Source organism: Cajanus cajan, chromosome 5, assembly GCF_000230855.2.
Source record: "Cajanus cajan strain Asha chromosome 5, NIPB_CcT2T_4, whole genome shotgun sequence".
Taxonomy (NCBI): Eukaryota; Viridiplantae; Streptophyta; class Magnoliopsida; order Fabales; family Fabaceae; genus Cajanus; species Cajanus cajan.
Window position 1 is genome coordinate 5,476,921 of NC_138521.1, and position 72,089 is coordinate 5,549,009.

At 29.2% G+C, this 72,089-nt stretch overlaps 4 protein-coding genes, 1 long non-coding RNA gene and 1 pseudogene across 5 annotated transcripts; all 6 read left to right on the forward strand.

Annotated features, from left to right (window-relative positions):
• The first annotated feature begins 6,072 nt into the window (after nt 1-6,072).
• LOC109802394 (transcription factor MYB1) lies at nt 6,073-7,989 on the forward strand. Its single transcript, XM_020363749.3, has 3 exons — nt 6,073-6,337; nt 6,613-6,742; nt 7,125-7,989. Exons 1-3 carry the CDS (start codon nt 6,208-6,210, stop codon nt 7,666-7,668), a joined length of 804 nt encoding a protein of 267 aa, XP_020219338.1. The 5' UTR covers nt 6,073-6,207; the 3' UTR covers nt 7,669-7,989.
• Nucleotides 7,990-19,503: 11,514 nt separating this feature from the next.
• On the forward strand, nt 19,504-20,977 carry LOC109802474 (transcription factor MYB1). Its single transcript, XM_020363859.3, has 3 exons — nt 19,504-19,801; nt 20,001-20,130; nt 20,358-20,977. Exons 1-3 carry the CDS (start codon nt 19,669-19,671, stop codon nt 20,938-20,940), a joined length of 846 nt encoding a protein of 281 aa, XP_020219448.1. The 5' UTR covers nt 19,504-19,668; the 3' UTR covers nt 20,941-20,977.
• Nucleotides 20,978-22,109: 1,132 nt separating this feature from the next.
• LOC145957792 (autophagy-related protein 18a pseudogene) lies at nt 22,110-25,021 on the forward strand (annotated as a pseudogene).
• Nucleotides 25,022-25,097: 76 nt separating this feature from the next.
• Nucleotides 25,098-26,561, forward strand: LOC145957713 (uncharacterized). Its single transcript, XR_014433722.1, has 4 exons — nt 25,098-25,866; nt 25,975-26,018; nt 26,098-26,356; nt 26,503-26,561. It is a non-coding gene; the product is annotated as an uncharacterized LOC145957713 (long non-coding RNA).
• Nucleotides 26,562-33,572: 7,011 nt separating this feature from the next.
• On the forward strand, nt 33,573-39,376 carry LOC109801747 (ubiquitin-like protein ATG12). Its single transcript, XM_020362865.3, has 5 exons — nt 33,573-33,712; nt 33,787-33,845; nt 36,643-36,711; nt 36,791-36,853; nt 38,949-39,376. Exons 1-5 carry the CDS (start codon nt 33,679-33,681, stop codon nt 39,006-39,008), a joined length of 285 nt encoding a protein of 94 aa, XP_020218454.1. The 5' UTR covers nt 33,573-33,678; the 3' UTR covers nt 39,009-39,376.
• A 2,486-nt stretch (nt 39,377-41,862) lies between these two features.
• On the forward strand, nt 41,863-45,896 carry LOC109802963 (Integrase-type DNA-binding superfamily protein). Its single transcript, XM_020364397.3, has 9 exons — nt 41,863-42,538; nt 42,844-43,402; nt 43,515-43,597; nt 43,829-43,837; nt 44,030-44,118; nt 44,324-44,397; nt 44,521-44,571; nt 44,709-44,785; nt 45,022-45,896. Exons 1-9 carry the CDS (start codon nt 42,346-42,348, stop codon nt 45,603-45,605), a joined length of 1,719 nt encoding a protein of 572 aa, XP_020219986.1. The 5' UTR covers nt 41,863-42,345; the 3' UTR covers nt 45,606-45,896.
• Nucleotides 45,897-72,089: the final 26,193 nt, after the last annotated feature.

The following is a 72,089-nucleotide window of genomic DNA, read 5'->3' on the forward strand; positions in this document are numbered from 1 at the left end:
ATGGTGGGTGACCCATTTAAAGTGAATCTAGATGGCTCTGATACCATCTTAGAATTGTGGATTTCAGCCTAAATCAACCCTACAAAACTGACTTGTAAGATGAGGGTTGCTTTCCACTTATATATTATTTAATTGTCTAATCTCTAGTCGATATGGGACTTGGATTTTTCTCACTACACCTCTCACGTCCAACACTATTTGACTTGATACGTGGATAAATGGTAGGTGACCCTTTTGAATGATCTAAGATATGCGGCCCATTTTAAGGATCTAGGATAACTTTGATACCATCAGAGAATAGTAGATTTAAGCATAACTCAACCTTACAAAAATGGCTTATAAGGTGAGGGTTATTTTTCACTTATATACTATTTAATTGCCTAATCTCTAGTCGATGTAAGACTTGGATTTTTCCCAATACACCCCCTCACGTCCAGCACTATTGGGTTTGGTACGTGGATAAATGGTGGGTGACCCTTTTTTAATGATCTAAGATTATGGGACTTGAGTTTTTCCCAATAGATATAATTAAAAAAATATTTAAAGTTACATTGATACTGTAAAATGACAATCAAATTGAAACAAAGAAAAATCGTTAAAATATCAAATAAAATAGAATGGAGAAAGTAACATTAATCACTCTTTCTTTTCTTTTCCATTTAGCTCTACATTCATTTATCTTAGTGTATTAGTGTATCTATATTAAAATATTGTAATGACCCATCAAGTTACTACACTTAACATAACACAAAAATAACGTAGCAAAAATCTTAAAGAATATACTATTCTAAGGTTATCATGCGACAGTACCTTGACATCCATGTAATAGATATATGTATAAGGTGCAAAAAACATGAAATAGCCCATTTAAATTTTAACTTTAAAATATAAATTCCCTTATGAGGTTACAATAAAAATCCTATACATATATACAAATATACATCTAGTATAGAATACTAAAACCATAACCCCAAGCGTCAGTCAAACGTTCCTACACAACTATTATATTTGAACAGTACAACAAAGACATAAAAACCATTTCCAACATGACTATCCACCAAGCATACATGTCAACCTAATCCTGTAACACTCTACCCCGCATATCATAACACATAAATGATATCTAAGTAAAATACTCATGTGAGATAATAAGCTCAAAATCCATATACGTAAAGAGAATCACATTGTTAATGTAAACTAAACTTGACAAAAATAACAAAATTACAAATAAATTAAAATCAAATTGCTCAAATTAAATAACATGAATTAAATTCTAACTAGTCCTAACTACATCCTGATATCACATGTTCTATCAGAACATAACTCATAACTAAGGACCAAGTTTTATCACCAACATCTTCAACACCATGTTGATGATCACTTACAAAAAACACAAGAGCAACAACACAAAAGAAAGGCAATGAGAAACATCTCACATTGGCTCATGGTGCAAGAATGCAAACCAATTAGTCTAACACAAACAAGACATACAACAAGATATAACATACAGAGATAATAATTATCATCATGGTTATTCAGTCATAACATAATAAGTAATAACAGATACATTATAAAAAATTATGCAATGGACACCGAATTACATGTTAACATGCATGTGACACCAGTAAAAATATCACATGATGTATTGTCGCCAACAACACACATAAAGTAGTCTAAGAGTATATGTCGGGTCACACACCCTCTACACACTCTCACTGGGAAGATATACTATCAAGGTCTAGTTGGGATAGTTGAGTTGCACAAGATACATCCCATGCAATTAATGGGCAATATTAGGACTTACAAAGCAAGTTATCCCCAAGAATTAATTTCCAATCTTTTGCAAAAGGGTGTCTTCCTTGGCAGTGTATTCAACATTGTACCCTTAAAACATTTATGCATATGATGCATGTATATCAAGACTTTATGCATTACCATATCACATTATCATGTCTCATTATCAAATGACCTCATCATGTCATTTTAACTATATCAACTTATCTCATATCACATAATCATCAACTATCTCAATATAACAATCAACAACGCAACTGTATTCATTAAAGGTTAACATTGAATAGCACAAGAAATAACATCACTACCATTTATAGATCACAAGAGAGAAGTAACATAAGATTCACATCATACCAGTAGAATTCATTAAACAAAAATGGAAGAGAACACAATTGGGCAACTGACAGTTAGCGTCAAGCTAGGCGTTTAGTGCAAAGCTTCCATATAGTAACCTTGACTTATTGCTCACAAACAACACTTCTAGCTCTCTGCCACCATGATGCTCAATGCTAGAAATGATTATCAACATGGTTTTTGTGATCAGAAACTCTGTAATATGCAATTTTTGTATTTTCATCCCAAATCATCAATCTATTTATACAATCGGTGAAAGTGTTTTAAATCACCAAATAAACATTCTAAATAGTACAATTTATTCATGCAGTTACATCTTTAAACAATCTTCTCATACAACTACCAATTCATTCCCTTAGGATTTCCCATAAGAATCCATAGGAACACCAAAATATGCAATTACAAGCAAAACTTAAACATTACCCACACATACATACTAATTATATCAATCAGGACATAAAAGGAGAAACATAAAAGATAAAGACACATTTGAAAAAATCCCTCAAACATAGACATACAACAGAGACAAGATTGGGGGTTAATTAATCTCGGTATCCAACATACAATCTCACACCCAAAGTGAAGGTTCTCACTTTCCTTTTACCTTGGTAAGCAAAAGAAGACGGATGCATATATCCGAGGTGATTTCCTTCTTTTTTCTGTTCTTCAAGCTTTGAAGTGCATATGTAAAACAAAAGCATAAAATGGTATAATTAGAAAACTACTCATTTAAAAATCTTAACCTTTCTTTAATCTTCTAGTTAAAACACTTAACTTTAGTTACTAATTTTCTTCCATTTTAATTTAATTAATAAAAATATTTAAATAAAACCAAGAATAATACACCTTATATTATATTTCAAAACATACCAAATAGTTAAATAAATACCAAAAAACTCCTATTAATAAAAATAAAATATCAAAATTATTAATAAAATATTTAATTTTAAGAAAAATAGGATGTTACAAATCTTGTCTTACTATTGTACCAAGTATGATCATTACAATCTAACAACATGAAAAATAAGGGTAAACTTATGAAATAAAATAACATATCAACAAATTAACACAACTACGACTGAAAGCCTAACATCATACAACTTAAGCAACTTATGACAATAGGCGACTTGCAACATTAGACAACTTAAATCATCATCATATATATCATTATATATCAATATATAATGAACTATATTCAATCTTCATCAGGGCTACCAACAACTAGATCGAAGCTACCAAAAAACATGCATACATCAAGAAAAGAACAACAACTCAAGCATTCAACTTAACAACTCCAATTCTTCTCATCCCACGCCAGAATTTTTGCATGCAACTTCGAAATCTTCCAATTATAACAAGACACAACTCATGAATTGAAGAAAATGAGACAAGCAACATCAATACACTAGCCAAATCGTCGAATCTTTCCTTTTTCACCAAGAACAAAAAACACAAATGTTCCACCTTAAAAATTCAATTTCAATGTTTACCAAATCATGAATCAATTTGAGAAAACACCATACACGACTTTAGAAATCAAACAACAAGCTTCTTTTATCTCGAATCTTCCAAAGAAGAAGAAGAAAGGAAGAGAACCCAAAAAACCTAAAACTCTCATATGACGACTTCTCTCTAAGATTCACAACTTCTCAGCTTCTACCACACCAACTAGTAACCAGGGGAACAAAAGGGATCTTCTGATGAAATTGGATTGAAGATCAGACTCTATTAGTCCTGGAGCACTTATCTCTAATTTCTCTATAAGATTCTAGAATTATGAACATATGAAGTTTATTTCTTAGAATTTGCCTTATATAGCTTAACCCTCCACAAGCCAACTTTCATACACTTAAGTTATATCATTTATAACTTAAGCTTAGAGTTATTATCTAAATTCTAACTTTCGTCCCACAAGGTTAAAAACAACCAAACAACACAAAATATATATCTTAATTACATATATTACAAATGTACAAAATTAAGAAAAAAAATGGTGTTACAAATATCCTTATTAATTTAATATTCAACTTGTCTTATTTCATTTTTCATTAAAAATATTATGCGCATCTAAAAAAAATAATTGATTATACCAATTTTCATGATAAAATAATTTTGTTTGACTAAAATATTTTTATTCTATATAAATGATTAACTATATTGTACCATTACAATTAATATTTATTAATGTATTTATTTCTTAAAGATATTATTCAAAAAAAGTTAATAATTTATTGATATTTCAAAATGACAAATAATTTGAGACAAATATGTATATATGCATTAAAAAAATTGTCTTATACTGATTCAATACTTATTACTAAAAATTACTTTTACATATATTATAATGCAATATATGTTGGTATCTTATATTATTAATAAATGCGGGTATGAGTTGTAGTGACACATATATATGTTGTTGAATAACATTCAAAATTATCATTAAAATTATGTATAAATATATGTCAAATAAATTTATACATACACATATTATATTTGTAGTGTGTCATTATATGTAATATTTCTTGTAATGATAACTCTTTTAATATATATATATATATATATATATATATATATATATATATATATATATATGAGAGTTATAATTACACGGGTGTAATTTTTATTAAGTATTACACCGCTCAATAACTTTATATTAAAAGTGAATTTTGTAAATTCAACCGTTAGATTGAAAGTTTATATCACTTTATACGTGTATATCAAATTTTGTTAAAATTGAACAATAACTTGAAGGTAATCAAAGTGTTCATATTTTAGTATATTTTTAAATGAATATATTACGTCAATTTTGTTTTATAAAAATGAAGTATCAAATCATCTTGGATTAATATAAAATTTTGTATATATGATCTAAGAGATATGAACTTTCAATCTAACGGTTGGATTTACAAAATTCACATTTAATATAAAGTTATTGAGCGGTGTAATACTTAGTAAAAGTTACACCGGTGTTATTATAACTTTCATCTATATATATGTATATATATATATATATATATATATATATATATATATAAGAGTTTCGTTTACTCTAAGAATAGATCTACCTATATTTACTCCATTCAATATAACTCATGTTTTATATCAAATTTAAATGATCAAACTGTTGAATTTAAAATTTTTAATAAATATATCAAGTCTGCAAATTTATAAAAAATTTGAAAACCATTTGATACTTCATTTCATTAATTCAAATCAACGTATAAAATGATTTTATAATTATCTGTCAATTTGAATTAATGAAATGAAATATAAATAATTTTCAATTTTTTTTAATTTATAGATTTTATTTATGTATTAATAATTTTAAATTCAACGATTGGAACGTTAAAGTTTGATGTCAAATATAAGTTATTAAGTGGAGTAAATCTAACTAGACTAATTCCTAGAGTAAATGAATCTTTCCTCATATATATATATATATATATATATAGAGGAGGGTTCAAACGACACCGGTGTAACTTTTACTAAGTGTTACACCGCTTAATAACTTTATATTAAATGTGAATTTTGAAAATCCAACCGTTAGATTGAAAGTTCATATCTTTTAGATCATATATGTCAAATTTTATATTAATCTAAGATGATTTGATACTTCATTTTCATATAAAAAAATTGACGTAATATATACATTTCAAAATATACTAAAATATGAACACTTTGATTACCTTCAAGTTGTTGTTCAATTTTAACAAAATTTAACATATATGATCTAATATATATGAACTTTCAATCTAACGGTTGGATTTTCAAAATTCACATTTAATATAAAGTTATTGAGCGGTGTAACACTTAGTAAAAGTTACACCGGTGTCGTTTGAACCCTCCTCATATATATATATATATATATATATATATATATATTTATAAAATTTGAATAGATACGGAATGAAAGTACAACATTTCCTAAGATACCGATGACATTTGTAACAATACAGAACCATATTTTGTGCGTGCCAGTGGCAGTGGCACTGAACTAGTTAGGTGTTAATTTGAGTACGATATATATCAGAATTGAAGAAGCATTAGTAAAGAAGATCAATGGGTAGACGTCCCTGCTGTCCCAAAGAGATAAACAAAGGTGCATGGTCTCGTGAAGAAGATCAAACCCTCTCCAAATATGTTGCCATTCATGGAGAAGGCAAATGGCAGAAGGTTGCACAAAATGCAGGTTTAAAATATTTTCATTTTCTCTATTATAATTACATGCATTAATTCATGTCCCACTCATATGTATACACACATTAATTTAGTGTAAGTACAAGAGTCTAGGAGGCACTTGAGTTGAGTGGGTGGAAATTTCTTGGTGAATGAATTTCCTTCATTCTTTTTTGTATTGGAGCGTGTTCCCTTTTCCTTCATTTCTATACCATTTCAGTTTCATTATTATTGTTTCTTAACTAGGCTTTGGCTTTTTTGTTTGTGTACAATAATTAATGTCTCTAGGTTTAAAGCGATGTGGAAAAAGTTGCAGACAAAGATGGTTGAATTATCTCAAGCCTGGTATAAAAAGAGGTGACATCTCCGTGGATGAAGAGGATTTGATTATAAGACTTCATCCTCTTCTTGGTAACAGGTAATAATTTTTATGTCTTCATTTCACTTTTCAACTTTTACATATATAATATTCTACTCAACAAATTATCCTAGTTCAAAAGACTTCCTGTGAGAGAGAGTAATTAAGATGAGAAGAGATGTGTCTTTGATCTTTTAGTAAAAAAAAAAATTACGATAGAAGTAATCAAACTTAATCTTTATGTATTTATCCTAACCCCTCAATTAGTAGGTCAGTCCTAATGGTTAAAAAAAAAAAAAAAAAGAGACAGGTGTGATATAAAAATAAGTGTATATAAAGTATTTTAGAAATTTTAATTGGAAGCATTACTATGTATAAACCATAGTATGTATGACTTGTGGTCAACAGTTAAGATTATGTATGATTTATGATGTTTATATAGATGGGCATTGATAGCAAAGAGGCTACCTGGACGAACAGACAATGAAATCAAGAACTATTGGAACACTAATCTGTCAAAGAAGTTACAGAAGCAGCCAACATCATCATATGTTTCATCTCTTCAGCGCAAACATCATGAAGAAGAGACCAAACAAGTGCACGTGGCACCCGAAGCTCCACGTCCTAGGAGAGTTAAGGCAGTTCAACATAGTAAAATGTTGGATAATGGAGTGTGTGAGAATTGTACTCCCTCAAATAAAGTAGAGGGTAGTAGTGATGAAGCTTCTTTTACTGATTTCCTCATTGATATTGATCAAAGCCATTTGTTGAATATTGGTGATGATTCCAACTCAAAGGTGCTGCCACAAATGGAAGAAGAAGACCATAACAACATTAACAATGTAGGCTTAACCAACAGTCCTAGCTCATCACCACCTTCTGATCATTGTCACCATCTCTTGCCAGAGAAATTTGACTCTCTGGAAACCCTTTTGGATGTGGAGCTTAAGAGGATGGCTTCCTTTCTGGGACTTGAAAATGATTGATCAATCAAGGGGTTTTCTTTATTGCAGTAAGATGAAAAAGGTCGAGGGCTTAGGGAGTGTTATATTTATATAAATTCCATCTATATATGGAAAGCCTAACTAAGCATCTAGCTAGCTAGATTTATAAATCCAGGGTTTCTTCTATGTTTCTCTCTCTCTTTTTTCTTTTTCTTTTTCCCTCTCACGTACCAATCCTTATGTTCATCCAAAATCAATAACATTATTTCAGCCAGATAGTGCAATCTACTTTTAACAAAAATGTTGGATTCTTTACTACAATTTCCGTTTAGCAATTACTTTTGCTTCCCTTTGATGTGTCACGTTCGGGTCTATCATTGTATTTGAGTGTTATTTTTGTTGCATAAAATTTAGGGAGATCGAAAGAATGAGAATGACGCCATAGACTAAGGTATAGGAAAAACTTTTGAGTTTAAAATATATACTTAAAAAAAACTTATATCTATCTTTTATATTTGAGTATAAATGTATGCTTATATATATAAGAAAAAAAAAATCATGCACATGTGCAACAACCAGAGGGTGTAACCACTACACATCATCAACTCATGCATCCAGCTCCAGGACCTTCACACATCCATCATCATCATCATCAGTATATATACATATGTTCTATTCCGAATGAGAATAGTCTAATGTTTAATTCAATAACTAATAAAACAAAGTCTGTTATATTAATTGAGGCCATAGATTTATTTTCAAGGAAAAGTACCATTTGTACTTATAATATTATGATCACTAACACAGTTGTAAGTGCACCAGAATTGGGAGTACTCACAGTCACAGTGTTCTCTTTTATCTATGGCCAAAATTAATGTGCAACATATAATTGAAGAAGAGTTTTGAATCTGCAACAACATTAGTACTAATGCACCTGTTTCCTACACTTCTCTCCTAACATTCTAATAGAATCAGAAAGTTTGTTGGTACAGTAGCTAGGTTAAAGGCTAGACAATAGTATTACTTACGTACCAGGTTCTATAATCTTAGTTGTGGCATAGCTGTGTGTAGTACTAATTAAATGTCATAAATATCAGCTATGGGGTCACTGAATTTCACCAATACGTCGCTACCAAAGCAATTTTCTAAAGCCATGATTGCTGTCATGGATCAGCTCAGTAACGATGCATGTGAAAGCAAATATAGCCAAAAGAGAAGATAGTTTTAATACTCATTGGTGCTCATTGATTAAAACAGTGTCCCTACCACTGCCTATGCAATTAATTAATAATTAGTTCTTTTGTTCTAATGCCATACCAGGCTTTACTTTCCAATCCATCTATTCTACGTACCATTAGAATTCAATTCCATTTGCATATACATCTCACACAATAAGGAAACATTTTCTTTCTCTCGTAATTACACTTTCACCAACCAATATAATTTCAATCGAGACCTTTAGGTTCGAGTATTTAATACTATTCAATTTTTTAAAAAAATTCATACTTTTTTTTCTTCCCATAATATTAGTGAGAGTATCTTACTATTTCATCGAAATTAGTACCCCTTGAAACTTGGATTATATTAAAATTGTCCTTATCAATATTGTTTTTTGTTTTTATCTAATCTAAAACTCAAATTTGAGACATTAAGAATCCGTGTGCTTAAACTTTGAAACAAATAATTTTATAAATATATAAAAAATATTCTTAATCTTTATAAAAATATAAACTATATTTGTATATTATTATTGTAACAACTTTTTTTTAATAAGTTAGCGAAATAATAATATATTTTCAAAATCTTGAACCAAAACCATAAATTTTTTTGTTAAAAGACTTTAAAATGCATTTAAAATATTATCTTTTGATATTTTTTTCTAAACAAAGTTTTTATAAGTGGTTTTTTTTTATAAAATTATTTGTTCATGAAAAATGAACCAACGGGCTTTTTATTTATTTTGAATCAAAGGGCTCTAAGTATATATACTAATTAAAAGAACTCTATCAAAAGATAGATCAATATATTAATGAGAACTGAATAGTTAATATATAAATTTTAGGGTCATCTCTTTAACGAGTGTTTCAAATATATTAGTTAAAGAAATATTAAATATATTCTATTACTACTCTTCCATTTTTATTTTAAATTTTAAATTTTCAGAATTTTATTTATCTATCATTTAAAAAGTTGAAGACAACACTAATTATTATTTTTTCAATTACTCATTTTTGTTCTTTATTATAAACAAAATAATTAATTTTACGTATATTAAGAAAGTTGTTATTTACATTAAATTTTACTATTTCTATAAGATTCTTCCTAAATTATTCTTATTATAAATGTTAAAAGAAGTAGTGTAATAAAAATTCATGCATTAAAAAATAAATATTTTAGAGAAAATATCATTAAATGATACAAAAATAATTAAATTTGCTTATATATATTTAAGAAAAAAAATGTATATTTTTTTTGTTTGTAATAGAGAACATAGGAAGTATACTTTTATCTTAACCTAATTTTAAATATTTTACATATTTATTAAGAAATGGAAAGAGAGATGTGAATAATAATAAATTACGGACAAATTAATCAATAAGATAAGTAAAATTAACATATAAATAAAATGGGAAGCATACTTTTCAAAAAAATAAGTGTTAAATGGCTACTATATTTTTAATACAATAAATGCTTACTTTTTAATTAAATTTATTTTCTTCATATATAAGTGTTTTTAAAGACATTAACATTTTACTTATTAATTAAAACTTATCCAATTTCTGGTGAAAGTTGTCTCAAATTCGAAGAGGAATAGAATGGGAAGATTTAATTCTAGTAAATTGGATAAGTTTAAAGCATTATAAGTTTCTCACTCTCTCTCTTCCGTAAAAGAATCATGTTTTTAAAATAATCGCTTTTTTTTTTTTTTTTTAGTTTTTCATTCATTTGTTTATGCTTTTATAAATAATCAAAAATTGAAAAGAGTACTTCTTTATAGTTATATTATTATTATTATAAAATATCTACTGACTTTATTAATAATTAATTTTTATTAAAAAATTTGACAGACAATCTTTAATGATGTCTCATTCCTTTTAAACTATATATATATTTTTTTATCTAAAGACTCGATTAAAATAAGAACCAAATTTAAATGACTTTTCATAACACTAGTTGTTTATTATTTCTCTTTTAAAATAAGTTTTTTAATTATAAATAAACATAAATTAACTTTTACTTTATTTTAAATTTCTTAAAAATAATCAATCAATTACTTTATGTAAGAACATTTATATTAATGTATATAACAAACTATCATGACATTATTGCATTAAGAAATGTTCTTCAGATAATTCAATTGAGAGGTTTCGTAAATCTTTTGGGGTTTGGACAAGATTTGAAATTCATAAAATTTAAAATATTTTGATTTAAAATCTTCTTCATTTGCTAAATTTTTTGTTTAGAGCCAACTTGATACTCTTAGGTTGATTATTGTTGCTGTTAAAATAAAGTTTCATTAGTAGAAGTCATGTCATATCCCACCAGCAATATTAGTTTTTGAGGGTCAACTTTGAAACATTGTGTAAATCATGTTTATGAACTAAAAAAAAAATTTCTTTGTTTGGTTAAAATTTTTTAAAAGTTCTTAAATTTTAAATTCTTAATTTGGATAATAAAATTTTAATTTTCACCATTTGTGTAACAATTCACTAGATCTTTACACTTTCAATTCAACACTTGAATAGACATGCAATTATATTTTCTCTCACTTGAATAGATTAATTTTCTTTCACTTGATTAAATCCCAAATTTTCTCTCACTTGATTAATCTAAGGGTTATATTTCCACCTTCTTACCTTCTCACAATAAAAACTTCTCACTTGATACGCTCCATATATATATATATATATATAAAGGAGGGGATCTATTTACTTAAGAGTAAGTATACCTAAATTTACTTCATTCAATAACTCACATTTTACATCAAATTTTAACGATTTAACCATTAAATTTAAAGTTTTTAATGATAAATCAAGTCTGCAAATTTAAAAATAATTTAATATTTTGTTTCATTAATTCAAATTAAATTTATCATATTTATTCATAAATTAAATTTGAAAATAATTTGATCTAACCGTTGGATTATTTTCAGGGATTTCTTTTCAATGAGAGATTTTTAATTATATTTTAGTTTCTTGTCTATTTCAACTTATATTTACGATATTTATTCATAAATTAAATTTTAATATTTAAAAATAAATGATCAATAATTAAAAATAATTTTATGTCACAATATAAATTATCTATCATAAATTTAAAATATAATTTATAATTTTAAAATTATTTATTTATAAAATTTTTTAATGAAATTTATATATATTTAAATATAGTATTTTTTTGCATATATAACTTTTATAAATTTTAGTTTTATATAATTAACATTAAATCTATGCACTTTATGTGTTAGAATAGTGGATTAAGCCTAACTCAACCCTACAAAACCAGTTTGTAAGGTGAGGGTTGCTTTCCACTTATATATTATTCAATTGCCTAATCTCTAGTCGATGTGGGACTTGGGTTTTTCCCAATATACCCCCTCACGTCCAGTATTATTGGGCTTGATACGTGGATAAATGGTGGGTGACCCTTTTTAATGATCTAGGATTGGTGGGACTTGGGTTTTTCCCAATATACCCCCTCACGTCCAGTATTATTGGGCTTGGTACGTGGATAAATGGTGGGTGACCCTTTTTAAGGGTCTAGGATTGGCGGGACTTGAATTTTTCCCAATACACCCCCTCATGCCTATGAGGCATGCATCAATGGTGGGTGGCCCATTTTTAAAGTGGATCTAAATGGCTCTGATAACATGTTAGAATAGTGGATTTAAGCCTAACTCAACCCTACAAAACCGGCTTATAAGGTGAGGGTTGTTTTCCACTTATATACTATTCAATTGCCTAATCTCTAGTCGATGTGGGACTTGGGTTTTTACCAATATTATGAGTTAAAATACTAGTTCAGTTCAAAATGAATTACAATCTTAAAATTTCCTATCAAGATGAGGAATTTTAAAATTTAAAGAATTTAAAATATTTAAAATTTAAATAATTTTGATTTAAAATTTTTAAAGTATTTTGTTTAAATAAATAAATTTAAATGTTTTAAAGTTGAAATTTTTAGTTTGGAGAAAATAATTTATTTTTCACACATGCTAAATTATATATATTGTTTTTGGTAGATTTAAGTTACTTATTTTAAATTTTAATACAATTTATTTAAAGAAAATAATTTTATGATATTAGCGTGAAATAAATAACCTCTTTTCATTCTATATTTCGTAAATATTTGATTTATATTTTGATGTTTTTTCTTCTTCAAATGATAAAGAAGGAAAATTTGAATGGAGCAAAGTAAGGAGAATAAAAAGCACAACTCAAAGTGTATGAGAATAGAACAAGTGAAAGTATTGAGTCTTTCTCTTCATATTGGATATTGAGATTTGAGCCCACATGTAAAAAAGTTCTGAGAAGCACGCTTTGGACCACCTTACTGGTTACTTTGAAGTTTTAAATACTCATATTTATTTTATCTCTACTTTCTATATATAGATTCATTGAAGTTTTAAATACTCATATTTATACTCGTTACTTTGTATTTTACTGATTTACTTAAATATAAAATTCAGAAATCAATAAAATGTAAATTTAAGAAATTACTACAACTTAAAGAGAGATTTTTAAATCAATCAGTTATTAGGAACAAAAATAATTATTTAGTGTAATTATTTTAACTTTAATGTTTTAAGTTTTAAATAAAGAAGATTTAATCTAGAAAAAATTCCATTAACCCCTACTTGAAGTTTTTCTCAATAACGTCATACATGTATCTCTTCTCAAATTTTTAAGTGAGTATTAATTTTCTTATTTATTTATTTAAGTGACACATACAACTACTTATATAAGATAATATTGTTTATATACTATTAAGAGAAAATAATTTATTAATACAAATATTAATAATTAAATGAGATTTGATCTCTTATTTCATTATTTCAACTTTTTTGAAATTTATTTTAAATATCATGCACACTGTGATTTAAAAAAATATATTAAATTTAAGTAATAATTTTAAAAATGAATTGAAGAAAATCTTATTTTCAAAATTGAAGATCAATGAAAGTTTTCATCAAAATGACATAGTATTGGATGTAATTTAGAAATAAATGATAGATACATATATATGATTTGCAGAACATAATTTAACTTTTTCCCCCTTATTTAATTAATAACGTTATTTTCAAAGAGATGAGTGATTTTTAAAAATTAAAGAAAAGATGTGTTATTCTTAAATTTGAACGTCATGTGTTGGTATTTTTCAAGATAAGTAACAAAAAACACATTTACGCTAATTAGTTTATAATTTATAATAACCTAAACATATAATTATATATAGGTAATATAAGTCATACCTCACACACTTTGATTTATATTTATCTTATTTATATTTTGAAAACACCCATATAATAATGAAAATATTATATAGTGCATTGTTGTGTGTATTGATGCGATTAGGATTGGTTGCATTTGAAAAATAATTGGCTTAAATTTTATTTAATAATTTCAGACGTGGGAAACTCCGTCAGAAATTTCAGATGGATTTTAATCCGTGGGAAACTTCGTCAAAAATTTTAGACGGATTTAAATCCGTGGGAAATTCCGTCGTAAATTTCAGACGGATATAAATCCGTGGAAAATTCCGTCAGAAATTTCCTGTAACAGCCCAATTTTCAATGGGCCGTAGGCCCAATTCGTTGCCCAGAACGGGCTGTTTCAAAAGTGAAACGGGCCGTTCTGGAATAAGTTAAAGGCCCAAAATTTGAGAATCAGAATGGGCCGTTCTGGAGGGAGAACGGGCCGTTCCGGTTTGGAGAACGGGCCGTTCCAGAGGGAGAACGGGTCGTTCTGGTTTGGAGAACGGGTCGTTCCGGAGGGAGAACGGGCCGTTCTGCTGGGATTGGGAACGGGCCGTTCTGGTTTTGGAACGGGCCGTTCCAGTTCAAAAATTTGCATAAGTTTGAAGGGCCCAGAACGGGCCGTTCCGATTTTGGAACGGGCCGTAGTAGTAGGTGGGCGAAAAATCCTATAAATAGGTCTCAAATCCTCTCATTTCTACACACCTCTCATTCTCACTCTCTCTTCTCTTCTGTTCTCTCTTTCGTTCCTCTTCTTCTCTCTGAAGACCAAGAGGAACTCAGAGGATGAGGTTCTGTCCCAGATTTAGTTCCGATCCTTGTTTAAGGAAAAAGAGGAGGAGGTTCTGCCCGAGTTCCTATTTATCCAGGTACAGGGAAAAAGGAGATTATTTATATGTAGAGTTACATGATGGAATTGGGTAGAGGAAGAGCCCTTAGGGTTATGAATAATTTTATAATTATTTCTGTTTGGAGAATTAATTATCTTATGTGATTCTATATATATTTAGGATTACGAATATATGTTTAACTTGTAAAAATAATGCTCTGGGAGAGAGAACGAAATTATAGAAAAGTGTCTGTAAGTTAGGTTGTGAAAAATTGGATGATTTCTGTTTGAGAAATTGAGGATCCCATTAGATTCTGTATGTGTTGAGGATTATAGATATGCTAATAATTTGTAAGAATGATGATCTGAGAGGGAGAACGAAATTGTAGAAAAGTGTCTGTGAGTTAGGTTTTGGAACAATTGGGGATTTTACTGTTTACGTTAAAATTATATTAAATTGATAATTCTGTTGTTTGTTATATTAGTTTATGAATGTTATTGTTATATTATTTGATGATCTAGATGATGAATTACTTGAGGGGTATCTGAATCACCATTTTGTGTGGATTGTGTGTGTATTGTGGAATTGAGATGTGGATGTGGATGTGGATGTGGATGTGGATGTGGATGTGGATGTGGATGTGGATGTGGATGTGGATGTGAATGAGATGTGATTGTGGTTCTTCACACCTATGACCAGGGGTGAGCACGGCCCGAGATTGTTACATGAGTATCGTGACCTTGGTTAACATGTCAGGGGTGAGCACGGCCCTAGGTTAGGGATAACGTGACCTTGGCACAGTGTTATATCAGGGGTGAGCACGGCTCTGGATTGTTACATGAGTATCGTGACCTTGGTTAACATGTCAGGGGTGAGCACGGCCCTGGAATAGGGATAACGTGACCTTGGCACAGTGTTATATCAGGGGTGAGCACGACTCTGGATTGTTACGTGGGTATCGTGACCTTGGTTAACATGTCAAGGGTGAGCACGGCCCTGGGATAGGGATAACGTGACCTTGGCACAGTGTTATATTAGGGGTGAGCACGACCTGAGATTGTTAAATGGGTAGCGTGACCTTGGCATAGTGTGAAGTGCAAGATTTGTGATGATTGGTGTGATTGAGAATTATGACGTGATGACGATGTATGATTGATTAAAATATGATATGTTGAAATATTTATGAATATTAAGTTATAATGAGATAATATGTTGTGTTTTCTTATGTGCTATATATATAGATGTTTTCTTTTCTCACCGTGCGATTTGTGGATATTTTAGGTGAGGAAGATCCGGCTACGAGTGACATCTAGAATGCTAACGGTTGAGTTGTGGTTATGCTCTGATATTGTGACATCGGGGCAGAGGATTTTCTTTAGGACATAGATTGTTATATGGAATTAGAATTGTAAATATTATTTTTGAAAATCATTTGTAAACTCTCACGTTTCATTTTTATCGTTGTGGTTATTGAAGAACAATTTTGAAGATTCTCATGTGAACCCTTTTACCGAAATTGAAAATTGTTTTTGTTAAGTTTTCATTATTACAATATATGTGTTGGGGTAGTATGGGTGTCACATTTCCCACGGATTTAAATCCGTCGGAAATTCCGTCGGAAATTTTCCACGGATCTAAATCCGTGGGAAATTTTCGACGGATTTTGGTCTGTGGGAAATAATCCGTGGGAAATTTGACTTTTTCTTATAGTGGAGAGAATACAAGTGAGAGAAATCTTGTAATTACAGATCCCTCGAAGATCTTCTATTCCTTTTGTGTAAAATCTTTAGTTATAATAAGTAACTGAGTCTCTATTGTTAGAGGTTGATGTAGTTGTCACAACTCATGTAATTCCTTTTTCTCGTTCAATAAAGATTTTATTTAATTAAATTTTGGGATTTTCTCTTAATACTTGTTGTCATTGGATCATCTACTACATGTTTTTTATAATTTTATCTGAGATTGGAAAACCTTTTAAAATTACAATCTAGACAAAAATGCTAATTATGCTTATTACTAGAAATAAGGCAAGTCTTATTAGTCAATTTGCTTAACAAACTTTCTAAGAAATTGAGATTTTTCTAAAGAAACTGATAATTTCTTGTCTAAATAATTAGGATTTATGTAAATTTGAGGGCTATCGAATATTTAACTAATTAATTTATGAAATTGAATGAGAATTTGAAAGGATTTACATGAAAAAAGTTAGAAAAATAATCCATGTTGGTGTTTATTAATTAAATTTCAATTATTATTTTAAATTTTTTTTTTTACTAAATTTTTATGCAATTCTTTAAAAAAATTAATTTCTTGAGATCTCATAATTAGTACTAAAATTAGATTAAAGAATCATAATAATTTGATACTTAAATTTTTGTCATTTACTACTTGACATAGTTGATACACTGCTGAAAAATTTAACACTTAACACATTTAACCCCTTGGAGGCAAGACCAAACACAATTCGTGAGAACCATCGACCCCAATTAACTATATATTTTGCGGTCTCCCGAACCTCATCAAACCCTTATTTATTTTTTAATTTTTAATTTTGTCTAAATGAAAGGCTTTGGAGGGAACCCTAATTTTACGAATTACTCCACCATGCAACATGGAAGAGAGGCATGAAGGTGGTGAAGTGTTTGTTGGAATGCTCCAACGTGAAGGGCGTGAGGAGGGACAAGAGAGGAATGTCATTTTCTATCACAGTGAAGTGTTTCGACCCTACACGCGCACGCGCTTGCTGCACTAGGGTTGACCACATGCACATTGTTAAAAGGTGTTTGGGGGAAGGGAAGGGGAGGGTGTAAACAGAAGGGACTAGAATGGGTGGACTCAGCCCTCTGCATTAGGGTATGGCGGAGGATGCTGGTTCAGCAAGTGGTTGGATCAACACAATGTCCATGGCAATGGCTGTTACACTGAGGACACTGTATTTTGTCTTCTTTTTAACATTATTTACACCAAGAAAAATAACTGATATTAAGAGCCCATATATTCTATTTTTGTTTGAATTTTATAAAAAGAATGGGGGAAAAAAGTTGTAATAATAGGTTGTCACAATTTCACTAACCATTTAATAAACGAAGAACTGATATTTATAATGAGGAATAAAAAAATGTAATATTGTTTTTTTTATTAGGAGCTTGTAAAATTGAGGAAAAGAAAATATATAGACAATATTAATCCAACAATACAAATATCGCAACTCATTTGATTTCCAAAAGAGCAAAGAGTTAATCAATAAGCCATCATTATCTATGCTAATTTCTTAAGACGATAAATAAAAAAATGATATTAATAATTAGAGACAGTTGATATTTTAACTCAATTGATTAGAGTGAGTAAGTTATTATAAACCTTCTTAGTATCATGTTTGATTCCTATAAATAGGTAAAAAAAAAAAATAGTGATAGGAGATTGACGATCGAGCTGTAATATATCTCAGCTAAGTCTTAAACGGGGTACATTTAACAGGTTGTTGCAATTCAATTAATCTGTTTTATTAACTTCAATCGATTTCAAAAAGATTTAAAGGCTAAACTATAATAAAAAGTAAATAAGTAAAAATATATACAAGATAATTTAAATAATTAAATAAAAAATCGAAGAATAAAAGAAAATTAACTTGTCTTAACGACATAACAAGATACAATGACTAATTGATTGGTTAAGTACATTGTGTCCAACACATTCACGAATTCTAACTCCAGTCTCAAAGCAATTTATATTACACCTTTTTACAAAGATATTTTCACTAAAATAACTTAAACTTAGTATTTATTGTTAAGCAAATCTTAGTAGTGCTTGGTCCAACCTTTTTCAACTTCTATGTAAAAGAAGAAAATTTTCTAATTAGCTGTTATAATAAAATTCCATGTTATAAGTTTTTGTTCATTTATTTCACGAGTAAAATAGTTTTATTGAAATTTTGTAGCCTAACTTAGCACAAGGGGTGTGCCAAAAAGTCAGCCATGATAGAGATACAATTGAAGCTTGTTCATTAAAAAATTACTTTATTCTTAAGAACTTCTTTAACTATTATAATATCAATCATCTTTTTGAGATAAAGAAACAACCAGAAGAAAGAAACCAAATCAAACGCTACCATACTTTTAAATGCTTCAAATACTTAAGGTCTAAAATAAGAGTACTCTAACATGGGTATTGGTTTGATATCCAATATGAACCGATTAGGCCATTTCCTTCTTTTATCATTTTATTTCTTTACCAAAAGAAATGTTAAATTATTTTTAATTGTCTTAAAATCCAAACAAATTTAGGTTTTATAAATTCAATCTCACTTTTTATTTTCAAAATTTCAATATTTGATGCCCAACCAACTTTCAGGAGCGTGGGAAAGTTAGATGGAAAGTAGCTAGATAGTGATGTCTATGAATGGCAGATGGGTGTACATAATATTTAATTTATATATGAAATTCCTTTTATTTTGTATTTCAAATAATCTCAGTCACTAAAACGTTGGCAAAATGTGGCCCCCTACAGATTTGAAACCTATAAATCTTTCATATTCAATGGAAATGCTTTATCTAGCAAATTATTGGTGGTGGAGACCCAGTTAGTTTTCCTTTTGTGTCTTCCCTAATAAGAACAATGTATTTATGCATATTATATATAGACCAAACGTGACTACGCATTGCCAACATTTAGCATCTCACTGGCTCTCGTGATCAACCACACTTACATAGTCACATTTACTAGTACGTGCACAAAGAGATGGGAAGGAGCCCTTGTTGTTCTAAGGAAGGCTTGAACAAAGGAGCATGGACAGCTTTGGAAGACAAAATTCTCACAGAATACATTAACACTCATGGAGAAGGAAAATGGAGACACCTGCCCAAAAGAGCAGGTGAATTGAAATTCATTGCATTCACTTACACATTTGCATTGATCAGTTGATTTTGTTGGATAAAGATTTTTTTGAGTTTTTTTTTAAAAAAAGAAAGAAAAAAAAAACTATTTTTGGTGGAGAAGATCACAAAAATATTTCTAACTTATATCCACTTAGACTTATAATGATTTTCTAATACAATGGTTTCTTAATGCAGGTCTTAAGAGATGTGGGAAGAGTTGTAGGCTAAGATGGTTGAATTATCTAAGACCTGGCATTAAAAGAGGCAACATTACTAATGATGAAGAGGAGCTTATAATCAGGCTTCACAATCTTCTTGGAAACAGGTATGTATATCAAAATCTTTATATTTCAGCATTGTTAATTTATAGAGTTATTATATTTTTATTATATATAGTTTCTTACATTTCCTTTTTCTTCTCTCTCCCAATTATAAAAACATGAATACAGGAATAGAATGTATGTTACTTATATTGTATTAATTTGAAAGTGATACCAAATCATTATAGGTACTATACATAGAATATAACAAAAGTACGTGTATGAATTTTAGGTGGTCCTTGATTGCTGGACGGCTTCCAGGACGAACAGACAATGAAATCAAGAATTATTGGAACACCAATATCGGAAGGAAGCTTCAAAATGGTGTTGCACGAAGCACTTTGAACACAGTTCAACAAGATCGAAATCTCAAAAACAAAGAGTGGCATCACTATCCCAATTACTCACCAGATCATAAGGTTTCGTGTCTTGTTCAGACTAAGGCAACAAGGTGGACTAAGGACATTACTCCACAAAATGAAGGGATCAAGAACAATGTTATTGGTGATAACAAAATTGTGTCTCCTTCTTCAGAGAATAACAAGGATCCAGTGTTGGATTTCATGGCAGACCTTGAGATGGATGGCAATTTCTTCTCGGAGTTACTGAAGATGGATTTGCCAGAATCATCTTGTCATAATGAAAATAAGATAGTTGAAGACAATGGTAACCCTAGCACAGTTGACAAGCGATATTTGTCTCCAAAATCATCCAGTGATACCACCCAATTCCCTTGGGGTGATTCATTGTATGATACAAATTTTGATTTTCTGCCAGTCACAACTTTCATGGAGTCCGGATTTGATTGGCTCTGAAGTAATGAAAAAGTAAGAAAGCTAGAGTTCAGCGTGACGTACATGTTTGGATTAATTACTTTTTTAATGTACTCTTAATTAGAAAATGTTTTTGGCTGAAAAGGTTTATTTTTATTGTAAAATAGACTAATGTTGCATGCATATAATAATGTTTTTTATCATTACCATTCATTTGATTGATGAAACTCAAGCTGTTATCAAGTGCCATTTTTTTTTTAATTTTACTTAGATTTTCTTTTATTCACATTAATTACCACACGATTTCAAACTTAAGATCTTTTATATATACATGTATGCAATTTATTATTGCTAAATCAATTCTAATAATTCAAAAATATTTGATTTAGTTTCAATACTTAAGTCATTTTAATTGTGTTTTAAATCTTAACATATTCCCTCTTTTTTTGTCTAGATTTTAAATTTTTTGTAATAATGCATATTTTTTGTTCGAATCTTATTGTTAAAAAATGTGATTAAGGAAAAAGGTTTTATTAAAGATAACTAGTCAAATTTATTGGGAGACATTAATTTTTGACATAAAGAAAATTTCCCTTTATAACAATTAAGTAATAATTGATGAAAAGTGATCGTTTCTGCTTTTCGTAGTTTTTGATCATTCTCTGTGTAGTTTAATAACACGAGCTTTTTTCAGATGTCCCTTTCTCCCGTTTTGTTGGTATCGGGATCCTCTAACTTACGTAGGACGATGCGCGGAGAACAAAACAACATTAGAAGTACATGTATCAATTAATTGCCTACTATTTTCTTAATTAAAATTAAGTATTTGTTTTAACAAAAATTAAGAAAATTCATAAATAATTTAATCAGATAATATTTATTGTTTATTTTCTATATCCCAAAATTATTCCACAATATGAATTATTTGTTTGGCCTAAAATTGTGATGAAGTGTGATAATGCTTCATTAAAAATGTAAAAATCACTTCATATAACTTATTTTAATAACTAGGTTTCTAACTAAAATAAAAAGGAATATATATGTGATAGTGTCATTGTCCAGTGATTTGTTATTATTTGAAAAAGATATTCCTTTCGTGCTAATCAAACTGACAAGGGAATAATTTTATTTCTTTAATTAGCAAAGCAGTGAAATGTTATCCAAAAGGAGTACAATACGAGTACTTAAAAGATGCATGCATTATCATGTTCATGACTGATGCATCCACTTCAAGAACAGATAGCATCCCCTACAACACAATCACTGGCACCAACAAAAATCCAAGTCTATGATGTCTACAGCATTAATTGGTATCAGCCCGTGATCCTTATAATTTACTTGCAAAGAATGACCTGAAAACTACAATAGAAAAAGTAGGCAGCAAGAGAACAAAATTCACAGCAGAATCACCAAATTTAGCTTCATGTCCAAATTAATAACTAGTTGGACGTGATAGTTAGAGAATTTCCTTTGCAATTAACATGCTTCATTCATCAAATAATACCACCTTCTTTCCGATATTCCATATTTCAATGATTCCACCAACACCAAGCCTTGTCAATCTGTTGCTGTTGAATAACATTAAAACTTAACTGATTGATTTATTTTCGTTTTTGACAAGAATATTGTGAATCTTTGAGGCAATGCTATTCCGATATGAATCATGAAAAAGAAAAACACTATTAAAGGAAAACAGTTTATCCATTTTTTTAATGAATGATGTAATAAAATATATATAATAAGAATACTACCGGTAAAAGGCTACATATATAGGCTGCATATAATATGCATGTGCTTGTTTGTGAATACGTTATGGTATGTTCGAGCAACATTTTTCAAAAACATTTTCAGAAATTAAAATAAGTTTATTCATAAGCTATTTTATAAGAGTTCTTTCAAATTAATTTCTCCAAAATCTTATTTTTAATTTATGTATATACTACTTTTAGTTTATGAAGAATTTTATTTTAATTTTTATTCCTATATTTTTCTCTTCTAGAAGTGTATTTTTTTTTATTTATAAAAGAAACTAATTCAAACAGGCCTTATATATATTACTATTTGTTCTAGTATGCATAAAATTCTCACATTACTTAAAAGTCAATGTCAAGGGTAATTTATAAATATTCTCTTCTTTTAGTTCAAGAATAAATGAGTAGTTGATGATGTTAATTTTCACTTAGAATTATCAATCATTTATATTAATTAAATCAACTCTTCTCTAACTTTTTTTTAATTAGTTTAGTCCTCCTTTTTATGTTTTTTGTCTAACATGATCTGGAAGCAAGGGAGGTAAGCCAAGTGAGAGAAAGTGCATGGAAGTTAAGAAAGAAGAAGATTTGAAGATCAAGTTGAAAGCTTCCAATGTTAGGCACCACTCTATCTACACCCAAGGCCACTTAGACAAAGTACACCATGCTCTCTAGCACCAAACGCCACTCAACCTGAGCTTGACACAGTTTTTGTAGCACTACAACATTTTTTATATTAGGTAACGAGTTTTTAGGCAACGCCTAAAAAAGTGTTCTCGAAATATGGAATAGGCAACAACTTTGTAAACTGTTGGCACTTTGTTTGACAACAATTATAAAACCGTTCCCAAAAGCACATATAGGCAACACTTGATCAAAGCGTGCACTATTCTCTTTTCAATATTAACAAAACTGTTTTTGAAATATGAAACAAGCAACAAATTTCTAATCGTGACCACTTTTCTACCTAACAGTTTAAAAACCGTTCTTAAAATTGATATTAGGCAACAATTTATAAATTATTGCTTATTTTATATCATGCAACACAATAAAAAACATTGCTTAATATTATACCCACCCTTTCGTGCTCGCGGGAAATATTAATTAAAAAAATTAAACTTCTCCCTTTAATTCCAAAAATATTACACGCTGCCCTTTCACTCATCAGCAACCCCCTCTCCCTCTCTTCAAATCCCCAAACCCTCCTCCACTCGTACACCGCTACAAACCCTAGATTCCAACGAGGTAGCTCCTCCCACCGCCACCGCCACCGCCACCACCACCGCCACCGCCACCCAAACCCTCGATTCCCACTTCTCCACCCTCCTCCACCTCTCCTTCAACCAGGACTCCGGCTGCTTCGCTGCCGCCACCAACCACGACTTCCGCATCTACAACTGCGACCCCTTCCGCGAGATCTTTCGCCGCGACTTCGGCCCCGACGGCGGCATGGGCCTGGTCCACATGCTCTTTCGATGCAACATCCTCGCCTTCGTGGGCGGCGGCTCCGAACAAGGTGATGGTCTGGGATGACCACCAGTCCCGGTGCATTGACGAGCTCTCCTTCCGGTCGGAGGTGAAGGGCGTCCGTCTCTAGCGTGACCGCATCGCGGTGGTCCTGGCCCACAAGATTGAGACTATTGCTAACCCTAAGGGCCTATGCAACCTCTCTCACGTTTCCGCCACCATGGTGTTGGTGTGCCCTGGCCTGTAGAAGGGCCAGGTTAGGGTTGAGCATTACGCCTCCAAGAGGACCCTTCGCCCTCACTCACGATGGACACTTGCTTGCCACCACCAGCTCCAAGGGCACCCTCGTTAGGCTCTTCAACACCCTCGATGGTTCCTTGCTCCAAGAGGTCTATTCCATCTCATTCTTTCTTGTTTTTCACTTGGGACAAAACTTAAAATGCTTTCTTCCTTGCATACAAGGATTTGTTTTAGATTTTGCATACCTAATTAACAAACATGACATTTTAGTTCTTTTTCCACATAACTCTGCCCCTAATTTGCACAAATCCAAAGTGATTTCAGATTCTATTCAAAGTGTGTTATCCTAGCTAAAGAAGATTTAATTTCTGACTTGACTGTGCCTGGATATGACTTTTACCCAAAACTGCTTACAGGGCATAAGCTAAGCTCTCTAAGCAAATTTGATTTCCATGTATTTTCTGTTTCATGATAGTTTGAACCTTTAATTAGTGTTAGAAGCTATTGTTAATAATTGTGAATGTTCCTGGTTATTATGGATTCATTTTTATAGTTGTAACCATGATTAATTTGTTTTCTTTGACATTTTGGTCAATAAAGTATACTCTACTATTTTTGTCCAAGATTGTTTAAAACTTTTGACAACTGAGTATTATTCGCATGATAGCAAGTAATTAATTAATAAGATTGTTTAATGTGAGAACTCATCTCATAAATTTAACCATGAAACTTATTGAAATAAACTAAAGTAACTTATTTTGGTAAGCTTAACCAAGAAATTAATTAATAAGAAAGTAACTTATGCAGTTGATTTTTCAATAGATCAGATTTTCGTTGCATCATAGTAACTTGTATTGTTATATGTGGATGTTTGGTTGATATCCTTTTATTTTTTTGTGGATTTTTAGGTTCCGTTTAAAAAAGAAAATGGTCAAATGGTTACAGTCCCACTTTTCCACTGGTAACTTTGTGTTGGGAATCTTGTGATGATGGTAGCTTTGGTGCCCAGCCCATGGCTGTTTCAAGGGAGTTTCTATTTCTGATTTAATAGAGACAGATGGTGTTCTCATACTTTTTACTTGATTTTGGAGAATGTCTTATTCCCTAGTTGTTCTTCACTTATTTTCTCTCGAATGTTTATATGACTTGTTTTTTAATGATAATAATAAGGAGACTTAAATTTGTTATTTCTTAATAAATTTGCTTGAACTTTACATTTACATATTCCAGTTTTATAGTTCCTTAATACATCTGGCTTAGTGTATTTAACTGTGCGCTACTTAACAGAGCAAAAGCTATGTGCATGCAAGGGGTTTTTCTGTTCATCATGTGTTTAAACATATCACGGTAACAGTCTTTGTTGCTTATTATTTTCATTTGATTCTTTTAGTTACTCTTTAAAGTCTTTCTTATTATAGATCCTTTTTGTTTTACATTGCAGGAGTATGCAGCGATAGCTTTGCAGTATTTTCTTGGGAACCAAACTGAAACGTGTCTGTATTCTGTTTTGGTACTGTAATTTTCTTTCTTTTTTCAAATCGTGGAACTTCTTTTGATTAGAAGGTATTAATTCTAGATGTACACTAGGTTTTCTTAGATTTCTGCCTTTTTTTTGTAGCACTGGATTTGCAGCTACGAGACTCTATTTTCAAAATCATGCAGGTTCAATTTGCAGCTTCTAGAACTTTAGATTTTCTTATCCTTTGGTCAAATTACTAAACTCAATTTGTTGGTGGTGCAGCAAATGTTCACGGCTACTTGCCATGGATAAACAATCAACTTTACTGTTACCTCCAGTTCATAGTTCTTATCCTTTAGTTAAGAAATTTTCCAAAATGGGCGATGTTTTAATTCGTATGGTCAGGGTTTTAATGGGTGATACCATGTGTTTTCAACCTTTTCAAGATCCTGGTGACTGCAAAAATCTTTGTTACATAATTCAGGCTCATATGGAAATGCTGGGAAATGGCCATGCCTTTGTTGTTGCACGGCCTCCTAAGGTATTTGTGTGCTCTCAACAATGCTATTGGTTTCATAGATTACTTTAGAATGTAATAGTGTATTTGTTTGATAAATTATTGTAGAGGTTTGACAGATATAGGTTTAGTTCTCTTTATGATTTTGATTAATTGTCTTGTGTCACAAGCGGTATTACTGGGACACCTCCTTCTTCTGCCTCAACCCATAGTCCTGGTCATGGTAAGGTATAATTTATGCCTTTGTCGAGTTCTAAATTATATTTTAATTCATTTCATTTGCATATACCAAACCAGTTATGAAAGTTTTTTCAGTATAACTAGCTTTAACTTATGTTAATTGTTGGAGATTGATTGGGGATTAATTTTATAAGTTTTCTAAGTGAAAAAATATATTTATATGCAGGAAAGACTTGATGATGAAAGACTTGATGAAGATCAACCTTATGATGATGAAGAGACTGAATGATGTTATTTACATGGATGGATGACTAGCTATGCATAATATTTCTAGATGACACTTTATTTTGAAATTTAGAAATTTTATGTAAACTTCGACATCTTTGGATGATTTTATTTGGAGTTTTATGCTTTTGAATTGTCATATACTTGGAACTAATTAATGCAAGTGAATTTTACATGTGTTTGAATTTTATTTTATAATTTATTTTATTATTTTTTGAGGATGAAATCAATTCTTTATTATATATATATATATATATATATATATATATATATTACATTCATAACCATTTATATGGTGAAGATTATTGATTAAATAATTGTGTGTTATTACCAATATTATAAGTCAATATAAAAATAATCGTTGCACGTTTATTTAGACAACGTTTACAAAATTATAGCTTAAATTTAGTCTAAATTGTTGCCTATATTATCTCATAGACAACCTTAAAAAAAAATTTCTAATGTCACTAGCAATGGTCATAAAAGTGTTGCCTATAAAAAAAGACTACATTTCTAAAACCGTTCTTTAAAAATTTATAGTGTTGCCTTAAATTAAAAAAAAAAACCGTTGCCAATGAAGATCATGAAAACCGTTCCAGGAAGTTTAGGTAACGGTTTTTTTTGACATCGTGGGTATAGGCCAAAAAACCGTTGCATATTGGAATAGGCAACGGTTGATAAATCCACGCTTGACAAACCGTTGCCAAACCGTTTCCTAAACTTTCAGGAACGGTTTTTTTGGCTTTCAACAACGATTTTTTATTGTTGTCATAGACAACAAATGTTGTATATAGAGAGTCACTTTCACTTTAGCATCGAGCAACGCATTACTCTCACATCCAACGCCACCTTAGCAAAGAGCTTTTCTTTTTTACATTCTAGTATTCATTCCCGACTTGACTCAACCTGTGCTAGGTGTCATTTTTATGACATAATAGTTTTGACTCATTTTCTCTTTCTCTCCCTCTCTCTCTCTTCGAGAGGTAGGGGCATTCTTCGACTAGGCTACTTCTTTGACGAGTTTTGGGGTTCTTTGGGTAGTGCCAAGGCTTGCTTGAAGACTTTCAATCCTCTTTGGCTCTCCACCTTCCATCATAGATCTTATTTTCCTTTTGTGCTCTTCATAACAATGAAGGACTAAGTTCATTTTGTTGGGATTAAATGTAATGAACTGAATTCTCATGTAATTTGTATTGTTATATATATGTGTGTGTGTGTGTCTTTTCATTTCAAGGTTAGTATTTTGTTTCTACTATTAATGCTTGTTGTGGAGTAATCAACAATAGATGAATATTTGATTCATTAGGTATTGAAAAAATATATTTTACTATCTTGAACTAAAATAAAATATCTAATGGAACTTGATCTAATTAAGAATATAACTTGACTCATTAATTGTCTTAAAACCTTTTTATTAATATAATTTTATTATTATTAAGTATTCAAAAGATTGAGGCTTAATAAACTCTTTTTTTAAGGAATTAGGGTTTGGGTAAACTAATAAATTAAAATTAACATTAAATGTGAAAGAAGATTGAAATAATTATATGCATAAGACTGAGATTCCATGTCATTTTCTAATCTAAATTACCTTCTAACTATTTGATAAAATACTAAAAAGAACCTTATTTTCTCTTGCATAATTTTTATTTTATTTACAAATTAACACTCAATTTCTAAAAATATTATTTTGTTTAATTTAATTATAAATTGTATCTGTTGTCATATATTATACAAGTCTTTTGGAAAAATGATAAAATATTTTATACTAATTACTTGTGCGGATACATTTAGCATGATTGTCTAACATTAGCTTTTTCAATAATAAAAGTGTGATAACCTAATTAACTTTAAAGTAGATAATATTTAATTGTGAGACTTACAATAAACAAATAATAGTTTATATGCAATGACTCAAAAGTATGTTAGTAAAATTACTTAAAATGTATCCATTGCACATGCATACATCACAATGGCACGATAACAAATAATGGCCACGTGATTGTTGGTTCTTCAATGATTCGTTATTTGAGCTCCAAATTTCCAGGCATGCAAATTTAACCATTCTTGGGTTACTTGCAATTTTATATTTTGCCTTGCCAAGATATGGGATGTTAATGCAATTTGGATGTCATTATAATTACCCTGATCAGTGGCATTTAACAATTTACAATGGTTATATTATTTTTATCTTTTTGATAGATATAAATGAGAAGAAGATTAGATTTTCCATTTAGAAAAAAATAAAATAAAATTGATAGTACTTTATTCTGCAATTTGAGCAAACATGGCATACGGATTTGAATCCTCTCCAACATATTTCTCTCCTACACCTCTCGCCTGCAGTCATTGTCTTTAACATTTATAATTTATTTATTTTTCTATTATTTTCGTTCATGTTTTCCATTTATTTTATTTTATTTTTCTGGAAAAACAATACTGCAGGAGATGATTTGTTTCGGAATTTACTCACTTTAAAAAAAGAAGAAAAAAAACATTTTATCTAAATTTTTCATTTTTTTTATCTTACACTACAACAAAATAGATTTTTAGTGACATTTAATATGACTTTTAGTGGCATTTTTTACTTTCTAGTTAATGTGAGACTTGTAAGATGAGTACAAATAAATAACTATTTTATCTCTAGTTGATGTGAGACTTGTAAGATGAGAGTTGTCTTCTACTTATATATTCTTTTTAATTACCTTATTTCTAGTTGATGTGGGACTTTAAGATGAAGGTTGTCAATACTTATCAATAGTCGGTCCCTTTAAGTTTAAGGATTATTGAGTTTGATAATAGTGAATAATCTCATACTAATTTAGAATAATAAATTATAGATCTAACTCAATCTTACATAACAAACTTGAAAGGTGAGAGTTATTATTCATTTATATACTCTTTAATTATCTTATTTCTAGTCGATGTGAGGTTAAAGTTTTTCTTAATAAATAATTGTCGTTAATAGTAAATTTTGATGTGATATAAATATATTTTTAGTGACCATTATATATTAACCACTAATACTTTTATTAAATAATAAAAAAAGGTAATTAATTTATTACTAGTAAATAATTATCAGTAAAAATAAATTTTGTTCTAGTTCTTGTTACCTCATCACTTATCATGTCCATATAATTTTTCTCTTCTCTCTTCTTTCTTCCTCTCACGAGGTGTTACACGTCATATTGGGTGTTTAAAGATTATTTGTTTCAATAAAGTGCATAAGTCATCAGAATTTCCATTCCACGACGACACAATGTTTCTTTTTAGATTTTCAACGGCTAAAATTGTAATTTAAATAGAAATAAAGGTAGTGAATAATCGACCTCATTTCTTCAAGTTGCATGGTCCCAATTACCCCCCACCAATAAAACCACATGCAGTACTTCTGTTTTTCCGAAATCTCCTGAAAACATGCACATGATATTTGTTCTTTGTCTGAAAAATAGTTGTGCCTCTGCAATCTGCATAATGGGTAGGCTGTAGGCCACCTTGCTTTTAAACCCTTTTTCTATTTATAGTTTGAACTTACACCATATATTATTAATACAAAATATTTATTAATTTCGTCAATAATTAATCTTTATCAATTTATTTTTATATATTTATCGTTTGAAATAGAAATTAAATAATATATATAAAAAAAATTAGGTTAACTATAAGGTGATGTTCTTTATCATAGTAGTCTCTTAGGCCATTTTTTTATAAAAAAAAAAATATATATATATATATAATGAAGTGAACAAGATTAAAATTAGAAATTTTGTACATATTATCACAATTTTGTATCACCGGCCGCATTGTCTCTTAGGCTAATCATAAGTTTTTATTTATTAAATATATTTAGTATTTAAAGTTAATAAACTAATATAAATTATCAACTTCAAATTCTTGTGTTTCAAACAAAGTTCCCGTTCAGAATTAATATTCTGGTGATAGATACAAGTTCATATCCTTTTGTGATTCATTCTCTATTTCCATCCTCATCCAGAGCTATTCGTTGCTTTTAATGTGTTATAAATTAATCCTTTCTGAGCAGGAAAATAAAAAGAGAGTAAGCATGCACAAGTTCATTAATATGAAGTTGCTTAGAGAATGTTACAGTCACGGAATATCAGTCTGCTCTATCGTTCTCTCAAATATAGTGACTCTACTCAGCAAATATCTTTAAATCAGGGACACAAATTAAAAATGAAACTATAAAATGAAGAACCCTAGCTAACATGTGCTTTAACCCCAACTAATTCTCCATTGATATCACTCAAAATATTGGTACATACCATACATAAAGAAAATCATGAGTTACAGCAAAAAAAGCAAATATGAAAAGGCAGTAACAAGCGCAGAAGGTGAAAACTAAAAACCAGTTAAAACAAAGAAGCAAATATACAAGACAACAACAAAAAATTTTGTTCAGTGTTGGAAAGAAAAGAACTGTGAAAACCCAAAGAGTAAAACGGTAAAAGGGAATATTCGCAACTCAAAGAAGTATACGAACTCTAATCACGTAAAATAAATTCTACGTAAATTAAATGCCAGCAAAAACAAAAGGACACCAAAAAAAGATTATTATATGGAGTTGCAAAGACTCCAAAACAGTGACAGGGAAAACATGACTAAACAGGCATCGTTACCCATTAAATTAGAATAAAAAAAAGTAATAAAATGAGGATGAAAATGAAAGAACCTGCATGAAGGATAGAGATATTCATGGATAAAAAATTTTAACCATTACTCGATGGTACCTCATTGGTAGATACGAGATGGTACCTCATGACTATTGAGTAGAAAATCTATTGTATATTAAAGATTTTTAACAAATATCACTATCAACTTAATAGTTAGTAAACTTTAAGAATATCCAATTTGATTCAAAACTTTACTTGTTAAATTCAATCATAAAAATGTATAGTTTAATCAATTTTTATAAAATGGATATGTTAAAGTCTTATTTTAAAAAAAATGGATTAGATTTTTTTTTTAAATTAGATATGTTTAGTGCAGTTCAATTATTTATTTTATACACATACATGGATGAAAAAAAAATTCATCAAAAAAATCAAATTAAATCGATTCAATTTGTAAAAATAAGTTAGTTAATTAAATTACTTTTACATGGTGAATCAATTCATTTTTCTTCTTCTCAAATAGATAAAATGTCATAATATGAACATATTAGTTTAGATTTTTTTTCACACTCACAGTGAAGGACAACAAAACCAGCCAGTCTTGGCATTTTGTAGACCCGCGATAAATATATAAGTGTTATTTATTTATAAGTATTTCAAAATTTAAATATTATATAAAAAAATCATGTAACTTCAATAAAAATAATATATATTTTTTTACATAATATGAACAAGATTTAACATACATATTTTTTTCTTCAATAAAATTTTATGCTATCTTTTATTATCCGCAAAATATTTTCTCTAAAACTATTGTTTAGTAATAAGAATCAACTCCTATATACTAAACACAAACTTTATCTTGCATGAAAGTGTTTTTATAAGTTTTTTTCGATAAGAAAGTTTGTAGAGATTTTCTGAATTTTTTATCTAATTTAATTTTTATTTATCATGATTATTTATAATTTAAATATTATTATTTTAAATAAATTATTAATAAATAAATAAAATTTATTATGATACAAATTATTTATCATAATCTAAAATATAATTTATATATTTAAAGATAGTGTTTATATATATATATAATTTATTATAAATTTTAATTATATATAATAAACATAATTATGAATTGTACAAATTCAAATACTAATTAGAATTATGAAGGAATCTCAACCCACTTAAAGACAGTTCTTTTTCTTTTTCTAGTTTTCATTTCTTTTTATAAAAAATAAATAAATAAGTTATCTGTTGGCACATATTTAGAAAATTGTAAAAAATAAATAAGATATATGTTGGTACATGTTTAGAAAATTATATATTTGGTGTTTGGATGAAAAATTTTAAATATTCATAAAATTTGAAATTTTTATGTTTGAATTAGTTTGATTTCAATTTTCACCATTATTTAAATATTTTGTTTGGATAAGTCAATTTAAATTTTTTAAATTTTTAGTCTAGATATGATAATTTATTTTTTACCATAATAAAATTATATATATATATATATATATATATATAAAAAGAGAGATTTTAAGATTAAATTTATAAAAACAAATATGAGCTAATTTTTAAATATTTAATTATTTTAAAAATTAATATTAGATAATATTTAATAAATTAAAAATATTTTGTATATTCAATAAAAATATTATTGATATTTTTTATATAAATGAGATAAGAAAAAAAATATGAAAGTTTTCAGATTTTTATTTCTTTTAAGAGAATTTTAATTTTAATTTTTTTTACAGATAATTGAATTTTAAATTTTTTATGCATTCTTCATTTTAAAAAAACATTTCATCTCAAAACTTTTGAAATTATTCAAAAATAAATTATTTCATTTAAATTTTATCTAAACACACTCTTGATACTTTACCAAAAAAAAAAACACACTCTTAATATTTTATCTATTATAAACTTATAATTTGTGGTTATTAATTATTTTATCTATTATAAACTTATAATTTGTGGTTATTAATTAAAGATTGAACCGAAAAATAAAGTGAAAAGTTAATTTAAAAAGAGTAATTTTTTGTTTTGAAAATCTATTGATTTGGGACTTAAAAAGTAGTTTAAATTATTATTTATTCAGAAAATAAAATAAACTAAATAATTTCTATTGAAATAAAAAAGAAAACATTTAAACTATAAAACATAATGAAATTTACTATAAAGAAAAATTGCGGTATCGACGATCGAGCAAGGAGAAGACGAGGAAGCGCATCACTGTTCTGAGAGCTGAGGAACATGTCTGCTGAATCGCCCACTTCTGTTCGTAAAGGTACTATGCTCCTTCTTCGATCATCCTAACTTTTCTCTTTGCTTTTCTGAATTGGGTTTTTGTCTTGGTTACAGTGGTTGTTCATCTTAGAGCCACCGGTGATGCCCCTATTCTCAAGCAATCCAAGTTCAAGGTATTTTCTTTCGACCTTCCTCTTTAATGGGTATGTTTTATTTCTCCAACTTTCTCATCAAAATTGTTAATTTGATTCCTTTTGCATGCTTCCCTTTTATGTATTTTAGTCTTCTCATGTCAGTTATGCACTTATGATTTATGTGTTACAAATTCGAGTTTCTGGGTGAGAGGGATGGTGCTTAAATCTGAATTGATGATGGAGATGATCTTGTGCCTGGGTTTTATGTGGTTTTCAATGACGTCGGTGTTCGAATTTTAATAGTGGGTTAGGTCAACCCAAATTAATCTTCACATCTGAAATTGTAGATAAAGACCTTCTATTTAGGCCTTCTTTAAATTTACCAAAATGGAGGTGAACATATTCTGGATAAATAAATAATTAGTTCAATTGCTATGCACCATTTGTGTAAATTAATCAAAAATCACTCTGGATATGAATTTTAGGAGAAATTTGATTGAAGAAATGTTTTTTCATGTCCAGGAATCATAGTTCTTGAGAATCATAAATCTTAGGGATTTTCAAGAATGATTAAATTTGTTTGGTTGTTCATAAATATTTTTGGGAATGTTTTTAAATGTTCCTTAGAATTTAAATTTTTTACTACATTAACTAAGTAAAATGTAAAACATTCCTTTTAACTCAAGAATGTTAGATTCTCATCTTTGTTCATGGGAATAATTTGGTGAGAAATTTGTATAAAAAAACATTATCGAGAAATCATGTTTCCTATGAATGCTATTTTTTAGATGATAAACCGAATGTGAGAAAGTAACATTCTCAACTTTAGATTCCTGGAAAAACAAAAAAATTCGTGTATAAAATACACCCTGGTAATAATTTTAAAAGTCAACAAATTTATCATATATGATGGTTTGTGATTGAATTACAATATAAAACAATTTTACACTATCGGTGTGTAACCTATTTTCTCATAATTGTAGAATTAACTGTGAAAATTTCAGTGTGGTTTACTGGTGAACTGATAGCTGGGATAAAACCTTTTGCCTTTTCTATTTGGGTATAACGGTAGTAACTGAATGGCATTCTAATTTGGCTTGAAGATCCCAATTTTTGGCTCTTTTGAACCGAGAGGCTGTCAATAGCATTTTTGAGGACTGTAGATGATGATTACCCAGTTCAGTGAAGTGACTTGAGATTATGCATAACATAATAGTATAATACTACTTATTGCTTGATTAAAATTATGGGGATGGGGGTGTGTTGTTTGTTCTTGATAGCTCTTTCTTGAATTGGCTTGCTATCGTGACACAAGGATTCATGCCTTAGCTTACTGGGGTTGGTTAGGATGTAAGGGAAGCAGGATGTTTGAAGGGTATGATAATTATTGTGAGGAAAATACTAGATATAACCTACTTTGAAGTTTACAAAATAATGTTCTTGTTTCAAATTTCTGCATCAATACTCTTGTATGTTAATATTTATTACTTTTTCATGTTTTGGTTGTGTTACTTTTCAATTCTATTCTGTACTTTTTTTCTGTACCCTCTACATTAAGAGTGATACAAATATTACTCTCCGGAACTATCTCATATACAGACTAGGCATTGCTGGATTTTAACCTTTCAGAATTTCACTAGATATGCAGTTCAGTAATATGATGAACAGGTTTTAGTTGATTATAACAGTGCCAATTTGTTATTACTCTAAACGACTCCCAAGCTATGTTACTAGGTGGGATTGGCTACATGGATGAATAGATTCAATTGGCATCTATCAAAAAACAAATTTTTCATCAAACTAGCTAGAGCTTAGATCTTTTTATATATTTTCTCCTACTTTTTTTGGGTCTTCCTCTGTCTGTTTAAATTGGCGTCTCATCTATTTGATATGCACAGTACTATCCATGTTATTCTCTCTCTAATGGAGATTACACTCCAATTTGTGTTGATAGTGGGGCAAAGAAGATTACAAACTTATTCTCTCTGGCTTTTCTGTTCTTGTTGCTGATATAATATATACACATTTTCTCACATGAAAACTGCTGGTTTGAGGTGCATCACATATTCACATCAAACTCAGAATGTTTTAAACTCGAGGCCGAAAGTCATTATTTTGCAATGTTTTTGAAACCGGACCTGTAACCAATTATGACAAAGGTTCAAGGTTCAATGGTTTAACTGTGATTGAACCGGTATTAATAAAATAATAATAATATTTAAATAATACATAAAATAATTTTATGTAAGCATAATATCATAATTTTATAAAATAAAATTAAAATAAAACATCAGTTTATATAGTTTTATTTTTTAAAGTTCATGTAAAAATCTAAATATAATATTTAAGTTTAAATTTTAATAAAACATAACAATATATATTAAAAAATTTATATTTAGAGTAGAAAATTTTAAATTAATATAATATAAAATAAAATTTCATGATATAAAAATTATAAATTAATATAAATGAGATTTATAAGAAAATTATTAAAAATAATAAATAAGAAAGTTTATTCTAATTTATAATTTTATTAAATATATTTATTTATTTATCATAAAAAATTTAGAAAATAAAAAAAAATATTTATTAAAAAAAAATTTCGGTTCAATCCAGATTTTTTGAACCGGTTATGGGATGGTTCATCCAGTTTTTGACCGGTTCTTTTACACACCGGTTTTGTGGTTCTTCCGGACTGACCGATTCCTAGTTCAACTGATTGAGTTGGCCGGTCTGGTCCGGTTCTAACAGCACAGTTATTTTGAGCAATGCTTGCAACAATATTTATTCTTACCCTTTCAGTGAAAATGAATTATATGTTTATTTGATATTCCAGATAGCAGGAACTGATAAGTTTGCTAAAGTGATAGACTTTCTTCGCCGGCAGCTTCATAGGGAGACATTGGTAAACTGTCATTATGTATTATATTGATCTATTTCTCAGAAGGTCCTACATACTCAATTTTCATTTCCTAATTTTGCAGTTTGTATATGTCAATAGTGCCTTTTCACCAAACCCTGATGAATTGGTCATTGATTTATTTAATGTAAGAAATCGCCTGATCCCTTTTTCTCCTCTTATTTCTATATCTTCATTGAACGTAGATGATGCATATTTTTATTCTTGTGCTGCAGTTACTAATATCTCTTGTAATGATAATACCTGTCTCATATTTTTTTGTGGAAAAACAGTTGAGGAAAAATTTAAGGTTTACGCATGGTGATATGTTTGTTTGATGAAAGTAAAATAGTTAAAATTTGATCAGTATTTGTTAAAAGTTGTTTTAACATTTCTTTAGCTACTTTTTAGTTTTTTTAAATACATAAACTAAGGAGAAAGAGAACTACACGACTAAGAAGTCAGTGTTGGAGGGGGACTAATCCGTCTCTTCTAGCCAATACCAGGGAAAGACTTTCTAACCAATTCAATTAATAAGCTAAATTGAAGTTGCAGAAATACGGAAGTGACAGAGAAGTCAACCTTCTTTGCCAAGGGACTAAACTATGTGCTTTATCTGATAGTGAACTAGATGCCACAAAAGTCCCAACTCTAAAAGGCATTTTTAGCTCTCAATAAATTTGTTTCAACCTCGTATTAGGCAATCAAAGTAAGGATCAATGATTAAATGCTGAATGTGAAATTCAAAATCCATTTCCTTTCCCTTCCATTTTTTCTCTTTATTTTCATATCATTCCTTATCCCAGTTGATGAAGAAAGAGACAAGGTGAGTAGGTGACACTAAAACCTGTTGGGAATTAACAGATCTAGTTCTCACTTCTGTGAACTCAAAATAGACACTATCTGGAAGTGAAAATAAGAATAAGGAGTAGAAGAATAACACCAAAACTTTTGTGTGGAAAACCTTTTCAATGTGAGCTAGGAAAAATCACGAGACCTAGTTTGGTAAAAAGATCTCCACTATGAAAGTAGGATTACAAATAGTTTCTTTTTCTCTAGAGGATCACTCAAAAAATCTCACCCCTCTCAAATGACTATCTCTCAATTTGTCAAGTGTGGTGAAAACAACTCTTTTTTTCAAAATGGATTACAAGAACTTTATCACTCTATTCTTTCTCTCAAAGAGTATTCTAGAATGGATTGAATGAAATTAACAACTCCCTTTGGGTGGTCACTCCTAGGTGGGTGACAACTCTCATCATAAGTCTCCCTATTTATAGAGATGACCCGACTCTTCATTCATGACTCTTTGTTCATGGCTTTTTGTTCACAACTCTTCCTTCATGGCTCTTCCTTTGTGACTCTTCATTCATGATTGAGAATTTTGGATTGATTTTCAAACAATCTCCCTCTCAATTAAAATTTCCAAATATTCATGTTCACATTATTTTTACATCATGCTTCCCCTCCTTAATATTCCTCCACCATTATTTAATGGTGACACCTCTTATACTTCCACCTTTGTTAGTTTTCAGGACACGTCGCTTGACTCTCTTGTCAAGAAGATTTTCGACACAAAAATTGCACCATTGTTAGCTATCAAGAAACACCACTTGACTTTCCATCTCGAGTTACACAAGCTAAAAATTCCTCTAACTAGGCGAGCACCGATACCATTGTTGAGAATTAGCATATTTGGTTCCCACTTCTGTGAATGTAAAATAGTTACTAAGCGAAAGTGAAAATATGAATTAGGAGTAGAAGAATAACATTACGTGAAAAACCTTCTCAATATGAGTGAGGAAAAATTACTGGGTCTAACCCGGTAAAAAGATCTCTATGAAAGTAGGATTACATGCCCAAATTCATGCCAAGTGAATTCTACAGATGAACTAGCCTTCAAATTCAAAGAAAAAAGGGAGGGAAGAAGAAAGTTTTTGAATCATTTATGTTTGTCTTCTCGTATATAAATATGCAGGTGTGCCAGAAATAAAAATAAAATTGTCTAGCAATTCCTTCTCTGTGGGTTAATATTGTGCTTTTGCTAGGCCTTCCTTTTCTCCTTACTAATATTGTATCTTAGTTGTAATATTGTATTTTACAAGTGTTTAAAAAAAACATTAGAGTAGTACGGCACTCTATATTGTTCTGGAATCTCTTTAGATAATTTAACTATGCTGTTTATGTATCACGTTCTGACATTAGCAATTTCCTTTCTCTTGTGGCCGTCTTAATTTTTTCAGAATTTTGGTTTTGATGGCAAACTGGTGGTCAACTACGCTTGCTCTATGGCATGGGGCTAACCCTGAATGATGATTGCTGATTACAAAAGCTCCATATTGTGAATACATATTGTTCTCTTTAAGAAACTCGGGACTTGCATATATTCACAGTACACGATTTCCTTTTCAACTTGAAGATTCTAACAAAGATGGAAGTGTACAAAACCAACATAGGACTCTCCACAATTTATTGGTTTTATTTGTTTTTCTTTTGGAGGGGGGTATTTAGACATTAAAAACAAATTGGAGTCACCCATTTAAAACTATTCATGTGATAGTTATGGATGCTTATGGTTTAGAGTCTTGTACTGCTTATTAAAAGGCCAATTTGTATCATATTGATGTATATTACTTCAATAGTTATACTTTCGCAGCTTGCCATCTGTTCATTACATGGTCAGAGCCAGAGGCGTTCCATAATAGTCCTGCATTTTTCTAATTTTATTTTGGCAAAAGGAACAGTGGGTAGATATGGTACATGGCTTTGTGAAAAATATATTTTGTTAACATAGGGTCTGTTTATTTAAACTAAAAAAAAATCTTAAAAAAATTGAAGCAGGTAAGAATCGCTTCTTAAAAGAGTAGGAGATTGCTTATTTAAAAAAAAAAAAAAAAAAAAGTTTAGACAAATACTTTAAAAGAATAGAAAATTGTTTATTTGATTAAAAAAGTATTTTTTTATGGAAAAAAATAGTTTAAACAAATAGATCTATAATATTAGAGATTTTACTATAACTAAAATAATGTAAATAAATGAGACAACAGTTGAGCGAATTTTGTATAGTTAAGTTACATTTTAAATCATAAAAACATGATAAATGGAGGCACATTGAACTTTAAAGCCATGCTAATTGCCCTCACCCTCCTTGGAGCAATTAAATTCGTTTGCATGCATTTATTTTAAATAAGTTTAGATAGAGTTATCTATGATATTGTTGAATGTTAATATAGTTCTTAAATCAAAATAGGCATTTTAACTCATATTATACATGGACAGGGTTGTGCACATGTGCGTCCTCGTGCATAGGCTGCATGCAAGTTTGTAATTCATCCAATCCATTATATCTTGGGAAAGGGAATGGCCCACGGCCCAATAGATGTGGAATTGGAGTTGTGAAGAAAATAGAGATAGGAACTAGGAAGGTATCTTGCAGTCATGAACACAAAGTGACAAACATTGAATGAAAGCGTGTTGAAGTTGAAGTAACTGAGTAGCGTAGCCATGAGACGGGTGGTTATTCACCATTGTCTGCATGGGAGGTGGTTACTAGCACTAGCAGTAGGATGAAACAAACAATAATAATAACATAGTTTGACTTATGCTACGCGGTCATTTTAAGGTTGCCCTTCCAAATTACCACTATGTCCTCCTCATAGGGTTGGTTGAAGTTGTCGACAAGTTGTATTTGCTTTCATACTTGGCTGAGGCTCGCACTGAACTTGGACCAATTGCTACTGCTCTACGCCTCCATCTCCATGCAACTACAAACCCCTTCCTCAATTCGGTCTCAGTTAAATGAATCTCGTATTTATTCGGATCAAATTTCTTAACTATTTCATTTTTATAAATTATTATTTATTAAAAGTATTTTTAAGAGTATGATGTTAATACTTCTCTTAAAAGAATGTTAAAAATAAAACACATAATTAATTATTTAACGATCCTTATTTAAATTGTATAGATTTTGAAGTCATCATAAAAGTTTGTCTAAACTTATAATATTATAAAATCAATATTTAATATGCATATTATTTTAATAAATTTAAATACCATCTAGTGTATGAATTAAAGGGTAGGTGACAATAAAATTCAAACATAAGATTTTATCATATTACTTTTAAGTTTTTATCTATTAGACCGATTTTAATAGTTGAATTTATTATTAAAACAAAGAATAAGACTGCTAGTACGTATGCTAAAAAAATTGTGAAGCTCGATTTTAAGGTATACAGTTACTTTCTACTATTTGTTTAACTTCTTATGCGGATATTTTGTTTTCTGATTTTATCTTTTATCCAATAAACATATTTCTAATGTAGTTGAAAGAGACAATGTGATTGTAAATCACATTTAAAATTATTTTAAATATTAAATATCATTTTATATATACAATTATATTAAATATTTAAAATAGACTATTATATATAATCTTTATAAATTTAGATATAGTAAACATTATTTAAAATGTTGAATTTTTGAATAACATATTAATATAAAATATATAGTACATTTAAAATATTTTTGGTGTCTTGAATTTTTTATAAATATCGTTGGTGTAAAGTTTTTATTGATTTTGTCAATAATTAATTTTTTTATGTATATAATTGACTGATCTCTTGTTGCTGTTTAATTTTAGTCGTTTGTTAACGTAAAGTCTTTTATATATTATTTTTTAAGTATGAATATTGCTATAAAAAGGTATGAATATTTATTAAGTTGACTATTCTGATTAATTTATAATATGTTACTGTGATGATTCTGATTTTAACATAACAATAGATTGTTACAAAGATTTAATAAATGATATATATTAAAAATATAATATAATATAATGTCATTAAAGTATTCAGTCCACGGCTGAGATCAGTAGTGTCATCAATTACTCCCACAAGCGGTTCAAGTTCACCATAATCCAGTGTTTCTCAGAGCGCAGTATCATACAGCATTCTCAAATAGTAACCGTTGATCAAATTTCATTACCGAGAGTTGTGGGTAGAAAGAAGGATGTAACTGTGCACAAGGCCGTATCTGATAATATCTTTGGAGATTTTGGCATCCTTTTCTGATCTCTGAGTTATCTCTCTTCAATTGAATATGTAATATAGTATATTATTTTCTCACACTGCGACATGCCGTGGCCACCTCTGCAGAAATCTGAGAAAGAAATGAAAGAGCTGGCACAGAGCCCAACACTTTCATTAGAAAAAACGACACGCAGCTGAGAATATAAGACGAGACAACTTTGTCTAGACTTCGCAACTCTCAAGTCTCAACCCCTTCACTCCCTTCCCACCTCAACAAAAATCATATCATATCATATAATAATATATATACACACATACACCCTTTAGGAGAGACCCACAAGATATGAATCCCACATGGTGATGACCATGATAGAGCTTCAAAGAGGGAAAAAGGGAATGGGAAATTTTCAACCCATCCCAACCATTACAAGCTTTGAAGTTTGAGCTCAAAGTCCAACATTCCAAACTTGCATAGAGAGATACAAGTAGTTCAGATTTTGGGGGGTAGAGAAAGATCTGTGTATCTGTGTAAGTCTGTGCCGTTTGTGGGGATTGTTTTCTTGAGAAAAGAGGAAGCGGTGCTTTGTGTTTTATTGTTAGTGTTAGTGTCAATATGAGTAACTGGTTGGGCTTCTCTCTTACTCCACACTTGAGGATTGATGAAGAATTTGGGAGAGAAAACCAAGAGCGTGGAGGAGGGGGTTACCCTCCTCCTCCTTCTCACCCTCACTTGTCTGCTATGCCTTTGCGTTCTGATGGTTCTCTTTGTGTTTCTGACTCCTTTAGCCACTCTGCTGCACCTCAAGGTATTGCATGCCAACCTACACCCTTCTAAATTACCTTATTTTGAAAAGATAATCGGTTATGGCATTTCTGGAGAGTGCTTTTGAAGAATAAGTAACTATTCTTTCCTTAATCGAACTTTTTTATTCTCTATATTCAGTGGTTTTGTTAATATATGGCTTCTTCTGAGTGTCCTTTGTGTTGCTTCCAACCCTTTGCATGTTGCCCAAAACAGTTTCTTTTGTGCCCTTAAACTTGGTTGTTGGATAAAGTTTGTTATTTTTGTTTATCTATGAATTAGCAATGAAATTTGTGTGGCTGGTTGTAGAATGGAGATATGATAATGCAATAGGTGGAGGGAATTCCAATGAAGAAGGTCCAAAGCTTGAAGACTTTTTGGGTTGCTACTCAAACTCCCCCATGGCTGAATCTAAAGTCTTTTGCCAAGACTCTCAACATGACCAAAACCAAGGACAGAATAATGTTTCCAAAATCAATGTTAATGTGGCACCAAGCTTTTGCACCAATACAGAGATTGAAGCTGGGGAGAGTCTCACAAACCCTTCTTCCTTGCTCCAGTCTTTCCATGCATATAATGATAACTCACATGCCCTTATTCCCACCAATGGCATGTATAAGTCATGGTTAGCACAAACTCAGTTTTCTGAAGGAAAACCTTCAGCTGAGGCTAATGGGTGCAATTTCCAATCTCTGTCCCTCACTATGAGCCCTAGTGTGCAAAATGGGGTTGGTGCAATTTCCTCTGTTCAAGTGAGTGATGACAATCGGAAACGGGTCATGGCAAAATCTCATGCTAGAGAACCAGTCCCTCGCAAATCTATTGACACTTTTGGGCAGAGAACATCTCAATATCGTGGTGTTACAAGGTAGGACTTTGGAAGAGTGGATTTGTTCGTTACATAATTTGATACTTTGTTTATTTTGATGAATTTTGCTAATTTTTTTCTTTGGGTTTTTATTTATTTTTTATTTTGTTAGGCATAGATGGACTGGGAGATATGAGGCCCATTTGTGGGATAATAGCTGCAGAAAGGAAGGGCAAACAAGGAAAGGAAGACAAGGTGAGAAAAACATGTTTTTGGTTTTTTATTCTGTAGTTTTTTGGTTTATTGTCATTGACCAAAAGGAAGAGCATTTTCAAGAACCAAAACAAATCCTTTAACCTTTTTTCATTTTTATTCCTTTTATTTTTTACTTTCCTCTCTTGTTTTGAAAGAGAATATACTAACGGTCTGTTTCATGCACTGGTTGGATTCTTCTCCCTTTTTCATGGCTACTTCAAATGTTCACAGTTTACCTTGGTGAGTGACACTCCTTCACACGCATTGGTTCTCTCTCTTTACTCCTTTACCATCTTTGTAAATCTTACCCTTTACTATAACACGGTAACTGGTTAGATACGCTACTAGATATGAAGCATTGAAAAGTATGCTTGGCTTCTGAAGATAATTTATCGCTTTTGGCAAACAATTATATCTCTGCATTATTATTAGGTGGTTATGATAAGGAAGAAAAAGCAGCAAGGGCTTATGACTTAGCTGCACTCAAGTATTGGGGTCCAACAACTCACATAAATTTCCCTGTAAGGTTTCTGAAACTTGTACAGTTTCTCCCCTTGCAAAAGTCTTACCTATGCCCTTAGTATTGCAACAGTAAAAATAGTCACAAGGGAATTAAATTATTTATAAAAAAAAGTCAATATTTCCTATGTATTTAATTTATGTGGCTTGAACCATTACATAGTAACTGTGATCCCTCCACATGTGTACTGCTTCTTAAATGCTCAGTTAAGCACTTATGAGAAGGAACTTGAAGAGATGAAGCACATGACCAGGCAAGAATTTGTCGCCAATCTAAGAAGGTACATTAATTTATTTTAATCATGTGATCTTTAGTAAATTCTCTTTTTTTTTTTATTTGGCATTTTCTTTTCCCCCTCATATTCAACGTGGTAGGAATCGTCCTTTTTGTTTCCCTCGAGCAGGAAGAGCAGTGGATTTTCAAGAGGGGCATCCGTGTATAGAGGCGTGACAAGGTATGGCCTAAAGTGATGTACTTTATAATTAATATGGGTAAAGTTTTGCATGAATTATTTTCTGCAATTTTCAGCCTTATAATTAAGGTGGGCAATTATTGTCTAACATATATCTTTTTCTCCATGTATCATTTCAGACACCATCAACATGGAAGGTGGCAGGCCCGAATAGGAAGGGTTGCAGGAAATAAGGACTTGTATCTTGGTACATTTAGTAAGTTTGTAGACCCTATCTCTCTGTTGCCTTTGTTTTTAAGCTTCCACTTCCCTTTTTAATGATCATTTTTCCCTCGTTCATTCATGTATCATAGTGTCACATGTAATATATAATATATAATTTAATGCCTTTTATAATATCACTTCAGTTTTCATGTGAGTATCTTAATTATTTTCCCCTTATTCCCTTGATTTGGTCATTCTAATTACCTAGCCATAATAACTATTGTGTAGGCACACAAGAAGAAGCTGCTGAAGCATATGATATAGCAGCAATCAAGTTCAGAGGAACAAGTGCTGTGACCAACTTTGACATAAGTAGGTACGATGTGAAGAGAATCTGCTCAAGTTCCACTCTCATTGCTGGAGATCTTGCAAAACGGTCTCCTAAGGACTCGGCTCCTGCCGCGGCAGCTGAGGATTTCAACTCATGTGGTTCATCGATGCCGGCTCAGCCACCCCCCTTGGCTATAACTGATGGTGAACATTCTGATGAGTTATCCAACATGATGTGGAATGCAAACAGTGATGAACAAGCACAGAATGAGAGTGCTAACATCAACAATGTGACCGAGTCATCACAACAGGTTTCACCAAGCAACAACAAGGATGGTTTGAACCCTCAAAGCCCCAAGTGTTCTGTGGGGCTACCTAATGAGTTTGGAGTGAGTGGTGCAGATTATGGACATGGTTACTTCACCCTGGATGGACCAAAATATGATGATGGGAACAATGAAAATGACCACATGAACAACAACAGGCTTGGAAACTTGGGATTGGTTAATCAAGTTCCCATGTTTGCTTTATGGAATGAATGATGGGAATGTTGAGATGAGATTACAAACATTAGCTTAGGAAAAAAAAAAAAACTAAGATGATATGGTAGAATTATTGAATGATTATTGTAGCTTGGTATGGTAACTAGTTTTGTTTGCAAGAAAAGGGATATGTCAGTAGTGCTGATTGATTCCTCATGTGTTTGGTAGGTAGGGTACGTATACTACTAACTTGCCAAACATTATCCACTTTTGTTAACGAGAAAAATAGAATGCACAAAAATCAATCATGAGATTCGTACCAAAATCATGAACGCAGCAAATTACTTATTACTATCTTCCTTGGCTGGTAACAAAATATTCGTCCAAAATTATATCATTTGTCTAAGTTAGCAAGGGTACTTTTTCTTTGACTCGAAGGATATTTTGATGCCTGAATCTTCATAGAAAAATGGTTCAGTTTGTCATGTAAATAAAAGATGACAATAAAGTAATGGGGTAAAGGAAATAGAGACATCCATGTCTTTTGCCATCACGACAAACAGGAAAGACAAAGACGAAGCATTTCCCTACTTGGCATCATGACGTTACTTTCAAGTTCTTAAGCACTTGTTCAAACACCCAGAAAAGAGAAAAAAGATCCCTTAGTGCTTCGAAGTTCGAACTCATATCGTACCTTACATATAAAGCTTTTGCTCAATTGTGTTGAGGGAAAGATTATTGAACTGATCGAGACTACGTGGTTCTGGTTCATCTTTACGTGATATGTTATTAGGGGATGATGGACCATTATGTGATTAATAACGATTCTTTAAAAATAAATCTTTAAGAAAGTCAATAAAATTTGACTTCGTGAGATATAGGGAATAATCGGGATCATAAACATATGTTAATTCCCAAACCGTACAATAGTTTGTGAGCGTGGGATATGCATAATTGTCTTACTATTTATGAAAATTAAGTATGCATGTGATAGTGAATTTACTTATTTTGTCCTGAATTGTTGATGTATCTAGTTTACCATATTGTATCTATGTATGACGAGCACGTGGTTATTTGACTAATTATTTATTGTTTAAATATTACTTATGATAATGACAAGTTTTTCGTGAACCTGATCTAGTGGTTCTTTCCATGTGCTTCCATTAGTGTTTGACAGGTCGGAAACTTCGACATTCCCTAATCTAAAAATCTGTTATACGGAGAAGGAACTATCTATACCTATTATAAATTTAATTTATTAAGGAATTTTATTAAATAACTACTTTCTTATTACATATTTTTACTTCTAAATTTGTATTATACTTTTCATAATTTTTAAAATTACTCGCTCTTCATCCTTTATATTTACTTATTTTAAAACAATCATATTTTTTTCCTAATGCTTTTATTACGTGAGTTGTGATATTTATAATTGTAGTATTAAATTTATTAAAATTTATTATTTTCCTTTTTCATAAATATTTTTAAGGTTTATACTTTTCTTTTCGCTGTATTATTATCATCCACTACGTTTATTATTATTTTTATTTTTTTCTTTCTCAAAATAAAACTTCGAAAAATGTGAAGAAAAAAAAAACAGTATTTTCTAGAAAAAATTAAGATTACACTTTACTTTAGCAACCAATAGTTGATAATTACATTTATTTATATAACAATGGTAAAGTTAAAGTTCAATGATCAAAGCAATAATTTAATAACATATTTGCAGATTTATCTTACATTAAAATAAATATTAGTTGCAAAAATAAAATTTTCTATTTTTATTTTCATTAATTATATAAATTAGACATTTTTTTTTCAATCATTTTAGCAATATTTTTAAAAAAATATTAAATTAAAAATAAAATAAATACACACTATTTCAATTTTTAAATTATAATAATCATTTTATTTTACAATTAGAATTATTTTTAATTTACTTATCCTATATAATTGATGCATAAAATAAGAAAATGTTAATCAATTTTTTTAATAGAAGTGTAAATGAATTGAATTTTATTTCTAACAGGACTTAGAAGATTATTTTAATAAATTTTTATAAAAGTTTGAAGTTAAACTGTGGAATAAAGTATTTATTCTAAAGTAATTAACAATTATATATTTTTATTAACTAACATTTTATATATTTTTAACAATCTTTTCTCATTATAAAGGTGTTTCTATCTTATGTTTCATTAGATTTTTTTATAATAACATCTTAACTTTTAAAAATATCGTTTAACACATTTTATTTTTCAGTTCTTTTGATTGAACTTTGCTATATAATGGGCGATATACCAATTTCATGTAATGCATTTTTTTTTAAAAAAAAAATGTATGGATATTTTTAAATTTTGAGTAATATATAAAAATATAAAGACAAATGAGATATGTGGGAAATAAAACTATAATCATTATTAAATACATAAAATAAAATAAAATAAAATCATGTGTGTAAAATTTAAAAGTACAATGGAAAATATTTTGAATGTCAATAGTGAGGGTTTTATTTTATTGGGTAGGAATAAATTAAAGATGGTGAAAGATAATTATTTCGAAATTAATTTTTTATAGAAATTAATTATTTAAATAAAAACATTTTTGTATTTTGCATACAATAATGACATAAAATTTAAATATAAGCTACTCGATCATCGCTAGACCAATGTTGGTAAACTTTTAAATCAAGACATGTAATATCCATATTAACGGGACATACTGCGTCAAAAATTTAAATTATAACATTAACTTTAATTTTTACGAGAGTCGCAATGAAATTTGTAATTATAACTTCAAGTAAACTTCATATATAGCTCGTGTCCGGTCATTTATAACGATCTATAATTTACAACAATAGCAACCTATAATTTATATTATTAATAATGGAGATTGTTTTATTTATTATCCACATTTTTGGACAACTTTTTCTTATAATTACATTTTTATAAATTATAAATTATTTGTATTTTTTTTTTAAATTTTACTTCATAATCATTTGTATTTTTAATAACCATTACTATTATATAATTTTATTATTTATTATTTTTAAAATAATTCACAAAAACATAAAATAATCTTTTGTACTCTAATAATAATAAAAGCAATAAGTCTTTCTCTTTTATATATATTTGGAATATTTTACTCTTTTATAACTTCTTCTAATCTTTTTATTGAAAAATTACTTCATAAATAATCATTCATATATTTTTAATAATCATTCACTATTATACAATTTTTATTATTTATTATTTTTAAAAATAATTTGTGGAGTTAATTGCAGTGCTTTTTGTAGTGCATTTAATACATACTGAAGCTCAAATTGCGTGTACGCGAACTTCAAAATCTTTTTCACAAACTATATTTATTACATAGAATGTAAAGAAACGTGTAATAAAAAATGAGAAAGAAAAAAATAAAAGAAATGAAAGTATCAGATAGCAAGATTTTGTAGTAGAGAAGTTATTTTTTAACTGATACTCTGCTACGTATAGCGTGTTTGGTTTAGAATGTCTGTTTATCTTAAAGTAAAATCTTTTTTATTTCTTAAATTTTATTTTGGAAAATAAAAAATTATGGTTACATTTTTTTAAACGCGTATCCAAACACGTCTTTAGAGATTAGTTCTATAGCTTAAATTCAGTTGTAGAGATAATCTTGGTAAAATCCTGATTCTAAAAATAAAAAAACATTAATTTGATTAGGAGAATATTGATTTAAGGAAGATGGTATGCAAATCGAAAGAAAAAAAATTATATTAATAAAGTAATATATATATATAAATTGGAATAGACTTAAAGTACGTTTATGATCTATTTGAAATTTGTAAATTGGAATAGACTTAAAGCAAAAGCTTCTAAAAATAATTTCAATATAGATCTACATTTGAAGGTGCAGTTAGCATTAAACCATACACTATTTTAAGTCGCTATACTGGATCCATATTTCTAGGTCAAATATCCTTGTTAAAATGTCTTCATTATAAGCCTATAATTCTCCACCAAATTTGTTGAGAAATTTTTAATTATACCCTCCTATAGTAACTCTTACGGAGTTAAGACATCTTTAGGTAAATTTCTTTAAAATACATATATCAAAAAGAGTTTTTTAAAAAATTAAATTAACTAATATATAAATAGGTTTCTAAAAATTTTCTCGTATTAACTTATTTATAAATTAAATTAGGTAATTTTTTCCTATTTTCTTTTTCCAGCAACAATACTTGTAGCAGAAAAGCTTATCTAAATAGACCAATTAAATTAGTTTTTAAAGTTAAATAACTTAATAAAGAATAACAGTGAAGCAGGTAAGTACTTATAAAATTCTTATAGAAATTGTTTATATAAGCAATTATCATCAAGGTAGTTTAACTATTAAGAAATGTTTCTTTTTAAAGTTAAAATGATTAATAAGACTTCTTAAAAATAAGCTAAGAACTTAAATTAGATTTTACTATTGGAGTAAAAATTAGTGAATATTAATAAATTCTATGTGAAAATAAAAAAAAAATGTTAAAAGAGAATTAAAAATCCAAATAAAAATTTGACATGGGAGATTTGTTTTTGTTGGTTGGTGAGGTCACAGGCTCACAGGCAGTGGGATATTCTTTGACTGAGTCAAAGAGGCGTCGCTTGAAGGGGACTATGATAAGTATGGTACGGGCGAGCAGTAGGGAATTAGCTGCTAAAATACACCAGTGTGTATGGTGCGCACTCTCCCAAAATGTAAGACCCATTTTGACTCGAGAGAAAGGGAATGAATGAATGAACGAAAAGGAATGGGATGCTGCCTTAATTTGCGTGCCTTTTCTCACTTTATTCTACCTTTTTTCCCCTCATTTTTATTTCTCTTTCCATTTTCGACTATATTTTTCAACCAAATATAATAATAAATAAATAAGATATTTATTATGTCAAATTCATATAGCGAAAATTTTATTTTTTTCAAAGTAATTAGAAGTATTTCAAAAATATTATTTAATTATTAAAAATTACTCCTAGAACATTACTTAGTAAAAAAACTTATTATTTTAAAAATGTTATTTTATAAAATCAACTTTAAACATAATAAACGAACGGATTTAGGAACAAATATTTCATTACTTAGCACTTTTCAGTTTTAAGCCACAAGGACTAGGAATTTTCTCCTTTTCTTTTTGTTTGTTTTTGAAAAACTAGTCATATAATATCTGTAAAAATGTTTGTTTTATTGACAAGAAAAACTTATTTTTAAGTAATAAATATATTCAATTTCTGTAACAGATGCTAGTATAGTAGAGAGCTTATAAAAAAATTAGGGTGCTTCGATATGAGAAAATATTTTTTTTTTTTTGTATAAGAATTAGTGAAAAAAAATTGAAACAGATTAATAGAGTATAAAATAATAAATTTTGTTCAAAATTTCAAATATAATTTTTTGAATATAGAAAATAAATTGAAAATGAGATGACATCTTTTGTAATTCAAGGTAAAAAAACAAAGTAAAAATAGAAGAAAAATAAATTAGTAACAGACTTTCTACTATATATTCCCTTTACAACACACTCTATATGACCTTTTCTATTTAGTATAGGAAGAAGATTTATTAAACAAGAAATAACGGGCAATGTACATATTTTGTAACACATTTCGATCGAATGTTGCATGATTAAAAGAATTACTTTTGCGTGAAACCCTTGAATTTATTTAGTTATAACAAATATAGTGGTGGAAGGAAGGTTTGCAATTTGCATTGTTAATTATAGTTCCTTTCTAGGAAGTAGGAAGGGAAGGAAAAAGGGGACAAAAAATTTATCACTGCAACAAGTTCGTACGGCTTGGGGGGCCCCCAAGAGGAGCTTGCTCCAAAGAGAAAATATAGCGAGAGATTCTGCAAAATATTATGCATACATAAGGTGGCAGAGAGGGCCATGAGCCACAGAAAAAGACACAACACGTACATGACAAGATGCTTAAATTTCCAGAGACATTTCTCCATCATTACCACCCTATTTCCAACCTGTCTACAGTAACTCTGATGCTGTCCATATGCTTCTTGCACCTCTGCTTGCAACTAATTAATTAAACAAAACAAAATTTGTTGCAGCAGCTAGATAATAAAACTTAATAAGTGTGTTGTTGTGTGAGTGTGTACATATTTTAATAGGGTACGTTATGGAGTTGTAGGAAGCTACAAGTTATGTATTTATGTCATGGTAGCTAGGTGTTACTGTTGGTGTTGGAGCTAGGGGAAGAGAAAAGGATTAGAGATTGCATTGCATGGCATGCTGGCGTGACAGTTTGAGCATATTTTTCCATCTATAGGTACTTCTTCTCTGTGTGCCTTTAATTTGAAGCCTGTGAGTTGTTATGGATGGAATAGACAGGTCATTCTCTCTAGACTGCTATCTGCAATGCAAACAACAGCCTACCATAGGATTAGGATGCGTCCTCACTCCTCATCCTGCTTTTCAATACTTTGACTTCAATCTATTTCATTTCAAATCCAATCCATGCTTGGATATGCATCAGATCTAGTCAACCCCAATTTGCAATCTAATCCACATGTCAAATTCTTTTATAATATATACTCTACGTACTATGATTCTTTTGTAGCAAATATGAAGGACTTGTGGGTAAATGGTTGTTCCTCAATAATATGGTAATATATATATATATATATATATATATATATGCTTTTAAAATAATATTTGAATAGAAAAAGAAATTTATCCGAGTTGGGTGGGTATTGTTTAACGTATGCGTACCGCGATGTGCAAGTGCCAATTATGGAGATAGCTGATAGAGAGTGACGGAAATAATAAAGTGGTAGTTATAATTATGTTCAACTACCTAAATTAAGACATTAATCATGTTCATAATGATAGATGTCACGTTTGAATTCCTGAATGGTGATATGGCTTGGTGGCATAGAGATATAGGGACATCCCCATTCCTCCAAATGGCCACCTGGGGTACTCTGTAGCAACCAGCTGAAGTTTAACCACTGTGAGAAATTTAGCCTCAATTTCCAAGGCTTTGGCACGTAATGCACATAAACAATTCAGTGTCCTCGAACTCAAAACTTTCGCACTTTCTCATAATCAAAATGAAGTAAAGTAAAAACGATGGGACCAGGGTGCAATAAACAATGAGGACCCTTTTTTCTCCACAAAGCTTTTTCTTTTAGCCCATTCACCACTCACTCTTCTGTCTCAACAATTCCAACATACCATCTTCTGTCCCCGCCTCACTCTCAAAATTACTATACGTTGCCATGCATTCCTATATCATAAAATATAATACTCTTACGCTCATCTTAGTCAACTTTGATCTTGATTTGTTAAGCAAATTTACAAGTTCAACTTTTGTAAATATAAATAATGTGACCGACAAAAAGTAGTCAGTCTAATTCTATAATTATACATTTATTTATTAGGAAAGTGTAAGTATTTTCTTCACCAAATCCCTTCTTTTACGAAAATAAAGTGTGCTTTTAATTATGACTTTACATTCAAATCTTTATTTGAACTTCAAATCTTTGATTGAAGACTGTAAGTGTCAAATCATTTATACTAACAATTTTTGATAAATAATTAATTTAATTATTCACATAACATAATTAATAATGTTATTAAAAAATATTTATATATGATAAATTTATTAATTTTTATAATAATTAACTTTAAGATTATATATTTATGATGATATTTAATTGATTGATATATATTACCTATACTTCCCAATTTGATCAAGCTGAGCTAACCTCTTCCTACTTGTCTATACTAAGCCTCCATCCATCATTATAAAAAAAAATGTTTAATCCCTAAAGGCTAATAAGATATACCTTAGTATAGATATCTTTTAGAGAAAGGTAATCAAGCACATTATATTGACTTAAATGAATATCTTTAACGATAAACAACAATATCTCCATGCAATCACTAGAATACATCTCTAGATATCACAACAATATCCCTAAACCTAGAAATAAGATTCATCACCAATAAATGGGACACCAGGTATCATTCTACCCTTTTAATGGCCTGACAAGTCCCTACCTTTATAACTGAGCAATTAAAGCAGCAAAAAATATAATTATATATAAACTAGGATTACCGTGTAAACAATTCTTAAATATACATGCAATAATATATGTATATGAGCATATACTAAAACATAAACATTATTTCCCAAAAAGGGAATATACCACAAAATCTTGTACACATACATATAAATATATAGTAATCAATTGAAAGCACAAAATTTTAGTTGTTGGTCAAGCAGCAACTATAGGACAACTACATAAGAATAGTACATCCGATACTGCCATCCCTCTAGCATGACTCCCAAAATGTACTCCTCCTCTAGTCTATTTTTGCCTTGTTCTTATAATAAGTATGATCGCCACAGTCTAGTCACATATAAACAAGAAAGGGTAAGCTTGGATTTCAAAAGAAACAACATGGTAAAAAAGTATCAAACTAACTATACAACAACTTCAACAATTCAACATTCAACAATTCAACATTCAACAACCATTTAAGGTAACAACTTAATAGCATAGATCAACACATCAACACAACTTTACATGACAACACTTTCAACTTACGACAAAACTATGCGACTCATCAACATCTCAATATGGCATGTGAACAACACAACATATCAACACATCATACGCACAATACAATAGCTATATGTGTCATCACGCATTCAACTAAAAGATCTTTTACAACATACATGTGAGTAGTTTAAGTGGCTTGATCATACCAAACCAACTTAACAATGTGATTTTTTTGGATTTGCTAGATCAACATCAAATTTGGATAAAAATCCACAACATAACATAGTTTCTCGGATTTCGCCACTTAAACTAGGAAAGTCTGATATTTCTGTTGGGTAAGGACAACTTGGGTGTAAGTTTACCACAACTTTAGCATGTATAACTAAGCCTGGTATAAAATTAGCTTGCCAACTACCCTCCAAACATTGTGCCCTTTCCAGTACTTAGTTAGGAATTTTGGCCCTTGACATTGTACACTACTCAATTTTGTTACTTTATACACATGTGAATTGACTTGGTCTTTATACAACATCAACTAAGGTTCTAGAGGAGACTCAATACTCCACTTCAAGAGTCAACTTCTCAAGAAGGGATTTTTAACCACTAGGTTTGTAGAACATCACAACACCATATCTTTACAATAAGATATTCAACTTTTAAAATAAATATTTTTCTAATCTTAAGTCAATCAATACAGCTCAACTACATGTTTTAAGCATTCTAAGCACAATCACTTTAACACTACACAACATACAACTCAACTTTCATTCAAATTACAACTTTAAACAACTTAGATATCCATATATATCATCCTAGATCAATGTATAAGGAATTGAAGTCATACAACATGTGAGCATTTCCACTAGTACACACAATAATCAACACTTAGTCAAATAAACTACTCATTTTCATTAAGCATCTCAACGTCATTCTTCCCACATCTAGTGTTATTGAGGTAGAGAGTCTCCGACTCACCTACACCCAATGCCAAACTACTCATGCTTGACGTGAATAAGATAGGGAGCTCTTGTGTCAACCACGTCTGTCGTGCCTAAACCCATGTCAGTCTCATTCATGCTAAGAGTTTCTACCTAACTCACGTTCAATGTTACAACATAGGTGTTTGGTGTCATCTAGGAAAAGAGCTTATATCTTGATCATGCCTAGCTCCACTCAAATAGGGTCCGACGTCACCAATAATCATCAAGTTAACTCACATCCTACCCGATGCCACACAATAATGCCATATATCACTACTACACATCATAGTTAACTCATATTCGACTTCAATTTCAACATGCAACCATTAATCATCAAATTCATCAATTTACTTTCGTAAAAGCACAACAATAAAACTCAAAATTCAATTCCCATCAACAACAACTTCTTAGCCAATTCACAAGTAAATCAAGTAGAAATTAATAAGAACAACACAGAATCCACAAGTTACAAGCTTCTCTTACCTCTAAATCGCCTAGAATTAGGATAGAAGAAGAAAATGAGACCTTTCGAGGAACTTTGCATGACACTCTAAAGACTGATTCAAATGTCTCCAAGCTTGAATCTCCATGCTTGAATCTCCATAGGACAACTCAATTACTCTGGAAAAAACCCTAGTACACTCACTCATCAACTTAGAAGAAGAAGAAAGAAGAATTCTCATTTCAAATATTCTCTCTCTAACTTTTCTCTAAGTTTTTTTAAGAATTGAACTTTTAAAGTTTGAGCCTTAAAGAAAACCTTATATATTTTTTTGGGATCGATCAATCTGATCTCTACTCAAAATAACTTCTCTTAAATAATAAAAACTCATTAAAATTCTTAAATCCTTAGAGTTTTACGACAACCAATAACACAAAGCAATTAATAAAAGCATGAATTATTAATAAAATGATTGTGTTACAACCATATATTCTTGACCTAAATTCCTCTATAGTATCGTTGTAGGTATCCCTGCCACCACAGATATTAGAACAGCGAGAACGTCATTCCGTCATTGGAGCACTTGCAAATTTTGATAAAATTATTATCTAAACCATTTAACATCTTTTTATGGTGAATGCATTTTTTTAAATATTTTTTATTCATCAAAATTACAATAACAACAATAAAGTTCAAATTTAAGATTATGTGTTAGTTAAAAACTAATAACTAATGTGATCTATCGAGATACCAAAATTCATTTAAGAAGTCTATCTCTTTTAATACATATTTTTTTACATACAAAATCAAAAATTGAGCTCATGATTATATATTTAAAAAATAAAGTTATCTTCCTCCAAAAAAGAATAAAGTTACCTATTAATTATGTTATTTAATTTTTTTAGATAGTATATAAAAATGAAATTCTTATTATTAATGGGGAGAAAGAAAGATACATGAGCATGATGTTGAAGCATAAACAATTGAGTACTTGTTTGGAAACACGTTTAAAACATGAATTAAATGATAAAATCACGTTTAAATGGTCAAAATCAATGCAAAAGCTATTCATTGTTACTTTTCACAAATGTGAATCAAATTGGATTTCTATGCAACCAGACATGCTGTGAGATAGGCATTAGAGGAAGAGGAGTTAGGTGAGAGGATGCATAGATAGTGTAGAAAAAGACTGCGTTACTGCGGCTGGATCCCGCCAACATGCTTCTTGCTCTTTATTTCCTCCACACACACTCTATATCTCATTTAGATTCTCTTCTTCTAACAAGTAACATTACGTTTCGTGAAAGACATCAAAAAATTAATATAAGCCGACTATAGCTGAATTTTTTGTTTTTATACTACCTGCAATATTTTTCTTCGATGATAACGTGACACACACATATACATATATATATATATATATATATATTCTTAAGAGAAACGATTAAATAAGTTTTTTTAAAGTTAAGAAAAAGATTAATTTATAAATATCGTTCATGTTAATTTAATTATTCATAATTTTTTTTACAAGAATCATTCTCAAGTCTTAATCATGCTGTTTTAATTTCTTTTTATCATTAAATATTCATTCTCTCCATTATCATTCTCTAGCCTAATCATGTTATTTAAAATTTTATTTGGATATAATTTATAAGTATTTTTAAGAATTTTTTTTTTAAATTAAAAATATTTTTTAGTGAAGAAAAAAAAAACTCAGTAAGATTGTATTCAAATAGACCGGAAGACATTTTCTTTTGGATATGGGCAATTAAATCATCATTTCACTAAAACCATATATGGGTTGATCCTTGAGAAAACCCACGTGCTTGGCTCCCCAAAAATCTGAATATATCCAAAAACATATTTGGATTTACACAAGAAAATATATCCCAGTGGTGTTACAAGCCATCTCAATATCTAAAAAAAAAAAAAAAAAAATCAACACTCTAAGGTCTTTTATATATACTCAAGTATATTTTGAAGGCTTAGATGGCAGTATCATGAAATCACAGGATCATCCACGTAATCCAATGATACATGAATTTAAACATTTTCATGTCATATAATAAAATGGAAGTTATCACAAGGGAATTGGGAAAATCTACAGTGTCTAAACTAGGGGTGTTCCATAACATACTAGTAATTAAGACATTACTGGCATAACTTATACATTTATACATTCTGCAAACATGTAAATTTATATAAAAATTTGTATTTATTTTATTGAAAAAAAACAACCTAAAATGGTAAAATATACCCTATAAAACTTCAAAATAATATAAACAAAATATTTCAACCCTCACATAGGAAGTTTAAAATTCAACTGAGAATAAATTATCAACTAAATACTTAAACTAAATATGTCAACCTATCAATCTGTATGTTCTGTCACATAATTTATATTTTCAGCAAACATGTAAATTTAAATAAGAATTTGTAGTTATTTTATTGAAAAAACAATGTAACAATCTAAAATGGGAAACATATATACACCCTATGAAACTTCAAAAGAAGTATAAATAAAATATGTCAATCCTCACGTAGAAAGTTTAAAATTCAACTAAAAGGAAATCATTAACTAAATATTTAAAATAATTATGTCAACCCCTCAATTTGCATTATGTAATATTTAAAATTAAACTAATAAGATTTTTGTTTTAATGAGTACCATAAGGACACACAACAAGCAAGACACATAAATACATACGATAAATAAATTTAACAATTAATGATGCATTCTAAGTAGTAAAATTAATAAGTATTATAAAATCTCTTTAAACATATTACCTTCTCTGTCCTAATGGCTAGATTTGAGTTAAGAATCTCAATGAGCGTCCTTTGTATTTTTATATATCCTTTTTTATCGGAGGTTAACATCGCCCTTTGAGAACTAAGAGAGATGGATATCTCTTCCTTATCAAAGCAAAGCGATTGTTATGTTTTAAAATTTTCCTCTTTAACTTTAGTCATCTTTTGAGGATAGACAAGTTGTTATCCTTCTCTTATCAAAAGAGACATTTTCTCATTCATACATTTTTCGGTTGTTAGTTATACATAAACATACAAATATACAAATCATTTATATAAAGAGTGAAAAATCATACAAATTAAATTCATATCTATATATAAATAAAAATTAATGTAGAAAATTCATTCATATAGGAATGAGAAATTGTACAATATTCTTTTCAAAGAGATGAAGTGAGAGAGGCATAAGGAACATACAAGGGTAATCATACAATGATAATGAAAAGAAACTTTTTTTTCTCTAAACTCTGATATGGCATATTCACAATTATAAGAAGAAAAATTAATGTATATTTAAACAATTTGAAAAAAAAAAAGTCATACAAGGGTATATAGTAACATATATGGAGAGATAAAATTATGCAAAGGGCTGCACTCAATTGAAGATGCAAGTCCCAAGGGTCATTTTACGATGATTTTGTTATTTTCTTCCATCCTTTTTCCTTAATCCTTCCTTTTATTCTTTTCCTTCTAGTCACAATGAGATATTGCATGTGCTCCTACATATATCTATTAGTCTCTCATATTGGATCCCTTAATATGGGTCATTTTCTTATCGATCAGGAGTTTTCCTCTCTCCGATTATACCAAAATCATTTTATTTTATTAATTACTCAATAATTGTTTTATTAGTCTCTCCTATTATCAAATTTTTGTAATTATTTTATTTTAATTTTTGTAACTTTTTTATTTTTCATTCCTCTAAAATTTAAAACTATTTTTTTAGTCTATATTTATTGTGTAATTATTTTTAACTACTTATTTATTCATTAAAAGATTAAGTAATCCTCTTAGATGTTACCTACAATTATTAGTGATACTATATTAGTATTAATACTTGTAAAAAAATTTATAGGCCTTTAAATTAAATATTATTTATATACTTTAAAATCATTACTAGGGATAAAAAATATGATTTTAGATTTTAAAAGAATAAAATTCAAATAAAAATAATTTATAGAGACCAAAATCAAAATTTATTCATTTTAATACAATAATATTTTACAAGAACTAAAAATAATGTTTACGAATTTCAGAAGAATCAAAATCAAAAAAGTATTACATAGAGACCAAAATCAAAACTTACTAATTTTACATGAACTAAAAATATATTTAAACATAGTTTTAATAAGGTCTATTTTAGCAAGGTGTTAATTACTACCTTTGTCTCTCGTTATAAGACTCTTTCAACTAAATTTCACTCTTTAAGAAAAATATTTAATTTAGTTAAGAGTATTAAATTTGTGAATAGATTAAATTACTTTTCCAAAATTAACATTCTCTCTTTTCACTTAATTATTTCTCACCGAATTAATTAATGCTTAAAAGAGAAATATATCTATATGTCTATTTATCTTCTCTAATTCTATTATGAGGGAAAGTTTTTATAATTATCCAATTATTTTCAAGCATTTATTATCTTTTGTCAAAAAGAAATGTTAATTAAATAAAAGTATTTTAGAGATATAATTAATGCAATTAAAAATTATAAGTCGGTCATATAAAAAGGGACAAGCAAAAAAATGAGAAGGGTACTTGTAACATTGTGAATTTTATTAATAGTGTTTAATTTTATTAATTTAATTGTTGATGTGTTTAGTTATTTGATTGTTGTAAAACTCTAAGAATTTAGAAATACTTATGAGTTTAGTTGTTTGGGAGTTGTTTTGAGTTAGGGTCAAAATTGACCAAATATAGGAAAAGGTATATATGATTTTCCTTAAGCTTGAAATTTATAAGTTCATTTCTTAAGAAAACTATAGAGAAGTTAAATAGAGAAGCTCTCTAGAGCCAAAGGAAAATAATATTTCCTTCTAACTTCCTGGATTTCTTCCATCCTTCTCCTAAGTATAGATTGTGTTGGTGATTAAAGGCTTCAAAGTCGAGAATCAGAGTGTTGCAGTTGTCGTGTGGAATTAGCTCGAGAGACTCCATTTTCTTCTTCTTCCTCTATCCTGAGCAATCAGAGGTAACAAAAACTTGTATGTTTGATTCTTGTTATAGTGTATGAGTTGTACACTACCTGAGCTCATTAAATTGTGGTTGTGTTGTTGATTAAGAGGTGAAAATATCATGTTTTGGGTTTTTAGTTATTTTTTGAACATGTTGCGGAGAACTTGGTGATAATAGTCATATTTTGGTTGCATGCATATTTTCAAGTTGAAATTGAGATGCTTGCGAAGTGTGTATATGGTTTCATGAGTTGCATGTTGGTATGTTGTTGATTTTCATATTGATTGAGCCAAAATGCAATTCTTCCAAGTGTAGAAATCATTCTCGCACTAGGCACAACCTTATGGCGTTCAACATGATGTAGGTCAAAGGGTATCTACCTCATAAACATTAAGCACATGATTGATAACATAAAACATAAGTTAGAGGACTACTCTTTAACTTGGTCAAGGCATGAGTTGAGAGGCGTTGGGTGTGGTTGCCTTGAGGGCTCTCTAACTTAATGATGTTAGGTCCTAGTTGAGTGACATCAAGGGTGATCAAGGCAGTAGCTCTCTACCTAGACAAAGTAAGACAAAAAATTTTTAGTTTCAGACATGGGTCAGGTAGAGGCTCTCTACCTAAATAAAGTTAGGTGTAGGTCTATCTATGTCAGGCGTAATTGACACATGGGTCTTCTACCTCATCCACATTGGACATAGGTGGATTGGCATTAAACTTAGACGAGGCAAAGGCTTTTTACCTCAATGATGTCAAGCATTAGGAAAATGGTGCCAGGTGTGGGTTACTAAATGAGAATTTGTTAATTTATTAACTAAATATTGAACATGTGTTAAAAAGATTGAATTATTCACATGATTTATGTTGTTGTATGATTCTAATTCCTAATGCATTGGTTTAGGATGATGTATAATGATGTTTTAGTTATTTAAGTTGTAAGTTGATTATGAATGAATGTTGAAAGTTGATTTATAGTAGAGTTGTATGATGATGAGATATGTATTGTTGAAAGTAGTTATGTTGTAAATGCTTGATACATGTAGTTGAACTGTGTTGATTGACTTAGAACTAGAAGAGATGTGTTTTTTTTTTTTTAAAGATGAATATCCTATTGTGAGGATATGCTGTTGTGATGCTTTAAGAGTCTAATTGTTGAAAAACTCTTTTTGAGTACAGTTGTCTCTTAAAGTGGAGTGTTGAGTCTCCTCTGGATTCTTAGTTGATACTATGTAGGGGTAAGGTCGAGCCATACTAGTTTAGAAGTGACCAAATAAGTAAGGTACAAGGTTGGAGGCCAAAATTCCTAACTAAGTACTGGAAATGGCATAGTATTTGGAGGATAATTACTGGACTAATTCCATATAGCATAGTTATGCATGCTAAGGTCGTGTTAGACTCACACCCAAGTTGTTCTATCCTTGACAAGAATACTGTACTTTTCTAATTTAAGTAATGAAATCTGATAAATCATATTATGTTGTGGATTAATATCCAAATTTGTTGTTGATCTAATAATCCCAAAAAGATTGTGTTGTTAAGTTGGTTCGGTATGGTCAAGTCACTTAAACTATTCATATGTATTGTAAGAGATCTCTTAGTTGATGCATGATGATGCATCATGTTATTGTGTTGATATGTTGTTAAGTTGATTTGTTTTGGAAGTTGATATTGTTGTTATATTATGATAATTGAGTTGTTATGTTGTGAAGATGTTAGTTGCTAAGTTGATGTTGAATTGTGTTGGTAAGTGGAAAAGTTGCCTTGTTGTAAATTTGTGCATATATGCTAAACTTGTTGATAGTTATTGCTAAGTTGAGTTTAAGATGTTATTAAACTGCATTACTAAAGTGGTTGTATAATCAGTTCATTTTTTCTATACTATGTTTTTTTTTGTATTCAATCTTACCCTTGAATTTTTTTTGTGATTGAACTACAATGATCATACTTGTTATGAGAGTATAACAGAAATAGGCTGAAGGATGAACACTTTTTAAAAGCCATGCTGGAGGATGGTGGTGTTTCTTGGACTACTCTAATGTAGCTTATAAATAGTAGTTGTTTGACCGACAACTTAGAATTTTGTTTTCAATTTTGGATTATTGTATATATGTGTGTGTACATGATTGTGATATAGTTTCAATGAGGAACATTTATGTTTCTGGCAGATTATTTCCTATACATATATATTGTTGCATGTATATCCAAGAATTATTTGCATAGTAATCCTTAGTTATTAGATTTATGTTTTTCACTGCCTAGATTGCTGAGTAAAGTGTAAGGACTTAATGAGTCATTATAGTCTTATATATAAAGATAGAGGTAGTACTTCCTCTAAATCTATATATAAGCAAAAAAGACTAATTTCACATAAATTAAGAAAGTTAATTAAATGCATTTAGTTTTTATGATTTCACATAAAATTCTCACTACATTTGCTAAAATATCCTTATTACACTTATAATTATGCCTTTATCCCTCATACCATAAATACTTGAATAAATAAAACTAAATAGAAAATTTTGTCATAAATAAAATCCAAAGGTTTCAACATTGAGAGTACCACATTTTTAACAAAATAAAACTTGAAATCCAAATGAAATCTAGTACATTAAAGTAACAACTATCCTAAAGAATAATAAAAGAAAGTAAATCCTAACTAAGTCCCAATGTCATATCCTATCAAAGCATAAACCTAAATGCAAGGAATAGGCCTCATTGCCAATATCGTGAACATAACAATGTAAATCACTTGCAACAACATACAAAAGGAACATATACGAAACAAGGGAAGTGAGAAACATCTCACTTTGGTTACGACGTAAAAATGCAACTAGATAGTCAAACACAAGTAAGACATATATCAACATAAGTATATCAATAATATAACATGTTCTATTCATTCACAATGTAACAACTAAATACCACATAACATTAAGATGCAATATGCAATAGATACAGACTACATGTTATCATGCATGTGGCGCTAGTAAAAAACATCACATGGTATTGCTACTAGCAACATACAAAGTAGCCTAGGAGTACATGTCATGTCACACCTTCAACGCACTCTCACTATGAGAATATACTACTAGGGTCTGATCGGGATAATTGAGCCACGTAAAATAGATCTCATGCACACAATGGACGAGACTAGAACTTGCAAACCAAGTTACTCCCAAGAACTAATCCACAAGATTTTACACAAGGGGATTTTCCCTAATGGTGTATTTCATATTGCACCATCCAAAAACATTCATATCAACTGCATCAATGTCAAAACACACCAATCAATTCATACATAGCTCACAATCATAGCATATTGTCACACCATAACTAGTTATCAACATTAAGTAGTACAATGATTAGACATGTTCGTAGTTCAAACACAACATAAAAATAAACAAAAATATTAACATGTTTGTGAATGATACTATCACATAATTAGTTAGATACATAGGAAAATAATTATATTAAGAATTTTTAAAATTGATTAAAATATTATAAATTTCAATTGAAATAAAAAAAAAGTAACATATATGCAATAAAAAAAATGTTGTTCTTTACATAAAACCTAACATGACTAAATAATTGTTATGTATCATCATTCATGGCTATATTTACATTTTTTGTTTAATTTTAGATAACATATGTTAATGAGTGAACCAATATTACTTAATTTTAAAAATTAGAGGAACTAAACTTGCAATAAAAAAGAAAAAAAATTAGAGACCGACCAAAAGTGTATTTAAATCTAAAAGGTAAAATTGAGATGCTTTTACTTAGTTTTTCTGGATCAATTGTGAATTGAATTTTGTTTGTTTTGCGTTGACATTCAATTTGAAATGAAAAGAAGAAGAAGAAGAAGAAGAAATATCTTTGCAAACTTAGTTTACTAATTCATTTAAGCATAAGTTTGTAAATTTTAATCAAAATATGCGCAGCTTTTTTTGATATAGAATCTAAAGAAATTGAAAATGGACTGACGAACCCATCAGCTCCAAGGACAACTGTTTGAAGGCCGGACGCTGTTAGAAGTGAATTCGCAAAGTTGGGCTCACAAAATTCCTTTGGTGGTCCCATTAGCATCGTGGTCCAGTCCAGTTCAATAGCAGTAGTTAAACATCGACACTGAGAGACTCATAATTCAGATATTTTTAGGTCATATCAGTTCAGAGTTCGTATACGTTATTAAATCATTAATGTTTTATTTAGAATTTTAGATGAAAAGTGTAAAAAAAGGATAAAAGTAGTGCAGAAAATTATAATGTTTGGATGGATAAAAATAGAAAATAGAGAGGGAGAAAAATTTTCTTTTCGGATGAATGAGATAGAGGTGAAAAAAGTATATATTTTTTTTAATAATTATATATATATATATATATATATAAGTTTAGTACTAAGTTTAATTTTGATGATCAAAATATCAAATTTTTAGGAAATATTTGATAAAAGAGAAATTTTTTCATTTTTAAGAATCATGATTCCTAACAATCATAAATTCAGAAAATCATAATTCTCAATGATTAAATCATTTTTCCAAATGTTTATAAATTCCACTTCTCTATTTTCTATTATAAGCAAACTTTTTTTTTCCTAAATATAAGAAAATTGAACTATTCTTTTTATCTCATTTAATAATATTCTCTCTAAAATATCTCTCTTTAATGTACGAGTATGACTTTTAATTGTATTATTTCTTTTGACATTTATTATATAGAAAATTTAAAAAGAATGTTATGGTAATAATAAAATTTGATATAAATAATTAACTTTCTTAATATGTATAAAATTAGTTATTCTTACTTATAATAAAGAATAGAGAGTACTTGAATATCAAAAAAATTTACTACATTAACTAGGTTGTTGGGAAAACAATTCAAATTTTTTATTTTAAATCTCTAAGATATTGTTCTTATATAAAAGTATATTATTTGTCTCTAACATATTGTTTAGAGTTAAAAATATTGTATTTATTTTAGATATTTGTTTCTTTTTTTAAGATTAAGATGTTAGGTCAGTAAATAAAGATACTTAAAATGAGAAAAACCATCTGACCTATAGAGAGGGTCACCGCTTTAAATGAGAGAGGAAGGTTTCCCAATTTCGCTAGAAAACTTGTGAAGAAAGATTTCTAAGTTTTACCAGAAAACTTGTGAGGGAGGAGTTTTCATGTTTCACCCATAAAACTTATGAGGAAGTATAGTTTCCAAGTTTCACCCATAAAACTTGTGAAAAAGGATTTTCATGTTTAACCCACAAAACTTGAAGGGAGGATTTTTAGGATATATATGTTATACATTTTGAAATATATAATGAACATCCTTGTGAACATATGCATAAGGGATCGAATCACATTAAATAACTTTTGTGTGATCTTTTTTATTTCTTTATAGTGTTGACTTGTTTGTGTCCCCTCATCCTTATGCATAAAAGAAGAAGTTTTTTTTGTTCCTAACATAGGTAAATTAAGGTAACATAATATTTTATTGTAATAAAACATTTCTTTTTAACTTAAAAATGTTAAATTCTCACTTCTCCCATGGGAACAATTTGGTGAGAAATATGTATAAAAAATATTTATGGAAAATCATGTTTCCTATGGATACTATTTTTTTAATGATAAACTAAACATGAAAAATTAACATTTCCAACTTAAATTTCCTAAAAAAATAAAAACATTTCGTATCAAATACTTCCTCAATTAAAGTATTAAATATTAGTCTTTTATTTTTTTTTAAACACTAGGGACTATCAACTCAAACTAAACGTCACCATAATAAAAGATAAAAATAACATCTAATAAGTAAAAAAAGTAAATTATACTTCCCTTTCTTGATAGATAAAAATATCATACTACTCTCCACTTTTAAGTTAAAAATTACAATTCTCTTTCTCGATAGATTCTAATATATAATACTTTATACATTTTTTAAATTTTCAGTTAAAATTTCGTTACAAAAGAAAAATATCACACCCTTTACACTTACATACTCTCAAATATGTAAATATTACACCACTCTCCTTTCTTATAAACATTTTCTCTCTTAAAAAATTTAAACATGCTACACTTTAACAATATATCTCTTAATTTACATATTTAATTATTATTTTAAAAATTATTATAAATTTTACTAAAATTAAAAATATATATATATATATATATATATATATTAAAAAATATTTTCATTATTATCTTTACAAAATATTTTTAAAGTTACATATCAAAATAAAAATAATATATATAAGTATAATAAAATCAAATACAAGTGTTAAGATATTATTTAATCAATATAATTAATGTAATATTTTATATAAAAATTTAAATAAAATAATATTTTCATTATATAGTGTTAATTTTATACATATATGTGTGTGTTAAATTAATATATAAGGATGAAACAATTACATAAGTATGTGCAATATACATACAATAATTTTGTAAATGTAAATATATAACTAAGTTGTTAGTCAAACAACTACAACTATCTATACAAATCTATCACAAATATATAGTCATCAAAAACATCTAGCCCCCTAACACCACTATATGGCCTTCACTACAACACTCCAGTTCTATCCCAACCCTGCTTTTATATCATGTATAATCATTGTAGTCTAAACCACATGAAAACACGCAAGAGTAAACTAGAGAAAAAAGAAACAATATATATACTTATTCTTGAATTAATGACATTAAGTATCAAATGATTTTCAAATTTTTTAAAAAATTTGCAGACTTGATCTATGCATTAAGAGCTTTAAATTTAATGGTTGAATCGTTAAAATTTGATGTAGAAGATGAGTTATTCAACAAAGTAAGTCTAGGTACACTTATTCTTGAAGTAAATGGATCTCTCCTTATGTGTGTGTGTGTGTGTATATATATATATATATATATATATATATATATATAACATGAGAACATCAACACTCTTAGTACATCATCACATCATCATCTTACCTCCAACACTGCTAACACAAGACATCACAGTATACAACCCATATTAGCACAACAACTCAATTTACCACCACACAATATCAACTTAACATCACAACATTCTCAACACAGGTTAATCATCACAACAACACAGTATTTTCAACACGATAAGTTCATGCGTCATCACACATTTCAACTAAGAGATTTCCTACAACACAAGGTGAGTAATTTAAGTGATTTGACCCTACCGAATTGACAACACAAGGTAATCTTTTTGAACTTGCTAGATTAACTACAAATTAGATCTAAATTTATAACACAACAACTTGGTTTCTCAGGTGCCGCCACTTAAACAAGCAAGTTTAGAACCAGTATTAGGGTATAATAGCTGGGTTTTAGGCTTACTACGACATTAGCTAGCTTAATCATGTCACCGTGGAATTAGCCTATCGACTACTCTCATAGTACCATGCTCTTCCAATACTTGGTTAGGAACTAAGTTTCTAACTTTGTACTTTACTCAATTTGGTCGCTTTATACATGTGTGTCTCGACCTTGTCCATACACAGTACCAACAAAGTCCTAGAGGACGCTCAACACAATTATTCGCTTTAAAGGTCAACTTCCCAAGAAGTATTTTAAACAAATTTGACTCTCGGAGTACCACAATACAATATCCACACTATGAGATATGCAACTTTCAAAAATTTCTCCTCTAATCCTAAGTGGTCATAACAGCTCAACAACACAACAACTTTTTATATATTCAACAAACAACAAAATCAACATACAACTCCACACCTCACAACTCCATCATCATTACTCATATTCAACTTCTTACTCATCATACATCTTAACAACACATCAACATTGTGTATATAAAATCCTGAAACAACTACACAACATATTACTCAACTCAAGTTTCAACTAACAACTCATAACATAATCATCAACATACAACTTATCAACATTCAACATTTAAAGCTCCTTATCATACAACAACATCCCTACAATTTATTCATCATCATTTAATCATAAAACAACTCAAACAACAAGCTTTCAACATATAACTCATTCATTAAGCAAGCAACCAACTCAATTAGAAAAGAAATTTATTTAACAAAGTCCCCACACTCAATGCAAAATCTCACGCTAAGTCTCAGCCTTCCAAAGGCACATCTCAACTCTCACACTCAATGTGAAACTCTGGTTCGGCTTGAAATTCACACTTAGCCTCTCTCACGCTCAATGCAGAATCTCATGCTACACCTCAACCTTCTAAAGGCACTTCCCAATTCTCGAGCTCTACGTGAAACTCACACTCAACCCCAAAACTCATATTTTTCAGCATTAATGAAGAACATCCCAAATCTCTATTTTCTCTTAACTAATGCAATAATCAAGGTGTGCAACCCCAAAGTCTTCCATTTCTAACAACATACAACTCATAAAATTATAAGAAAAGCAACATGCATCAACCACAACTCAAAGAAATCATCAACATTTTAACCTTTCATCAAGAACATCACAAACTCAATTTCAACATGCAAACCACTTCAAATCCATCCCACAGCTACAAATTTTAGAAATTTTATCAATATTAAGTTCTTAATTCATTCAACAACCCAACATTTCAACTAAAACCCAAGATTTCAGCTTCCTTTACCTTAGAACAGAGTGAAATTGGGAAGAACTCCAAGCTACTCTAAGGTATAAGAAGAGAAAGAGAAGGAAATGGGCTTCGAGCCCCACACTACTCCATGGGATTCTCAACTCCAAATTGATTTGAATCACCACCAGCTACATGGTCCGAGAGAAGAAGAAAACATAATCTCTAAGCATGAATCTTCTTTTAAGAATCTGAGAAGTGTTTAGGTCCTCAAAGTTCTTCTCCCCTCTAAGTCATATCTTACAATATTAAGAGTATATTTTTTTTATAAATAATTAAATTAAAAATATTTTTTTTTTAAATCTTACGATGATAATCTTTTAGTGATGTTAAGTTAGTATAATAAGAGAGTGATAATATAATACTTGAAACTCTAAGGAATAAAAGTATAATTTATTTTATGTTTTAACATATGCATAATGGATAATGTAATATTTACATCTCTTATAAGAGAGAAATGTAATTTACATTAACAACGTTAAATTAAATGAACAAAATTATATATTTTAACATAAGAGGAGAAGGGAGTATAATACTTTTATCTCTCAAGAAAAGGTAACATAATTTACTCTAAATAAAAATATTATATTATTTAAGATTATATCTATGTGACATATAGTTAAATTTTTTAATTTAAAAAATTGATAGATAATGGTTATATGTAACACAATTATTGTCCAAATACCGTGAACAAATGATGGTATTGGAACATATGACAATTTATCATTGATAAAGGTAATAAGAGAAAGGAAATCATCCTATCAAATACAAATAAAGAGAAAATTTTTAGCTAGCATGTTTGCCATTTAATTTGCATGTTATCATTAAATTAAATAGAAGTATTAATAACACATTATCTAATACATCATTTATTATTGATTAAAAATTATTTAAAACTACAAAATTAGAAGAGATTTGTTAGAAAATAAACAAAACTAAAAAAAAATTGTAATTTTTTTAATAAAATTTTAACAATAGTAAATAATGTGTTCAAAAAAATGTGTTGTTGATACTTCTCTTGCACAAAATTATCTCTTTAAATGCACCCAAGGATTGCATCAACTAAGTCACTACAATAGAAGCTTGGGAATATCTATCATTCAATAACTAAATGGCCAAATAGGAATGGATCTCTCCATATATACCTATCAAAAATTAATTGGAGGTTGCAAAGTATGACTCATAACTTTAATTGGGTCATGGTGTTGGATCCCATGTTTCAAGAGAAGGCAAGCATCGGAAGCACCAAGTATTTCAAGGGGAATATAACAGCTTTTTATCTTGTATAACAGTTTTTAAAATTATTTACGTAAATGAGATTATAAAATTATTTATATTTTTAGGTTTATTTTTGTTGGTGTTGTTATGAGTCTTAATGACACCAATGAGATGTAATTTTTTTTTTTTAAGTCATGAGAGCCATGCATTTTGAATCTTCACAATTGATAACGACAAGATATAGTCATTATTGACTTTAGTGATTTCAAGTGGCTATTTTTTCAACAGGATCACTAAAGTTTATAACAATCCCCTTTTTAATTTTCTTTTTGGTTGATAGAAAAGAAATGTTGTCATGTGTCATAATGAAAAATAAAAAATAAAAAGTTGGTATAGCCTATAATAATTTAAACAAAATTTGTATTATGAGTCATAACAATGAAAATAAAATAAAAAATAAAAAAAATAGATAGTTATGATTTGTGGCAACTTAAAAAAAATTGATACTATGGATCATAACGAAAACAATAAAACAAAGGTCATTATGACTTGTAGTAACTTTAAATTTTTTTTAAAAAAATGGTGATGTTATGAGTCATGATGACAAAAAAACCAAAGAATTTGATCCACTTGACACGTGTTGTTATAAAGAAATGAAAAAATTAAATTTATTTATTTATCTTTTTTTTGGTTAGGTATTTTTATTTTCCTTAAAAATATGATAAATAAAAATAATTATTTCAAAAAATTGAAAAATATGTAAAATTTGTATAATAAATATACCAATTTTTAAAAAATAAATTACTTTTTTTTTCTTTCAATTTTTGAGCTTTTTCAAATTAATTTTTTTTGGGGTCCCTAATGGCCGTAATGACCCTCTCCCTTTATATATATTATTTTGTTTTTTTATTTATCTTTTGGTTTTATTTTTTTCATTTATTTTAAAAAATTAATAAATAGAAATAATTTATTTAAAAATATATCCAAGATTGTTTAATAAATATACCAAAATTTTAAAATAAATACTTTCATTTTTTAATATTACATATTTTATAAAAAAAACTTAACTAAATCAAGAATATAACAATTTTTTTAAATACATCATTAATAAACTTTTATTTTTTTAAAATAATATAAATAAAAAATAAAAAATAATGCTAAGGGTCATAACAACAAGAAAATGTAAGTCATATGACCTTTAGCAACTTAAAAAAAAAATTTACTCTACATATAATACTGTTATACAAGTTATTACAACTAATTAATAACGGTCTTGACAGTGTTGCTATTAGTTATAATGACTCTTATACGACTTATACGGTTTATGATATAATAATTATAAAAAATAAATTTTTTTCAACATATAATTGATGTCTCAAAGACATAAATAATTTCAAAACAATTCTATTTACATAATAATTTGTTTTAAAAAGTGACTTACAATAATCAATAATCAAAAAGTTAGATATAATCTCAAGTTGCTTATGTATCTCCGTTATAGTTTAGTTTGAATAACCCTACAGATGAGGTAATTAAATAGTCATAGAAAAATTGTTCCGAACGTTCCTTAGATTTTTATTGAGGATCCAATGAATATCGTTGGGTCTTGTTGTTTATCCCTTACCAAATATAAAGAACCAAGTGCTTTTGTAGTAAAACTTATGTAACATGAATACGAATGACAAGGAGGATGTTATTTGAAAAAAAATGAATCATTTATGTATTTGCAAATTTTAATCAGTCATAATAAAGGTACTCCAATATGCATATTAGTGTA

Bases quoted from the DNA above. Each gene is read 5' to 3' on its own strand.
- LOC109802394 (XM_020363749.3), top strand. From the start codon at position 6,208: ATGGGTAGACGTCCCTGCTGTCCCAAAGAGATAAACAAAGGTGCATGG. The intron at 6,338-6,612 runs GTTTAAAATATT...TAATGTCTCTAG, and splicing joins GAAGGTTGCACAAAATGCAG to GTTTAAAGCGATGTGGAAAA. The intron at 6,743-7,124 runs GTAATAATTTTT...ATGTTTATATAG, and splicing joins CATCCTCTTCTTGGTAACAG to ATGGGCATTGATAGCAAAGA.
- LOC109802474 (XM_020363859.3), top strand. From the start codon at position 19,669: ATGGGAAGGAGCCCTTGTTGTTCTAAGGAAGGCTTGAACAAAGGAGCA. The intron at 19,802-20,000 runs GTGAATTGAAAT...TTCTTAATGCAG, and splicing joins ACACCTGCCCAAAAGAGCAG to GTCTTAAGAGATGTGGGAAG. The intron at 20,131-20,357 runs GTATGTATATCA...TATGAATTTTAG, and splicing joins CACAATCTTCTTGGAAACAG to GTGGTCCTTGATTGCTGGAC.
- LOC109801747 (XM_020362865.3), top strand. From the start codon at position 33,679: ATGTCTGCTGAATCGCCCACTTCTGTTCGTAAAG. The intron at 33,846-36,642 runs GTATTTTCTTTC...TTGATATTCCAG, and splicing joins TCAAGCAATCCAAGTTCAAG to ATAGCAGGAACTGATAAGTT. The intron at 36,712-36,790 runs GTAAACTGTCAT...CTAATTTTGCAG, and splicing joins AGCTTCATAGGGAGACATTG to TTTGTATATGTCAATAGTGC.
- LOC109802963 (XM_020364397.3), top strand. From the start codon at position 42,346: ATGAGTAACTGGTTGGGCTTCTCTCTTACTCCACACTTGAGGATTGAT. The intron at 43,403-43,514 runs GTAGGACTTTGG...TTATTTTGTTAG, and splicing joins CAATATCGTGGTGTTACAAG to GCATAGATGGACTGGGAGAT. The intron at 44,786-45,021 runs GTAAGTTTGTAG...ACTATTGTGTAG, and splicing joins CTTGTATCTTGGTACATTTA to GCACACAAGAAGAAGCTGCT.